Source organism: Emys orbicularis, chromosome 13 (genome assembly GCF_028017835.1).
Source record: "Emys orbicularis isolate rEmyOrb1 chromosome 13, rEmyOrb1.hap1, whole genome shotgun sequence".
Classification (NCBI taxonomy): domain Eukaryota; kingdom Metazoa; phylum Chordata; order Testudines; family Emydidae; genus Emys; species Emys orbicularis.
The window spans coordinates 11,419,909-11,490,804 of record NC_088695.1 but is presented as its reverse complement, the minus strand read 5'-3'; the positions used below and the strand labels follow the sequence as shown (position 1 = coordinate 11,490,804).

At 49.8% G+C, this 70,896-nt stretch overlaps 2 protein-coding genes and 1 non-coding gene across 3 annotated transcripts in view; 1 reads left to right on the top strand and 2 right to left on the bottom strand.

The window, feature by feature from the left end:
• The window catches only part of LOC135887982 (zinc finger protein RFP-like), an 8,911-nt gene extending 5,874 nt beyond the window's left edge, over positions 1-3,037 (bottom strand). Inside the window, exons 1-2 of the mRNA XM_065415789.1 lie at positions 2,606-3,037; positions 166-261 (exon numbers count right to left, since the gene is read on the bottom strand). Of these exons, the coding sequence (XP_065271861.1) occupies positions 166-261; positions 2,606-3,022 (513 nt within the window). The 5' untranslated portion in view covers positions 3,023-3,037. The remainder of the gene's footprint in view (positions 1-165; positions 262-2,605) is intronic.
• A 31,799-nt stretch (positions 3,038-34,836) lies between these two features.
• Positions 34,837-34,908, bottom strand: TRNAD-GUC (transfer RNA aspartic acid (anticodon GUC)). The gene has a single exon. It is a non-coding gene; the product is annotated as a tRNA-Asp (tRNA).
• Positions 34,909-43,398: 8,490 nt separating this feature from the next.
• LOC135887412 (zinc finger protein OZF-like) lies at positions 43,399-46,226 on the top strand. Its single transcript, XM_065415180.1, has 3 exons — positions 43,399-43,473; positions 44,072-44,185; positions 44,497-46,226. Exons 1-3 carry the CDS (start codon positions 43,440-43,442, stop codon positions 45,843-45,845), a joined length of 1,497 nt encoding a protein of 498 aa, XP_065271252.1. The 5' UTR covers positions 43,399-43,439; the 3' UTR covers positions 45,846-46,226.
• Positions 46,227-70,896: the final 24,670 nt, after the last annotated feature.

Below are 70,896 nucleotides of genomic sequence, written 5' to 3'. Positions count from 1 at the left end.
ACTGCAATGGAAGCTTAGGGCTTGTCTACACAAGAATCTAATCCAGCAATCCATGATCATGGAGAAACACACACAAGCCCATGTTCACCAAGGCCACACAGGGGTCTGCCTCCAAACAGACCTCCCACTGCCAGTCCCTGCTGGTTAGTAACAACAGGCACCTACCAGATACTCCCGGCTATTCCTCTCTCCAGTCGCTTTCAATCCCAGCAGCTTTTCTCTCTCTTCCTTCAGAGTCTTCAAATGGGCCTGGATTCTTTCCTGAAGAATCAGAAATGATTTGGGAGGTTTCATCTGGATAGTTGAGAAGTGCTTGGAAGTGGGTGTTTCTCCACCCGAAACCTAAGATGACTGTGGTTCTAATCGCTTTGTGACATCAGGGCCACCAAGGAGATGAAACCTCATTAATGGAGACTGGGAGTGTGTCACATTCCGACTTATTACCTATTGAGATTCAGTCTTTTTAGTAATTAGAGAGAGATCTCAATTATAACCAAGCTTTACTGGTATTTGTGAATTGATTAGTGGTACAGCGCATAACAGGCACTGGAGTCACATGGGGGTGAATCAATAAACCTGTTTTGTAGAAGGTTTAATGAACCAAGTGATACAAATCCCAGAAGCCACCAGGGTTTAAATATGGGCTGGGAGTTCAGCCTGAAGCCCTGGGGACTGCACTGGATGGGAAGAGCTGGTTTAAGCACCAGAGCAAACCCCATGAGACGTCAGGAGGCCATTCTTCTGGTTGGAAGCTCCCAGTGTTGTGGAGCACTATCCCCGTCCAGTAGGGACTCGGCACTGGACGTGGCTTTGTCTGGTGCAAAAGGGAGAGGAGGAGACTGAGGATGCAGGAGGACACCTGTGAGGATGGGGGCGGGTCTGGGGTGGCACCTTCATGCAGAGTGATGCAGGTGGGAACACGGTAAAAAAAGCAGTGGGGACCCATGCAGGGTGACTGATACTGGCGAGGACGGGCCCATGCAGGCAGGCGTGGGCATGTCCTATGTTCTGGGCATGCCTCAGTGACCACCCTAATTAGACATGATGCAGATTTGTATAAAGAACGGTTGGGGTTTCCCCAGTGCTGTCCTAAACCTTTTCTGTGGCAATGCCCCCTGGGCAGGTACCCAATGGTCCCGTTCCCTGGAAAAGATCACAGAAGCAGTGCATTCTGGGAGATTTCAAAAAGCTGCCTGGTGGGACTAATGGAACCACTCTGGCTGGTCCTTGCCCACGTACACAACAGAACAGGTCAGACAGGTCAGCTCCAGCCTGGAGTTAGTTTTGCTACAATCCAGTGTAATCCCAGTGGCACTTGGCATGGACCTGAGCTGTGTGGAGCCCTTTTGTGTGCAGACTCTAGGTGTTCGGGGTCCCACACAGTGTTTAGCCCAGTGATCTCCTCTAGTGCTGGCGGCAGCATCTGAGCTTAACCCCTCATGGAGCAACACAGGATTTCAGAATCCCAGTGAGAAACCTCCTCTCCCTGCTGGGCCTGGGACCTTTATCAAGGCATCTCTACCTCCTAACGGACACACTTCATCACTGGGTGGGGCTGATGCTAAGATGGCAGCATGTCAAAGTCGTTCAGGTCTTGGACTGGGTCTGGGGAGATCTGGGTTTTATGCTAAGCTCTGTCACTGACATGCTGGGTGAATGTGGGCAACTTGCTGCCCCGCTCTGTGCCTCAGTTTTCCTTCCCACCTTCTGTCTACCTAGACCAGCGGTCACCTAGTCGATCCTGTAGACTCTCCCAGTTGATCGTGATCTCTGGTGGGGCAGTGGAGTTGCCCGTTGCCTGCCCCAACTGTACAGCACTCCCAGAAGCAGCCACCATGCCCCCGCAGGCTGTGGTGAGGGCCGGGTTCTCTGCACCTGTCTCCTCCCTGCAAGCACCACCCCTGCAGCTCCCATTGGCTGGAAATGGAACTGTGGCCAATGGGAGATATGGGAGTGGTGCCTGCAGAGAGGGGCAGCACAGAGAGCCACATGCACCCTGCCAGGGGCCACAGGGGCACATTGGCCCCTTCCAGGAGTGGTGTAGGGCTGTGGTAGGTTGGGAACCCGTGTTAGCCCTGCTGCACTGTCCACCATGAGCTGCCTGAGGTAAGTCAGTGCCGCCTGGCAGAAGCCAGCACCCCATACCCCCTCCTGCCGCAGCCCTGACCCTGCTCCCTGAGCCAGCACCCCATACCCACTCCTGCACCCCAACACTCTGTCCCAGCCCAGAGCCCCCTCCCACACTGTGAACCCCTCAGCCTCTGTCTGGAGCCTGCACCTGCACCCCCATCCAAACCCGAACCCCCTGCCCCAGACCAGTGAAAGACAGTGAGGGTGGCGGAGAGCGAGCAATGGAGAGAGGGGGGTATGGAGTGAGTGGGGCTTTAGGGAGGGGTGGGGGGGTCTTGGGGAAGGGCTGGGGTAGATCCTGCTTTCAAGACTTGATATTTTGTCTCTGTTGCCACACTGCCAGATCATTAATTTTGTGAAAGAAGACTTTACAGAGCTGGATGAAGAGTCACACCTGTGACAGGTAACTCTAGGTGAAATTAGCCTGTAACTAAACCCAAAAGTTAACCCATTAAAGATGACAGCAATTCCCTACCTTGTACTCCTGGGCAGCCTCCTGTATGGGAACCACCATGTGAGCGTGATGAGCCCGGGATCTGTCGCACACCACACAGATGGGGGTTTGATCCTCTTCACAGAACAGTTTCAGAGTCTCCTGGTGTTCCCCACACACCCTGTCCCCTCCTGCTCCCTTTGCTGTCTGAAAATTCAGCCGCTTGGCGATTTCTACCATGTTTGCCAGCTGCCTGTTGGGCCTGAGGTTTCTTTGTTGCACAGTTTCTCTGCACTGAGGGCACGAGGCAGCTTTATCGGATCCCTCCCAGCACTGGCTGATGCAGGCTCGGCAGAAATTGTGCCCACACTCCAGAGTGACAGGTTCTGTGAAGTACTCCAGACAGATGGGACATTTCGCTTCCTCCTGGAGACTTTCCACGGGGTTCTCTGCAGCCATGGCTCCCTCTGGGCAGTTTGTAACAGTCTTTGTTTCAAATTCCTGAATTCACACTATGCCCCGCCTGCAGCAGCAAGGGGGTGTTTCCTTTCCTTAATATGACTCCTGCTGTTTGCTGAGCAGGAAGGACCCAGCCAATTTCACCCCTGGAGGCTTTAGTGAAAAAATAAACAGTCACACCCATGGCAGGTAACTTTCAGTGAAATTAGCCTGTAATTTAAACCCCAAAGGGCTCGCGGCCTGCAATCAGCCCCTGTGCTGGTGTGGAGGGTCACTGGGGCATCCTCCTGTGAGGATGAGCCTGCAGGAGCTGGAGCTGTGTGTCAGGAGTGATAGTCAGGCTTGGCAGAATTATTTTTTATAATATATAGTTTTGACAGATAATGTTTATTTTAAACAATTTTTATATTTATTGATTTAAACTTTCACAGTTGCACAACAATCTGGGTTTTAAGCATTTCATTCCAATTAAAATTGTCATGGTTGTGGGAAATTATGGGGGGGGGGTAGTCATCCCACAGTTCCTGCTGCCCACTTGAATTCTGGGTTAGGCTCCCAGTGCCTGATGGGATAAAAACATTGTTGCAGGTGGTTTTGGGTACATGTCGTCAGCCTCTCCTCCTCCCTTCCTCCCTCCTTGAAAACAAGGGCAAACAATCATTTCATGCTTTTTTTCCTGGGTTATCCATGCAGATGGCTTACCACTGCAAGCATGGAGCCTGTTCAGCTGTACAATGCTGTTGTGAGCATTGCAAACACCTCACACATTATCCTGCAGTATATGCAGAGCCTAGCCAGGAGCCACGGGCGTGAGGAAGAACTTGAGGAGGTCACGCACACAGATGTGCTGGAAGCCATGGAATGCAGCAATTGGCATATGCTAGTGGCATTCGGGCATGTTGACACAGTGGAATGCCCATTCTGGTCCCGGGAAACAAGCACACACTGGTGGGACCGCATAGTGTTGCAGGTATGGGATGATTCCCAGTGGCTGCGAAACTTTCCCATGCATAAGGACACTTTCATGGAACTTTGCAAATTGCTTTCCCCCACCCTGAAGCGCAGCAATACCAAAATGAGACCTGCTCTGACAGTAGAGAAGCGAGTGGCAATAGCCCTTGTGATAGACCCAGGCCAGTTGGGAACAGCAGAATAGTGGAAGGGAGATATACTTGCCACTGGATAAGCAGTTTTCTGTTCCCTGAGTGACCAGAGCAGGGGCTGCTCCAGGCTAATGAGAACACCTGACTCCAATTAACCTGCTAAGAGTCAGGTGAGGCTGTTAAGCACCTGACTCTAATTAAGGCCCCTCTGATGCTATAAAAGGGCTCACTCCAGTCAGGCCAAGGGAAGCCAGGGAGCCAGAGGAGAGGAAGTGTGTGCATGCATGGAACTGGGAGCAAGAGGTGTGCAAGAAGCTGAGAGTGAGTAGGCATACTGCTGGAGGACTGAGAAGTACAAGCGTTATCAGACATCAGGAGGAAGGTCCGGTGGTGAGGACAAAGAAGGTGTTGGGAGGAGGCCATGGGGAAGTAGCCCAGGGAGTTGTAGCTGTTGTGCAACTGTACCAGGAGGCACTATAGACAGCTGCAGTCCACAGGGCCCTGGGCTGGAACCCGGAGTAGAGGGCGTGCCCGGGTTCCCCCCAAAGCTCCCAACTCCTGATCAAACACTCCTGGACTGTGGCTTCTACCAGAGGGGAAGGTCTCTGGGCTGTTTCCTGACCCACAGGGTGAATCTGTGAGGCGAGTAAATCCGCCAATAAGCGCAGGACCCACCAAGGTAGAGGAGGAACTTCGTCACACCCTTTGGAAGCTTGCAACACCAGACTGCTACCGGTCAGTCGGGAATCAATTCGGAGTGGGTAAATCTACTGTGGGAGCTGCTGTGATCCAAGTAGCCAGGGCAATCAATACCCTTCTGCTAAGAAGGGCAGTGACTCTGGGAAACGTGCAGGACATAGTGGATGGCTTTGCCGCAATGGGGTTCCCTAACTGTGGTGGGGCGATAGATGGAACGCATCTCCCTCTCTTGGCACCAGACCACCTTGCCAAAGAGTACATAAGCCACAAGAGGTACTTCTCAATGGTGTTGCAGGCTCTGGTGGATCACAAGGGCTGTTTCACTGACATCAACATGGGATGGTCGGGAAAAGTCCATGACACGCACATCTTTAGGAACTCCAGTCTCTTCGGAAAGCTGCAAGAAGGAACTTTCTTCCCAGACCGGAAAATTACCTTTGGTGATGTTCAAATGCCAATAGTTATCCTTGGAGACCCAGCCTACCCCTTGCTGCCATGGCTTATGAAGCCGTACACAGGCAGCCTGGACAGCAGTAAGGAGCAGTTCAACTATAGGCTGAGCAAGTGCAGAATGGTGGTAGAAGGTGCCTTTGGGCATTTAAAAGAGTGCTGGTGCTGTTTTCTGAGTAGGTTAGACCTCAGCATAACCAACGTTCCCGTTGTTGCTGCTTGCTGTGTGCTCAACAATATCTGTGAGAGTAAAGGGGGAAAGTTTCTGGTGGGGTGGGGGGTTGAGGCAGATTGCCTGGCGGCCAATTATGAGCAGCCAGACATCAGAGCAATAAGAAGAGCACATCAAGGCGCACGGCACATCAGAGAGGCTTTGAAAAACAGTTTCATGAATGATCAGACACTGATGTGACAGTTATGTGTGTTTTTAATTACCAAGCTGCCCCCTTTTGTGCATGTACTACCCTGGAAACCAACCCTCCCGCCCCCAACTACAGCTGGTACAGTGAATAAAGATCCTATTGTTCTGAATCCATACATTTTTATTTAGGCCACCAAACAGTGAACACAGGCACCACTGAATAGTAAAGGAACCCTGGGTGTAATAAGGGTCTGATAACACAGCGGGAGAGAGGACATGGCCACATAACTTATTACAATCACTCTGTATAGCAATCAAAGCTGTGGGTATAACAGCCTTCTGCTTCATGAACCATCCCCAGGAGTTGAGTAAAGGGTTCCTGGAGCTTTCCCCCCTCCCCCACATTATAGGACATCTGGGAGAGGAGGATATGGAGTTTGGCAAGGAGGGCAGGTGGTTCATTAATGGGTGCAGTGGGGCTCTGTAGTCCAACTGCCTTTTCTGACCCTCTACCAGATGCCTCATCATGTCTGTTTGCTTCCCCATAAGTCTCAACATCTGGTCCTGTGTGTCCCGCTCATGCTCCCTTCATGCTTTCCTGTCCTCTTGTTTGCTGCATATGTCCTCTAACAGCGTACACCTCCATGCATTCAGCTGTGCCCTATGAGTGCGGGAGGATTGCATGAATTCAGTGAACATGTAGTTGTGTGTCCTTTTCTTTTTGCCTTCTAATCTGTGAGAACCTCACTGCTGGAGTCGGGGCAGGCACCACAGATAAGCTTGCAGCTGCATGGGGAAAAAAGAGCAAGGGTAGACTTTATAGAAGATTTAGGTGCCAACTCCGTGGGTGCTCCGGGGCTGGAGTACCCATAGGGAAAAATTGGTGGGTGCTCTGCACATCCCATCCACCCCTCCCCCTCTTCATCTTACATTACACCCAGGCTTGGCCAGCCTCAGGTAGTGCGTGTGTGAGTATGAAAGTGGGTTTTGGGCTGCAGTACTAATGCTTTCTTGCTTCCTTTGAGTGATGTGGGAGCAGTCCCAACACTCACCACTATTATTTTATTAATAAAGCTTTAAAACTTAGACACTCCTCCCCTAAAAATTCTGTGGCCTCAGCCTGATCACCTGATGCCCTGGGCAGATTGGTAACATAAATCTGATACATTCTGGGGCTCGTTTAGGACCCTGGGCATGGTCAGCTGTGCTGCTGAGCTCACCACGCTGACCAAATAGGAAATGAAATTCAAAAGTTCCCAGGGCTTTTCCTGTGTACCTGGCTGAGTGCAGCAGAGTTGAAAGTCCGGTCCAGCGTGGTCACATTGGAGCACTCTGGGACACCTCCTGAAGGCCAAGAACATCGAATTGCACAGCGCTATCTACACTACCCCAAATTCAAACCTGAAAGGTTGAATTCAGTGCTATGCCTCTTGTCACAGAGGAGTACAGCAATCGATTTTAAGAGCCCTTTAGGTTGCTGGAGTGGGCTTGGTTGTGTATTATAAAATCGACCGAATGCAGCTCTCTTCGACCTAACCTCGTAGTGTAGACCAGGCCTTAGTTTATAGTGGACAGATTTCTTCAACACAAATATGGGAACCTCCTGTCCCTCGGAGCATGGAGGCCAAGGAGTGCATTGGCCATGGAGACTCAATTCCACTTTTATCCCCAGAGCTGGTCTCTCCAGGCCAGAGTTGAACAATATCAATGGGATCTTCAGAGTGAAGGTTTGACTGGCAGAGCCTACACTACACCTGCTCTGAGGCTGGGAGAAGCAGAGGAATTCTAACTCCAGCCCCATTAGAGAAGCAACTTTCCCTGACAACAAATTATAATTCGTCACTAAATGAAACTATGTAAAATTATTTCTGTCCAGGTGTGAGAAGGGGAAGTTCCAGCAGCCGGAGGAGATTTCTCCTGAACTGGAAAAAGGATTCAGCGATTTCTCCCAGAAAACTGGTACTCTAATGGAGACTGTGAGGAAGTTCAAAGGTACTGAGAAGGGATCTAGAAGGGGAAATGGGGGAAAGCTTCCTAGACTGTGGAAGGAGGGTGACTCTGGCCAATTTGTTCACAATTAGATGATGCTTCTATTTAATTGTTGGGTGAGAATACCACGCACTTGGGGTCCAAATCACTCAGGCTGATTAATCCAAACCTTTGTTTCTACCAAAAGCATGCCTCGCCATTACAGTTATTGTTAAAGTAATAAATGACAGACATACAGAAAGAAGAACTAGCCAATTATCTTCTCCTGGGGCATAGGCAGGTCACAGTGAATTTCTCCTATGAAGCTCCAAGAACCCCTTACAATGTCTGACATATTACACACGAATTTGGACATGTATATTAGTTCTGTTCCAATCAACTTTGAGTGTTATGAATATTAAGTACTCCAGAACTCTGTAGCCTCCACAGCCTCAGGTGGAGTCAATGGGAGCTGCAAGTGCCCAACTCCTTTGAGAACGAGGCCCTGGGGCCTAAATGTCACCATCCAAAATCTAGACTCTAAATTAAAGGCCATTTGTTAAAGCTGGACCCAGCCCATCACTGTGCTCTGCTCCTGTATGCAGCTAGTCTGGGCCAAATGGGCTGCGGGGAAGGAGAAAGCCCCTCCCCCATGGTGAGGGATCCCTCCAGCACAGGAGCCTCTTGTGCCTCCTCCACAGCAGCTGCAGGCACAAGGCGTGTTCCTGAGAGGGCTGGGAATGGGGTGGGGGGGGTGAGGGCGGGTGGAAGAGGGAGGGGGGTGGACGACGGACAGAGGGACGTGGGCAGTGTAAAGCTGGGCCTCTGACACACTGCACACTGGACAAGACACATGGGACCCATTGTCATAGGGCTGTAACTCTGGCTGGCTTCAGAACTTCCTCAGCCTGTGCCAAGGTCTGCACCGGCCCCTGCAGCCATTGAACAGCAGAGTCACAAATGGCCCCTCCCCTCTCTCCTTTCGCCGGAACAGGGGTGAATCTGGCCATTGAGCCAACCTTCCCCTGCCTCAATTCCCACATGGATAAAATGAATTTATTATTATTCCTATTTCTGCCTATGGAGGACGAGGCCCCGTCGTGCTGCTCTCTGTAGAGACGCTGAGTAAACAGACCCAACAGCTCACAATTAGAGCCAGGATTTCACAAACTCTCAACATCCCGTTAGTGTCAAAGGGACCAAAGTGGGTAAAGTTACTTTTATGCCAAAGTTTTTGTATGATCTGGGTCTAGGTTATGACAAAAGGCAGTAAGTGAATGAGAGAAACCAACTGGAGTCTGAAGGGTGGAAGGGGAAAAGTAAATCTCACTGACAGATTGTCTGTCCTGGGATGGTTGTGAGCCTTTATGGATGTTGGTTCCACTCCTGAGAGATGCCTGAATGAGAGAGGAAAGAGAGGGTTTCAGACCTTTTTATATTAAATACCTCTGTGTGTCTGTCTGTTTCTCTGTGATAATTAAAATACAGCTCTATGAGTTCAGAATGGTGATGCTGTTATAAATATGAAAGTCTGAAATCTCACCTCTCTAACCTTTCCCCCTGCCAGACAAGCTGCCATCTGAACTGGAGAGAAAAAGAGGGGAGCCCGTTGGAGCACACAGAAAGGGTGAGTGTGCAGGTGGAGATTGTCTTTACATTATGAGAAAACTCCAGTGAAAACATCTTCATGAGATTGTAGTTAAAGTTACCAACCAAACTGACAGCAACCATGACACACACAGCCCTAAAAATACACACATTAAACAGTGGGGGGGGGGCCACTGGAACAGGTGGATCGGGGGGGCTATGCCTCCCCACTTTTAAAAGTTGGAAGGTCAGGCCCACCTGCTTTTTAATATGGGCATATTTTGGGGGCAGGGGTCCACAGTGCACGCCTTGGGCAGGCATGGAGCATTGCAGGAAGTGGCTGTGCTTTGTGGCAGGGCAACTGATCAGCTCCCCACCATAAAGCTCAGCCCCTGCCCACAGCGTCAGCCTCTTCCCAGTGCTGGCCTCTCAGTAGCCCCACCACTGCTCCCTTTCCCCCAAGGCCCTGCCCCCTGGCCAGGCCAGAAGCCAGAGCTGGGCTGTCACCCAGGGAGCCCAGGCTCCCCTGGGAGACCTGGACCCTCCACATGCCCTGGGTCGTGCACTTTGTATCATTGACATGGGCTGGGGTCTGCTTTCGGGCCCTCTGGACACCTGCCCAGGACAGGTGAAGGGTCGGTATCTCTCCACAGCAACCAAGGCTCCCAGCCTGGCCAGGGGATGGGGCCTCGGCAGGAAGAGGAGGAGGAGGCGGGGCCACAGGTGGTGGGACCTCATGCCGCCTCCCCCCAACTTCTATCAAGGTTCCAGAAAACCTGGGGAGATCCCAAGCTGACATCACACAAACACTCCTGACACCAACCTTAGTGCTGAGTTCATGCCCATTCTGATTAACAGAAACACTCTCCCTGAGCAGCACCCGAACAGAGCTCTCTGCCCTGAGGGCTGACACATCCCTCTGCTGTACCCCGGTGCAGGGGGTCTCCCCATCGCTCTTCTCCAACATCCTGCCTTTCCTCTGGGCAGGGCTGGGATCTCCCATTGGAGTTGCTTCTTGCTTCCTGGATTGGGGAGATGCTCTCCCTGTGATGCTGGCAGATCCTTCTTTCTCCCTAGGCTGAGGATGGGGCTACCCCACCCAATGCCACTTCCTACTCTCTGGTCTTGAGTAGCTCTTCCCCAATGCTGCATCTTCCTCTCTGTTCCCCAGCCTGGGAGTGGAGGCTGCATTAGGGGAGGGAGATTCCCTCTTGGTTTTTAGCTGGTATCAGCCTCCTCTGCTGCCTCCTCAAGAAAAGCTTCTGATACCTTTCTGGCTGTGTCTCTGCCGCTAGTGTTAGGGGGCTTATTCCTTCACCCTCTCACTTCCCTGGTCCTTCTCGCATGAACAGAGAGCAACAGTACCCAAAGTCCGAAGGTGCAAACAATTCAATGTTTATTGGGGTGAACTTCCAGCAAGCATGATTCCAGTTTCCTTCCTCAGTGTCCCCCTTCCCAGCTCTGACACCACAGAGCCTTGCCTGTGTCCCTGTTCCCAGTCCCTGTTCCCATTACCCGCCCTTAGCGAAACATGATTCCAATTCCCCCACCCCCATTCCCTGTTCCCTTCCCTCCCTTACTTCCTGATTGACTGCAGACTATATAGTAAAACTTGAGTTCTGCTTAGCTATACCATAACCAATCATTTTACTGAAATTTAACTAACCAATCCTAACGTATTGTAACGTGATTATTTAACCAATTATATCCCACCACCTTAATTGGTTTACACCCAACAAAATTAATTATACAGCAAACAGAAACAATCACAGAACCAGACAGGGATTATACAGACAAACAATAAGGAAGTGGAGACTACAGTGATAGAACAATGCAGAAATGAGGATTTCACATCCCAGCTATTGATGAGTGAGTTCTTGCCAGACAGGATCCTATCAAACTAAGTTTCCTTTTACATCTTCTAGGCTCTTCCCTTTCTCTGGAGGTGATAGGAATATCAGGACAGAATTGTTTTCCTAACAGCCCAATAGCACCTTATTTCAATGTGACTAGTTTGGAATGTGAGGATGTGACCATACGCTTCCCAGCTTATGGCTGCCTCTGCTACTTAGCCGAAGGCCTTAGCCTAAGAACAGGGCCTCAGACTGTAGAGAAGGCCCTTACACAGACAGACAGTGATTTTGAGTCTTTCTTTTATTCCTCTATAACTAGCTTAGTGATAATAAGACACCTACATTCTTAAAGTATAGGCCTTTGCAGACAGGCCTGAATAGCTATATCCTAACAGCTAGGAATGTAGCAGCCCCAGCAGAGGGAATAGGGAGCTGAAGCTTCTGTAAGCAAATGAGAAACAGAGTCTGGAACTGCAATGACATCTCTGTTCCATCTCAGATGCCCAGACCAGGGCTGTTGGGGAGTGTGATAAATGGTCCCAGCCTCCCCCCGGGGCTGAGCTCTGCCCCTAATGCTCTGATTCTCTCTCCCCAGTGAATGTGACTCTGGATCCAGACACGGCTCATCCCCAGCTCGTCCTGTCTGAGGATGGGAAATGTGTGAGACGGGCAGACACACAGCAGGATCTGCCCAACAACCCTGAGAGATTTGACACTGATCGCTGTGTAGTGGGCTGTGAAGGATTCACCTCAGGGAGACACTGCTGGGAGGTGGAGGTGGGGGTGGCCGATACTGGGCTGTGGGGGTGGCCAGAGAGTCTGTGAGGAGGAAGGGGAGGATCAGCTGTAACCCTGAGGAGGGGATCTGGGCTGTGCAGTGGTGGCTGTATCAGTTATGGCATCTCACCGACCCTGTGACACCCCTGCCCCGGCGCTGGTTCCCCAGCAGGATTCGGGTTTGTCTGTACTGTGACCGGGGTCAGGTGACATTTATCGATGCTGGTGACGAGGCCCCGATCTTAACTTTCCCGCTGGGCTCCATCCCTGGGGGGAAAATCCGCCCCTGGCTCTGGGTGGGGTGGGGATCCCGGCTCAGCCTGTGTCCCTGAGACATGGGTGTGTGTGTGTGTGTGTGTGTGGTGGGGGTGATATCCCTTTGTGGGCCCTGAGATCAGCCGCTGTAGCCTCAGACACCCTTGTCTCTATGATCTTGGAGGACTCCTGTCTACCCAACCCTCTGGCTTCTCATCTCTATGACCTCTGGAAGCCCCTCCCCCTCCCTGCAGAACCCCTGGGGCTGCAAGAGGAACAGAGGGGCCCTGAGGGGCAGAGATGGGGGCTGGGCAGGGGGTAGAACTAACAGCCGGGCTGGGGACAGGCAGAGGTGGAGGTGGCAGGGACACAGAAGGAATCAATCAGGGCTTGGGGGTTGGGGAGAAGCTGGAAGCAGCACAACAACAGGGAGCGATTTGTACCAATCTGTGTCATTAGATCTCATTGGGGTCTCCCAACCAGAGCTCCTGCCACAAGGGCCCAAGTCACCTTCCCCTGTACTACAGGAAAGCTGCCAATGCTCTAATTTGACACACACTGGGAATTGGCAGGGAGTCTTCAAAAAAATCGCAAGATAAACCAGGAAACATTTTTTTTGAAACCCCATTTTTTAGGAGGGTCAGTTTCAGTTCTGACTCATGATTTTTGAGCATTAGCGACACTGCGAGAGAGTCAGGGGCAGGGTGGAAATGGAGGAAACAAAAGGAAAAGATAAAGTAAAATCAAATAAACAGAGTCCTGGAGAAAGAGTGAAAAATAGATACGAAAACAATGAAGAAGAAAACACTGTGAAGAGGAGAAACAGCCTGAGGCAGTGAGAGGGGAAGGGATAAACTCAGTGAAAAGAATGTAAAGCATGAGGGAATGATCTGTGACGGGAATCAGAGGAGAGTGGAAGGGACGCAGAAATAAACACGGATGGGAAATGAGGGCTAGTAAAATGGTGAATAAAAATGAACAGTGTGACAGAGAAGGGAGAAGAAAAGTGAACACAAGAGGGACAGAGATTTATAAAGCATCACTGAAGGTCAGACTGTCACTAATTAATTTCACGTGTTACTTCCTCGACTTTGTTGCCATTTAAGTGTCATTAAAAATAACTGTTCCCAAAACCTGTGGGTTTGTTTTCCATTGTTGTGGGTATTGAAGCCGCTTCTCAGCTCCTTTTCACTCGGAAAGGTGTGCAGGGTAAATAAAGCAGGAAAGACAATTCTGATTTGTTCCTTTTTAATTTTCCAGCAGCAGTTGCTGGGGGAAGAGTCATGGGATTTGTTTCCCTACTTGGTTGTGTCCCCCCAGCATCAACAGTGACTTTGCACAAAGGGCCCCTTTCAGGGACCTGCTGGTGAGGTTGACCTACATGGGGAGGGGGCTCCCTGTGTGTCTGCGAGTCCCAGAGCTGCTGCCTTCAGGGACACACTTCAATGGGGCAGTCTCCAGTTCTCCCAGGCAGGGGGGGAGGGAAGGAGACAGGAGGGGGAGGGGTGATACCGATAGGGGCAGCAGGAGCAAGAAGTGGGGAAGGAGGTTCCCAGCACAAGCCCTGCCCAGATCCATTCCCTGCACCCCCTGGGCAGACTGACTCTCCTGGGAACAATGGGCAGAGCTGAGAGAGGAAAAACCAGTTGGTGACTCTGCTGAGCACCGCACTACTTGCGGGGGGGAAGGGGAGAGTTAGAGACAGTGACACAACAATGTCAAGGGGGATCCCCCAAAGTGGCTCCATTCATTCTGCTCTTTTTCTAACATTTTTCTCACGGATGCTGTTACGTGTGGAGAATTGAAAAGTGCCCCAGTGGGCTTAGTTCAGCTGGCAGGGGCCTGGCCTAGGTGGTAATAAACTAACGGGGTTTCTTCCTAGCATGGCAGAGTCCAGAACGTCTGAACTGTAGGGAAAGATCTAGGGAGAAATTGGGATGTGAAATGGACTCAAGCGCCTTCTGAGAGGCTGTGGAATAACATCTGGATTTGGCTCAAGGTTCCCTGGGGAGGGGGAAGGGAAATGGCTGTAGTGGAGCTAGGAGAGGTAGGAGATTTTCAGGGAGCTGCTGGGAGTGGGGGGAGAAGGAGGGAAGGGAAGAGGGTGTGATGAACCTGCTGATTCTCTGAGCAGGCCCATTGGCAGTTGGGGAAAGTCCCCCCCAATTTGTAAAACAAGACACAACTCCCCTGTTCAGCGCTGGGAACATTTTCTAGACTCCCAGTGCTGGAGCCTGACCCTACTGGCCAGAAGCTGCTGTGAAATAGGAAGAGAAGCTGTCAGGATTCCTGACCAAATTGCTGGCTCACAGCTGTGCTTCCTGTAGCAGCTTGTGGCTGGCAGGAGTGTGGTAAATGAAAAGACCCTGTCCTGCTCCGTCTGCTGGGGAAGAGAGACAAGGAACTCTCATCTTCTCCCCCTGAAGCCTCCTGGCTGCTTTGAGCAGGGGGTGGGGAGCGGATTCTGTTTTTCTGGGCCTCCTCCCCTGTGAATAGCAAGATTGTGGCTTTGGCAGCAGGTGCTGAGTGGGGGACTCTTGTTGTTTCAGATGCCAGAGACCTTCAAGGAGGTGGCTGTGTATTTCACCCACAGGCAGGGGGCTCTCTACAGGGATGTCAGGCAGGAGAACTATGAGACGGTGACCTTGCTGGATAAGCAATTCCCATCCCCTCGGTTATTAGAAGCCATGGGGTCTGCGTGTCTTAATCTGGTCAGGTTGTTCCCTGGTCAGTTAGATTAGAGGAGAATGGGTTCCATAATGCACAGCTGCCGTGTGAAAGAGACCTGCATCCCTGTACCCTCTCCAGTGGGACATGGGTGTCAAAACCTAATGAACATACTAGTTCATTCCCATCCCTCCAGCTTTTCAAGGGGGAGAAGATGTATTGTTTCCCATTCACACAAAAAATCCCTCTTCACTTACCTTCATGGGAATAGCTCCAGCAATGGGGAGGGCTCTGCAGATTTAGAAATAGGCAGGGGGTTTAACTCCAGAGCTGTGTGTGCATCAGCAAGGCCCCCAGAGTGCACAAAACCTGGGAGCTCCTAGTGAGGGTGTAAATATTCTCCCCACTTCCCCAAATATCTGCCTGTCCCAAGGGGGCTCAATGACCATGTTCCCATCCTCTTGGATTCTACGATCCCCCAGAAAAACCAAGAGGACAGGTTCAACTCACAGAATGTCTTTTGTGACAGACACTCTCCCACTACTTCAAGCACCCTGATGTGGTCTGATTTCACCACCTGTGCAGGATTTCCCATTCCCAAACCTGACCTGATGGCCCAGCTGAAGCGAGGGGAAGAACCAAGGGTGAACGATCTCCAGGCCTGTGAGGAAAGCATGATCCCAAGAAGTACCCGCACAGGTGACGACTGACATCTGGTGAATGAAGGAAAAAGTTGAGAATCCCAAAAATGTGGTGTTAGTAAGCACCCTCAGTTCTTCCTCATCTCACCCAGGGCAGGGCTGTATTCAGCAGATATCACTCACGCCTTTTCACCCAGCCTGTTAGCTGCAGGAGTTTCCTTCCCATCTTTCCTTCTCTGTGAGTCTTTGAGTGGGATGTGGAGGCAGAATCCAATTGCTCAGTCTGTGCAAATGTAGTGTGTTGGGTTTTCCCTTGGTGCTATTCCTCTTTCTCCCCAGACCAATGATTCCTGTCTGGATTGTCGCTCTCTCCCAGCAGATGATGAGACACTGAGTTAGAACAAGGAGGAGAATTATCATGAGGAAGTTTCTAGTGAAGTAGAATCACTGGGGACCTTTGTGAGAAGAGATGCAGGGAAATTTTCCCAGTGCTTGGAACAGGGAGAAGCCTGGGGAAATTGGCACAAGTCAGAGAGGCTGCTGGGGAACCACCCAAGGAAGAAAGTGTATGGATCTATTCTATATGGGGGAGGAGACAAGGGTCCCAATGAAACCACAATCCAGCAGATAAATCCCACCAAAGAGAAACCCTATCAATGCCTCGAATGTGAGAAAGGCTTCATTCTGAGATCATACCTTGTTACACATCAGACAATTCATAGTGGAGAGAAACCCCTTCAATGCTTGGAGCATGGGGAAAGCTTCAATAACTGCTCAGACCTTAATAACCATGGGAGAAACCACACAGGAGAGAAACCCTATCAATGCCTCGAGTGCAGGAAATGTTTCAATGGAAGTCAACCCTTATTGCACATCAGAGACTCTGCACTGGAGAGAGACCCCATAAGTTCTTGGACTGTGGGAAAACTTACACAGCAAGATCAGGCCTTGTTACACATCAGGCAAGCCACACAGGAGAGAGACTTTATAAATGCTTGTCATGTGGGAAAAGCTTCAGTAATAGCAGAAACCTTAATAACCATCAAAGAATCCACACAGAAGAGAGACCCTATAAATTCCTGCACTGCGGGAATGGTTTCCATTGGAAGTTAGCCCTTAATAACAAAAGGAGGAGTCTGGCGGCACCTTAAAGACTAACAGATTTATTTGGGCATAAGCTTTCATGGGTAAAAAAATCACTTCTTCAGATACATGGAGTGAAAATTACAGATACAGGCATAAATATACTGGCACATGAAGAGAAGGGAGTGAGTTACCTTACAAGTGGAGAACCAGTGTTGACAAGGCCAATTCAATCAGGGTGGATGTGGTCCACTCCCAATAATTGATGAGGAGGGGTCAATACCAAGAGAGGGAAAATTGCTTTTGTAGTGAGCCAGCCACTTCCCGTCCCTATTCAGGTCCAAATTGACAGTGTTAAGTTTGCAAATGAATTGTAGCTCTGCAGTTTCTCTCTGAAGTCTGTTTCTGAAGTTTTTGTTGTTGAAGGATGGCTACTTTTAAATCTGTTATTGAATGTCCAGGGAGATTGAAGTGTTCTCCTACTGGCTTTTGTATGTTACCATTACTGATATCTGATTTGTGTCCATTTATTCTTTTATGTAAAGACTGTCCGGTTTGGCCAATGTACATGGCAGAGGGGCATTGCTGGCATATGATGGCATATATCACATTAGTAGATGTGCACATGAATGTGCCCCTGATGGTGTAGCTGATGTGGTTGAGTCTTATGATGGTGTCGCCAGAGTAGATATGGGGACAGAGCTGGCAACGGGGTTTGTTTCAGGGATTGGTTCCTGGGTTAGTGTTTCTGTGGTGTGGTGTGTAGTTGCTGGTGAGTATTTGCTTCAGGTTGGGGGGCTGTCTGTAAGCGAGGACTGCCCTGCCTCTCAAGGTCTGTGAGAATGAGGGATAATTTTCCAGGATAGGTTGTAGATCATTGATGATGTGCTGGAGAGTTTTTAGCTGGGGGCTGTATGTGATGGTGAGTGGTGTTCTGTTATATTACTTGTTGGGCCTGTCCGTTAGTAGGTGACTTCTGGGTACCCGTCTTGCTCTGTCAATCTGTTTCCTCACTTCCCCAAGTGGGTACTGTAGTTTTAAGAATGCTTGATAAAGATCTTGTACCATGCTGGACATCAGAGACTCCTCCACACAGCAGGGAAATTCTCTCAGGGCCCTGACTAGGCCATAGTAACAACCCCATTTCCTTGTTCCCACACACATCAGGGGCTTTTGCCTCCCAAGGATCCAGCTGCCCATTGCTGGGGTGAGGATTCAGCAGCAGCCGAGCATCAGCTGGTCAGTGACTCTGTGGCTCTGCCTGGTCTAAGCAAACCTCAGGCAGAGGAGGAGAAGCCCCCATCAGCCCCTGCTCCCTGCTGCAGCCCTGGCTGCAGAGCTGATGGGCCACAGGGGGGAAAGGAGGGAGAGAAACTCCTCCAGACACTTCCTCTCCCTGGCTGAAGTTCCGCCCTCTCCTTCCCCTCCCAGCTGGGATCCCCCTGTCATGGAGATGAGGAGAAGGACACTTGGGCCAGGCCCCACCTTTACTCTAGACCCCTGTCCCCACCCCCCACCTTCCACCAGCCCCTGGGGTGAGTTCCCCCACTTACCTGGAGCTGTTCTCTGTAGGGGGAGTGTCCCTGGGGGCTGGTAACTCCTCCCCTCCCCAAATCCCCCAGAGTGCTGGGCTCTGGGGGAATCAAATGTCAAGGGACCAGGGCTTTGGGTTCTGTGGAGGACTTTGGGGATTGAATGATTGGGGCTGGTGGACCTGGGAAGCAGGGGGAGCTGGGTGCTGGGGTATCAAGTGGGGATACATGGGATAAGTGCAGAGGGAGAGCACAGGGGTAGAGAGGTGCTGTCTCTCCTCACTCACCCCTCTGCCCCTTCCCCATGCCCCCTCTGCATTCAGACAGCACCACTGAGAGGGATTGATTCCCACAGGGCCTATTGTGGGAGGCCTGGAGATCCCACCTCTGCCTCTGCAGCATCAGCCTCTTAAATTCTATCTATGCTACAAGGTGTGGTCAGGATTAGCCAGCAGATCTCTGTGACCCTCCTCCAGATTTCCTAATGTAAACTCACCCCGAGCATCTTATGTGTAAGGCTAAGAGTTTGTCATGGATATTTTAGTAAAACTCATGGTGACAGGTCACGGGCAATAAAGCTAAATTCACAGAATCCCATGACCTGTCCATCAGTTTTACTAAAAATATCCGTGACAAAATGGGGAGGGAGAAAGCTCCAGCACCCATTGCTGCTTGGGTCTGGTGTCCCTTGACTGCTGGACAGCTGCAGGGGGCCCATGCTGGCTAGGATTTGGAGCTCCAGGAGCCCCCTTCCACCCGTGACTACTCAGATCTCTGGGCACCACCCACAGCATCTGGAGCTGCGGGGTACCCAGACGGCCTGCAGCAGGTCAAAGCTCCACTGAACAGCTCTTGGTTGTCACAGGCAGCAGGGGGATCCTGCAGCTCTGAGCTGCCATGGGCTGAAGTCACTGAGTAGGTCTCTGGAAGTCACAGATTCAGTGTCTTCCGTGACCTCTGTAACAAAATCGTAGCCTTACTAATGTGTTCTAACTCTCTCCCATTAGCAGAGTGATCATTAGTCCCTGAGTTTCCCGTTTGGGGCCAGATTGTCTCATTCCCAAATAGTCTCACATTACTCCAGGCCATGCTGAAAAGCATTTAGTTTTTGTTCATTTTCTCCCTTATGGAGCAGAATTAACTAGATGCTAAAAGAATGTGCAGCAGGGACAGTAAAATGTGGTGTTTTACCTTCTGTGGTATTTCAGGGCGATGAGGTGAGTCCGAGGGATTCCCTCCTTCCCCCATCACCATCACGCTCCACTCTCCACACAGCAGCCTCTGTCTCAGCAATGCAGAGTTTTATCCTGACCCAATTCTACCCCTCCGCGTCCCAATGTCACTTACCACCATGTCCCTGGCTCTCCATGCTTAGGAATCACAATTTTGATGTCTATGATCATAAGTCAGACCCCTGAGGGCTTGGGAAGAAAGTGCCCCAGACCTGGGAGTGGGCAAGGAAATCCAAAAAAAACCTCAAAGCAGTTTTACCTTTCCGATCTTATAGGCTTGCTTCCATCCATTGGTAAAATTGCTTCCCAGCTTTTCTAGGCTTAGTCCAGATCATTTATAGATGGGAAGATTTTTCTTTCTTTCTCTTTCTTTTATTATAATGATGCAACTAATACAACCGAATAATGAAGCTAGAAGTGAAGCTGGTTTAGCCACTTCAGAAGAAAATGGGTACGCTTATTTTCCTGTTTTGAGTCTTAAAGGATTCTTTGAGATTTCACTCTATGAATGTGAAAGTGTTTTATAGCCCACCCTGGACTGTGGGTTTTTCTCTCTCCGTGAAGGCCATTAGGTCACGTACTTTGATATTAGTTTAGTTTGACAGGATATAGCTCAGATTTATAGAGGACTTCAGGAAACACATGATCGTTTGTTGGAATCGTCCTTTTTTAGATTTTATTTTAATTTTTAACTAACACTTTGTCTTGAGATATTTTTGTGTGGTTTGAACAATGACAGTGTCAGTATCTCTTAGCACAAACACGGATGGTGTGAGCTAGATTCAGAGTGGAAGAGGCAGAGACTGAGGCCTGGTCTACACTAGGCGTTTATGTCAAATTTAGCACCATTAAATCGAATTAACCCTGCACCCGTCCACACCACGAGGCTATTTAGTTCGACATAGAGGGCTCTTAAATTCGACTTCTGTACTCCCCCCCAACGAGGGGAGTAGCGCTAAATTTGACATGGCCATATCGAATTAGGCTTGGTGTGGATGGAAATTGACGGTAATAGCTCCGGGAGCTATCCCACAGTGCACCACTCTGTTGATGCTCTGGACAGCAGTCCGAGCTCGGATGCTCTGACCAGCCACACAGGAAAAGGCCCGGGAAAATTTGAATTCCTTTTCCTGTCTGGGCAGTTGGAATCTCATTTCCTGTTTGGACAGCGTGGCGAGCTCAGCAGCACTGGCAACGATGCAGAGCTCTCCAGCAGAGATGGCCGTGCAATCCCAAAATAGAAAGAGGGCCCCAGCATGGACTGATCGGGAAGTCTTGGATCTCATCGCTGTGTGGGGCGATGAGTCCGTGCTTTCTGAGCTGCGCTCCAAAAGACGGAACACAAAGATCTATGAGAAGATCTCTAAAGCCATGGCAGAGAGAGGATACAGCCGGGATGCAACGCAGTGCCGCGTGAAAATCAAGGAGCGGAGACAAGGCTATCAGAAGACCAAACAGGCAAACGGACGCTCCGGATCCCAGCCCCACACATCCCGTTTCTACGAGGCACTGCATTCCATCCTAGGTGCGGCCGCCACCACTACCCCACCACTGACCGTGGACTCTGAGGATGGGATATTGTCCAGGGCCGGTTCCTCGGACATGTTAGCGGACGGGGAAGATGAGGAAGGAGATGAGGAGGACGAGGCAGTCGGCAGCGCTTACCAAGCTGATTTCCCCGACAGCCAGGAGCTCTTCATCACCCTTACAGAGATCCCCTACCAACCCTCCCCAGCATGTAACCCGGACACAGATTCAGGGGAAGGATCAAGCGGTAAGTGCTTTAAACATATAAACCTTTATTTTGTACAAAACTAGAATATTAATACTAATAACAATCTTTGATTCATGATTTCTTCCCCCTGGGCGCTTAAATAATCAGTCACAAGTATTTGTAAAAAAATCAAACAGTGTCCGGTGCTGCATGATTGTGCTGCCCAGGCTGCTCCACTCTTTTGTCGCTGCTACTGCAGCTAGATGAAAAGCCGGTCTATATGTCCGGGGATAGAGCAGTAGTCCTCCACAGACATTTCAACAAAGCTCTCCTGGAGGTAAAGGGATAGCCTGTTCATCAGGTTCCTTGGGAGAGCGGCTTTACTTGGTCCTCCAAAGTAAGAGACGTTCCCGCGCCAGAAGACAAGCAGGTACTCAGGAATCAGCGCCTTGCAGATCATGGCGGCATAGGGCCCCGGTCTCTGCATGCTTTCTCGAAGCATCCTCCGGATCTCGTTGTCAGGGATCCTCATGAGGGTGATGTCGGTCATGACAACCTGCTTTGAATTAGGTAGGGGACTGTTAGTATTGGGACTGCTTGCAACAAGTTCCTTTACAGAACTGTGACCTCTGGTTTACAGCCACGCGGTGGGGGCAGGAGAGGGTCAGCATCCAGGGATCTTTCCCTGGCACATCCGCGAGGGGGTGGGACAGGGCCACAGTTCTTGCTTGGCCGACTGATGGCAGCACAGACTGGCATTGCTTTCAATGTGAAAGGTGGCCAGTGGTACTCCTAAAGTTTTAATCTGCAACAAGTCTACGGCTTACCATCTTTGCCAGCTACAGAGAGTACCGTGTCCTGCCCCGGTTCCCAGATCGGCAGTGCAAAAGCCCAGGCACTGAAGGCGAGGTTCGAAAATTCGACCTTGTCCTCAGTGCGCATGTGATAGGTGTGGTTCATGGTCTTGTTCACGGAGAAAGACTATGTTCTTGTGAATCAAGGTTCTTGATTCACAACTACATTTATCTTTCGGAGGAATTCACTGCCTTTTCCTCATTCCCACAGCCACATCTGCAACTGTCTCCCAAGCCAGCCTGGAATCACACTCCCAGAGGCTAGCGCACATTAGGCGGAGGAAGAAGAAGACGCGAGAGGACATGTTCTCTGAACTTATGGGCTGCTCCCGAGCCCAGGCAGCACAGCATAACCAGTGGAGGGAGAATTTGTCCCAAATGCACCGGATACACATGGACCGTGAGGAGAGGTGGCGGCAGGAAGACCAGCAGGCGACTCAAACGCTGCTTGGACTTCTGAGGGAGCAAACGGACACGCTCCGGCGCCTTGTTGATGTTCTGCAGGAACGGAGGCAGGAGGACAGAGCCCCGCTGCAGTCTATCAGGAGCCGCACTCCCCCGCCACCAAGTCCCATACCCCCCTCGCCCAAAGTCCAAAGAAGGAGGGGCGGGAGACTCCGTGAAAACTCTCACTCCACCCCTGCAGACTGCTCAAGCACCAGAAGGCTGTCATTCCCCAAAATTTGAAAAGTCCTTTCCTGGCCGCCTCAAGCAAGCCCCCGTCCAAGTTTCACCCCCCAGTTTCATGTGTGGTTGTTAATAAAAAATACGTTTTTGTTCATTTCTGTTTCAGTCATGCTGTTTTGAGGGAGAGTCTGTCTGCAGGGGGGGAAGGGGCTTGGTAATTGGACAGGACATTCACCTTTAGCAGGCTACAGAGGCGGGGGCAGGTCCAGCAGTAGGGCACATACACAGTGCACTGACTAGTTACCCTGGTCAGTCTGGGAGGTGGTTTTCATGTTCTGTGCGTGGAGTGGGGGGGGGGTGTTGCTCTGTGACTTTGTGGCAGGGGAGGGCAGTTACAGATGTTATGCAGCGGTCCTTGTCCTGGATCACAGAGCCACGCAGCAGGGGATCTGTAACCCTCCTCCCCCTGCCATAAAGTCACACAGCCCCCACATACACGCAGTCCCGCTCAGGAGGGCTGGCAGGCTCCGTGGAAACAACCAATCCGCCACTGCGATTCCTGTCATTCCTGGAGTTTAGAAGGATCATTTGCATCAGTACACTACACCCGCTCCCCACCACAGTCTGCGTCCCAGGTTTAAAACATTCCCGCGAAAACAGTAATAAAGACAACGGTGTTCATTAACAAAATAAAACTAAATTTATTTTTTTGGAAGGGGGTGGTGGGGGTCTGTAACTGGAGAGGATAGTCATCCTTAACTGGGTAAAGAAACGGGGGCAGGTTCAGCTTCTCTGAACAGAAACTTTAAAGTCACTGGTCACCCTGCTCAGTGTGGAACCTGGCTTTCAAAGCCTCCCGGATGCACAGCGCGTCCCGCTGTGCTCTTCTAATCGCCCGGCTGTCTGGCTGGGCGTAATCAGATGCCAGGCTATTTGCCTCAACCTCCCACCCCGCCATAAAGGTCTCCCCCTTGCTCTCACACAGATTGTGGAGCACACAGCAAGCAGCTATAACAATGGGGATATTGGTTTCGCTGAGATCACAGCGAGTGAGTAAGCTTCTCCATCTCCCCTTGAGACGTCCAAAAGCACACTCCACCACCATTCTGCACTTGCTCAGCCGGTAGTTGAAGAGTTCTTTTTCAGAGTCCAGGGCGCCAGTGTAGGGCTTCATGAGCCAGGGCATTAGCGGGTAGGCTGGGTCCCCAAGGATGACTGTAGGCATCTCCACATCCCCAAGAGTTATTTTGTGGTCCAGGAAGTAAATACCTTCCTGCAGCTGTCTAAACAGACCAGAGTTCCTAAACACGCGAGCGTCATGAACCTTGCCCGGCCATCCGACGTTGATGTTTGTAAAACGTCCCCGATGGTCCACCAGTGCTTGCAGCACCATTGAAAAGTAGCCCTTTCTGTTAATGTACTGGCTGGCCTGGTGGTCCGGTCCCAGAATAGGGATGTGAGTTCCATCTATAGTCCCACCGCAGTTTGGGAATCCCATTGCGGCGAAGCCATCTATGATGACCTCCAGGTTTCCCAGGGTCACTACCTTTGAGAGCAGTACCTTGACGATTGCCTTGGCTACTTGCATCACAACAACCCCCACGGTAGATTTGCCCACGCCAAACTGGTTCGCGACAGACCGGTAACTGTCTGGCGTTGCAAGCTTCCAGAGGGCTATGGCCACTCGCTTCTGGACAGTCAGGGCTGCTCGCATCTGGGTGTCATTGCGCTTCAGGGCAGGTGACAGCAACGCACAAAGTTCCAGGAAAGTCCCCTTCCGCATGCGAAAGTTTCGCAGCCACTGGGATTCGTCCCAGACCTGCAGCACTATGCGGTCCCACCAGTCAGTGCTTGTTTCCCGTGCCCAGAATCGCCGTTCCACAACATCCAGATGACCCATTGTCACCGTGATGTCCTCGGAGCTGGGTCCCGTGCTTTGTGAGAGGTCTGTGCCCCTCTCAGAGTTCAGGCCCTCACCGCGGTGCCGTAGCCTCCTCGCCTGGTTCATCTGCATCTGCCTCTGGGAAAGGTGGATGATAACCTGCGAGGCGTTCACAAGTGCCACAACTGCAGCGATGGTCGCAGCGGGCTCCATGCTCGCAGTGCTGTGGCGTCCGCGCTGTCACTGACCCGAAAAGCAAGCGAACTGATTTCCCGCCGGCGCTTTCAGGGAGGGAGGGAGGGCGGTATTGACAGGCGGATGACGACAATTACCCAAAAGCACCCTCGACCCTTTTTTTTTACCCAGAAGGCATTGGCGGCTCGACCCAGAATTCCAATGGGCTGCGGGGACTGCGGGAACTGTGGGATAGCTGCCCACAGTGCACCGCTTCCAATGTCGACACTTTCCCCATTAGTGTGGACTCACAAAGTCGAATTACTGTCCTTCGTGTGGACACACAAGTTCGACTTAGCAATATCGATTCCACATATTCGATTTAAGTGAAATCGAAATACCCTCGTAGTGTAGACATACCCTGAAATGGAGAATAAAGTTCTCTGATCCCTGCAGTGATGTGAGATACTGCTGGGAGGGGAAGAAGGCAGGAACAGCGGAGCTGGGAAACTGTTTGGTTTGCTCCTGAGAGCCAAATGGCTGAGGCTGTGAACTGTGAACTCGATCCATCACAGCCACAAAGCGACTACACTTGGCTTGTCAGTTTCATGTGAAGCTGCCCGGACACTTGCTGTAATGGGAAAACCCCGCTCGTCAGGCTCAAAAAAGAGGCTCTGTCTGGGAAAACCCAGACATATGATAACCCTATTTCTTACTGAAATATGTCGTAGTTCTGGGGAACGCCCACAGAGTAACTTCTCAGAGATGACCAAGGATTGACCATTGGTGTTAGAAACCTATTATCTGACCATCCATCAATAGGAAGAAGGGGGGGTAAACAAATAAATTTACAATTCATCTGTAGGATGCTTTGGAGCTCACGTACGCCATGGAATTGCCTGACTCCAGCAAAAACTTTTCAAGTAAAAAGGATCGGAGTATGAGAAGAAGGAAAAAAGGCCTCTGGCCATCTCCCAACCCCTATTTCAAGATACCTTAAAAATGCATCATTGAACTTGGGGGAAGTGGTCCTGGCTGGAGGGCTTTCCAGTAAGTTCAGGCTGCTGAAAGCTTTTGGGTGAGAGAAATCCTTTTGCTTATGACGGAACGTCTATGCGGTAAACCTAAATCGACGTATATTAGCTTGATTTACAGCCACCATAGTAACGACAATGTCCACACTACTCTCCTTGGGTCGGTGGCGTACATCCTCATGAGGAGCACTTCCACCGACCTAAGAGGGGCCATGTGAGGAGCTGAGAGCCTGGTCTCTTAAAGCCAGCGGCAGGTCCCTCCCAGGAGCCTGGCTGCCCCACAGGCTCTGGGTGAGCTGCCCCGCTCTACACTCCATTCCCTGGAAAGAGCGGGGGAAGCCACTTGGAGTGTCTCCCCTCCCCATTCCCTGCTGGTAATGCCACCTGGGGCTTCTTCCCTACACATACACAGTTCCCCTCCCACACTTTGTTAAACATCAGGCAGTCCACACAGGAGAGAGACCCCGCAAGTGCTTGGACTGAGGGAAAAGTTTCATACAGAGGTCAGACCTTGTTTAAACATCAGGCAATCCACACCAGAGAGAGACCCGACAGGTGCTTGGACTGTGGGAAAGATTCAGACAGAAAACAGCCCTTGTTTCACATCAGAGAACCCACACAGGAGAAAGACCCCAGAAGTGCTTGGGGCACTTGTGGCAAAAGTTTCAGACAGAGATCACACCTCATTAAACATGGGATCTAAACTTCTGTCACACATGTCAAGAAAGGGTTAAGCAGCTTGCTTGTAATTGACTCAGATTCAACCTTTAGAGAGATATTTTAAAAGTGTGTCCACCTTAGTTAAGCTAGAGTTTGAAATGTAAACGTGTATTGTTAAAGACTTGGAAGAAGAGGGGTAACTGTAGTGGTCTATGTTTAGCTGTATCTTGTTAGAGGTTTACAATTTATCCAAAGGGTTCCTGTCATAACTATAAAGGGAAGGGTAACAGCTCTCCTGTGTACAGTACTAAAATCCCTCCTGGTCAGAGACTCCAAAATCCTTTTACCTGTAAAGGGTTAAGAAGCTCGGGTAACCTGGCTGACACCTGACCCAGAGGACCAATAAGGGGACAAGATACTTTCAAATCTTGGGGGGGGGGGGGAAAGGCTTTTGTGTGTGCTCTTTGTTTTAAGGGGTTGTTCGCTCTTGGGACTGAGAGGGACCAGACATCAATCCAGGTTCTCCCCATCTTTCTAAACAAGTCTCTCTTATTTCAAAATTGTAAGTAAAAGCCAGGCAAGGCGTCTTAGATTTACTTTGTTTTCTCAACTTGTAAATGTACCTTTTACTAGAGTGTTTATCTTTGTTTGCTACACTTTGAACCTAAAACAGAGGGGAGTCCTCTGAGCTCTTTAAGTTTGATTACCCTGTAAAGTTATTTTCCATACTGATTTTACAGAGATGATTTTTACCTTTTTCTTTAATTAAAAGCCTTCTTTTTAAGAACCTGATTGATTTCTCCTTGTTTTAAGATCCAAAGGGGGTTTGGATCTGTATTCACCAGGAGTTGGTGAAAGGAAGGAGGGGGGAAGGGTCAATTTCTCCTTGTTTAAGATCCAAGGAGTTTGGATCTGTATTCACCAGGGAATTGGTGAAAGGTTTCTCAAGGCTTCCCAGGGAGGGAATTCTTGAGATGGTGGCAGCGGACCAGAACTAAGCTGGTAGTTAAGCTTAGAAGTTTTCATGCAGGCCCCTACATTTGTACCCTAAAGTTCAAAGTGGGGATACAGCCTTGACAGTTCCTATATTCTGTTAATTCAGAGATCAATCATTCAGAGATTATACCTGTCGCCCATGCCACCTGCCTAATTCTAGATCAGTCTCAGTGAATTTGCCGGGGGTAGGGGCTGAGGGATGGAGGGAATGTTAATAGCTGAAATTACCGAAATGTGTTTTGGAAGGTTAATGTTAATGGGATCTGTTTCGCTCTCCTGCTCAGACATTTTCTCTGGGGATCCCGGACACAGAAAGGAGCAGGTGTTACCATCTTGGCTACCAATCCTAATGGTGACTATCTACGTGAGCAATTCTCAAACTATGGGGCAGCACCCAGGGGAAAGTGGGGAAGTTGGCGCCTATGCTCCCTGTTCCCTGTAAAGAGCGAGGGAAGCCACATGGGGCTTCTCCCCTCCCCCACCATTCCCTTCCCAGTTTGACACCAGACCATTGATAACTACTCTGTCTCTGAGTATAGTCTTTCAACCAGTTGTGCACCCACCTTATAGTAATTTCATCTAGACCAATGAATTTGTCCCTGCTGGTCATAGCTGAGTCTAACCCGGTTGCCCCCTGCTTACTTCCCCCACCTTTGGAAAACCAAAGTTGTCCCTGATGCATTCCCAGCACTTATTGCACATTGGGTGCTATTAGGGTGGCCAGGTGCCCAGTTTTTGACCAGAAAGTCCAGTCGAAAAGGGGACCTGACAGTGTCTGATCAGATCTATTGACCGGACACCCGAAGTCTAGTTACTGTGGGTGGGGAGGCACTGGGTCATCACTCACACCAGACCCTACTCATCTGGGGCTGCCTGCTACCTGCAGCTCCCAGCCCTGACTCCACAGGCAAGTCCCTCCTGACCTGGGAAGGGAGGGGGAAGAGGAATGGATGTGGAGAGAACCTTGGGGGAAGAGGCAGGGCAGGTGTGGGGCCTTGGGGGGAAGAGTTGGGGCAGGGGAGGTTCCGATACTCCTGCTGTAGTGTCTGGTTTTAAATATTACCTGGTTGGCACCCCAAGTTGCTCGCTGAGAGGCTGTGAAAAATATTAACCAATATACAAATATCACTTTTCACAGCAGCAAACTTACTGGCTAGCAATAAATAAATTACAATGATTTTGATGTGTATCTGGGTAAGGGGACTGTTGGCCCCTCACTGAAACTTAGTGTGTGTGTGTGAGGGGGGTTGATTGGCCCTCTCCCAGTACCAGCCCGGGGGAAGGGCCAATGAGAAATGAAGAACCTGAGACTAGTCCCCAGGGCCAATGGGCAAAGGCCAATGCTCTAGGTCAGCCTTGTTGACAGGCAGGCCAATGAGCCTTGGTCTACACTACGAGTTTAGGTCAAATTTAGTAGCATTAGGTCAATTTAGCCCTGCACCAGTCCACACGATGAAGCCATTTTTTTTGACTTAAAGGGCTCTTAAAATTGATTTCTGTACTCCTCCCCGATGTCGCCGGGATGAATTTGGGGTAGTGTGGATGCAATTTGACAGAATTGGCCTCCGGGAGCTATCCCAGAATGCTCCATTGTAACCACTCTGGACAGCACTTTCAACTCAGATGCACTAGCCAGGTACACAGGAAAAGTCCCAGGAACTTTTCCATTTCGTTCCTGTTTGGCCAGTGTGGCGAGCTCATCAGCACAGGTGACCATGGAGTCCCAGAATCTCAAAAGCGCTCCAGCATGGATCGAACGGGAGATACTGGATCTGATCGCTGTATGGGGAGACGAATCCATGCTGGCAGAACTCCATTCCAAAACATGAAATGCCAATACATATGCCAAAGTCTCCAAAGGCATGATGGACAGAGGCTACAACAGGGACACACAGCAGTGTCACGTGAAATTTAAGGAACTCAGGCAAGCATACCAGAAAACCAAAGAGGCAAACGGACACTCCAGGTCAGAGCCCCAGACATGCCACTTCTATGATGAGCTGCATGCAATTCTAGGGGGGGCCCCTACCACTACCCCACCCCTGTCCGTGGACATCTGCAACGGGGGAGTCTCACGCAACAGGGATGAGGATTTGGGGACAAGGAAGATGAGGAGGAGGAGGACGAGGTTGAGGATAGCGCAGAGCAGGCAAGCAGAGAGACCATTCTCCCCGACAGCCAGGAACTTTTTATCACCCTGGACCCAATCCCCTCCCAACCCTCCGAAGGTGGGCTTCTGGACCATGAAGCCAGAGAAGGCACCTCTGGTGAGTGTACCTTTGTAAATATAATACATGGTTCAAAAGCAAGAGTGTTTAATGATTAATTTGCCCTGAAGACTTGGGATGCATTCACGGCCACTACAGCTACTGGAAAAGTCTGTTAACGTGTCTGGGGATGGAGCGGAAATCCTCCAGGGACATCACCATAAAACTCTCCTGGAGGTACTCCAAAAGCCTTTGCAGAAGGTTTCTGGGGAGAGCAGCCTTATTCCGTCCTCCATGGTAGGACATTTTACCACGCCAGGCCAGTAGCAAGTAGTCTGGTATCATTGAATAACGAAGCCTGGCAGCATATAGTCCCGGTCTTTGCTGGCATTCAAGCAACATCTGTTCTTTATCTCTCTGTGTTATCCTCAGGAGAGTGATATCATTCATGGTCACCTGATTGAAATAGGGGAATTTTATTAAGGGGACATTCAGCGGTGGCTGTTCCTAGTAGGCTGTTTGCCTGTGGCTGAAAAGAAATCCTCCCCTCAGATAGCCATACAGTGGGGGAGGGGGCCGTTCACGCTGAGCTGTTCGCGTTTGGCTAGCAGGGATCTTCCCTGATACCAGCCACACAGTGGGGGGAGGGGTGAAGCGATCATCCCAGAGAATTGGATGGGGGGAGGTTAGCTGGGTTTCTGCTGCACGTTAACCCCAAAACCGCAGCACCTCCTTCTAAATAGCTAACTCAATGGGCTTTGCTTGGTATGGGAAAGGAGGGTGCTGCTGTTTGAAACCATTCCCACATGTTATGAAGGTTGAAGAAGCCGAAAGACTATGGATTATCATGGCTGCCTGCAAGCTGAATTCTGTTGCCCGGTCCTGCATGTGTGATCTCGCACACCAAACCAGCAGGCACTCAATATAAGAGGCAAAATGCGACCTTGTACCGAAAGCACATGTGCTATGTAATGTGAATAGTTTGGTTCACCATGAAAGAGTCTACCCATTGTTCTCTAAGATGTGTCTTTTTAAATACTATTCTCCCTTTTTTCCCTCCCACAGCTGCAAATGCTTCAACGCTCCCCGTATCATCTCCATCCCAGAGGCTAGCGCAGATAAGAAGGTGAAAAAAATGCACGTGCGATGAAATGTTCTCTGAGCCCATGCAGTCCTCCTGCACTGAAAGACCTCAGCAGAATGATGGAGGCTAAAACAAGGTTAGAGTCCAGGAAGGTGGTAAATGAACATGAGGACAGGAGGGATGATCAAGAAGAGAGGTGGGGCAGCGCGATGAGAGGAGGCAGGATGCAATGCTGCGCCTACTGGGGGATCGAAGTGACATGCTCTGGTGTCTGGTGGAGCTGCAGGAAAGGCAGCAGGAGCACAGACTGCCACTGCATAACCGCCCGCCCTCCTCTCCAAGTTCCATAGCCTCCTCACCCAGACGCCCAAGAATGCGGGGGAGGCTCCGGGCACCTAAACACTCCACCCCAGAAGACTGCCCAAGCAACAGAAAGCTAGCATTCAATAAGTTTTGAAGTGCAGTGTGGCCTTGTCCTTCCCTCCTTTCCTCATCCACCACCCCACCTGATGCTTCCCTCCTCCCCCACCCCTCCTGGGCTACCTTGGCAGTTATCCCCCTATTTGTGTGATGAATTAATAAAGAATGCATGAATTTTGAACAACAATGACTTTATTGCCTCTGCAAACGGTGATCAAAGGGAGGGGGGTGGTTGGCTTACAAGGAAGTAAAGTGAACCAAGGGGGTGGGTTTTCATCATGAAGAAACAAACAGAACTGTCACACCGTAGCTTGGCCAGTCATTAAATTGTTTTTCAAGGCTTCTCTGATGCCTTGAGCACGTGTCCTGCTGTGCTCTTCTAAACACCCTGGTGTCTGGCTGTGCGTAATCAGTGGCCAGCCGATTTCCCTCAACCTCCCACCCCACCATTAACGTCTCCCCCTTCCTCCCACAGAGATTGTGGAGCACACAGCAAGCAGCAATCAAAATGGGAATATTGGTTTTGTTGAGGTCTAGCCAAGTCAGTAAACTGCACCAGCGCACTTTTAAACATCCAAATGCACATTTTACCACCATTCTGCACTTGCTCAGCCTATAGTTGAACTGCTCCTTACTACTGTCCAGGCTGCCTGTGTATGGCTTCATGAGCCATGGCATTAAGGGGTAGGCTGGGTCCCCAAGGATAACTGTAGGCATTTCAACATCCCCAACAGTTATTTTCTGGTCTGGGAAGTAAGTCCCTTCCTGCAGCTGTTCAAACAGACCAGAGTTCCTGAAGATGCGAGCGTCATGCACCTTTCCCGGCCATCCCACGTTGATGTCGGTGAAACGTCCCTTGTGATCCACCAGTGCTTGCAGCAGCATTGAAAAGTACCCTTGCGGTTTATGTACTGGCTGCCAAGGTGGTCCGGTCCCAAGATAGGGATATGCATTCCGTCTATCACCCCACCAAAGTCAGGGAATCCCATTGCAGCAAAGCCATCCACTACGACCTGCACATTTCCCAGAGTCACTACCCTTGGTAGCAGCAGCTCAGTGATTGCATTGGCTACTTGGATCACAGCAGCCCCCACAGTAGATTTGCCCACTCCAAATTGATTCCCGACTGACCGGTAGCTGCCTGGCGTTGCAATCTTCCACAGGGCTATTGCCACTCGCTTCTGAACTGTGAGGGCTGCTCTCATCTTGGTATTCTTGCGCTTCAGGGCAGGGGAAAGCAAGTCAAAAGTTCTATGAAAGTGCCCTTACGCATGCGAAAGTTTTGCAGCCACTGGGAATCATTCCAGACCTGTAATACTATGCAGTCCCACCAGTCTGTGCTTGTTTCCTGGGCGCAGAATTGGTGTTCCATGGCATGAGCCAGCCCCATTGCCACCAGCATGTCCAATTGCCCGGGCCCGTGCTTTGAGAGAAGTTTGTGTCCATGTCCTCATCACTCTCGTCACCACGCTGCCGTCACCTCCTCGCCTGCTTTTGCAGGTTTTGGTTCTGCACATACTGCACGATAATGTGCGAAGTGTTTACAATGCTCATAACTGCCGTGGTGATCTGAGTGGGCTCCATGCTTGTGGTTCTATGGCATCTGCGTGGGCAATCCAGGGAAAAGGGCACAAAATGATTCTTTGGCATTGCTTTCACGGAGGGAGGGGCGGCTGACGACATGTACACAAAACCACCCGTGACAAATTTTTTGCCCCATCAGGCATTGGGAGCTCAACCCAGAATTCCAATGGGCAGCAGAGACTGCAGGAACTGTGGGATAGCTACCCACAGTGCTCCGCTCCAAAAGTTGATGCTTGCCACGGTACTGTGGCCGCCAATTTACTGTGCTTAGTGGGGACGCACGCATTCGACTTTATACAATCTGTTCCGAAAAACTGACTTCTAAAATATCGACCTAATTTCGTAGTGTAGAGATACCCTGAGGGAGTCAGGAGTCCGTCCTCTGTGTGAGCTGGAGCTGCCTGCCAGAAAATGGGAGAGGCAGGGTGGGGGCTTGGGGGAATGGATGGGGGCAGAGGGAGGTTGAGCACCCACCAGCCAGAGAGGAAGTTGGTGCCTATGGCAGCAGTGCTGAGCCAGAGGGAGGCTGGAGCAGTCTGGAGCTGGGTACAGTGAGCAGCTGGTGAGAGCGAGGGGGACCCTGGGCAGAGGGCCCAGTGCAGGGAGACACCCCCAGCCAAGAGGGCCCCAGAAAATCTAATAACCCCGGCCCACAGGAGGGTTAATCTGGCCCTGCTCATAGAGTGGGGTGACGTGTTTTCCTTTCACCTTTCCCATTTTTTCCGTAATTTTTTTATTACTTGCTGTTTAATAAATTGTATTTGTTCTGAACCTTATGCAATGGTCAGGGAAGCGTCCAAAGCGAAGAGAGCACTCCGGAGTGGAGACGCCCTAGTCTCCATCCTCAGTGATCGCAACAAGATTGAGGGTTAAGTCCCCTCAGGAATCCTGGATCCAACAACGTCGGAGTTACAGGGACTAGACTGGAAGGGGAGTCCTCGAGGTCAGGCAGGCCTCCGGGTAAAGGGGGTTGGAGCGAAGACTCAGATCCTTCTGCTATTCAAATCCACCGGGGTGGTGTATAAGCCAGGAAAGTTCCCCACAATAGCGGGACCCTTCCCCTCGCTTACTTCTGTGCATATTTATTGGTTTTTCCTAGAGTTAATTAAGTATTTTAGGAAAAAGTGTCAGGGCGGCCACCAGCGAGAGCTGCTGGCCTAACTCTGAGGTCACCAAAAATTTGGTCATAGAATCATAGAAGATTAGGGTTGGAAGAGAGCTCAGGAGATCATCTAGTCCAATCCCCTGCTCAAAGCAGGACAAACACCAACTTAAATCATCCCAGCCAGGGCTTTGTCAAGCCTGACCTTAAAAACCTCTAAGAAAGAAGATTCTACCACCTCCCTAGGTAACCCATTCCAGTGCTTCACCACCCTCCTAGTGAAATAGTGTTTCCTAATATTCAACCTAAATCTCCCGCACTGAAACTTGAGACCATTTCTCCTTGTTCTGTCATCTGCCACCACTGAGAACAGCCGAGCTCCATCCTCTTTGGAACCCCCCGTCAGGTAGTTGAAGGCTGCTATCAAATCCCCCCCTCACTTTTCTCTTCTGCAACTAAATAAGCTCAGTTTCCTCAGCCTCTCCACGTAAGTCATGTGCCCCAGCTCCCTAATCATTTTTGTTGCCCTCCGCTGGACTGTCTCCAATTTGTCCACATCCTTTCTGTATTGGGGGTCCAAAACTGGATGCTATACTCCAGATGTGGCCTCGCCAGTGCCGAATAGAAGGGAATAATCACTTCCCTGGATCTGCTGGCAACAATCCTACTGATGCAGCCCAATCTTCTCCCACAGTCTCTGGACTCATCCCAATTTCTGCTCCTCGATCCCATCTTGGTACCTTTGAACTTCTTCTGAGTCTCCGTTAGAGCACTATTATTCTGAGACAACTCTCTGAGTCTCTTTTCCAGCTCCGAAGACATCTCCACTGGCTGCTGGAACTTCCCCTTCTCACACCTGGAGAGAAAAATTCACATTCTTGTATTTCGTTTAGTGACACATCATCATTTGTTGTTAGTGAAAGTTGCTGCTCTAATGGGCCTGGAATTAGAATTCCTCGGCTTCTCCCAGCCTCAGAGCAGGTGCAGCACAGGCTGTGGCCGTACAACCTTCCCCCTGAAGATCCCATTAATATTCTTCAGCTCTGGCCTGGAGAGACCGGCTCTGGAGCAAAACAGGAATTGAGTCTCCACGGCCAATTCATTCCTTGGCCTCCCTGCTGGTCTTAGTGTTGTAGCCATGTGTGCACTCGGAACTGGACTGATTCATTACATTAGAAATAGTGTTTCCTAATATTCAACCTAAACCTCCCGCACTGCAACTTGAGACCATTGCTCCTTGTTCTGTCAAAAATGGATTGTACTCCATACTCCCCGTCGGGGAATTGAACCCCGGTCTCCCGCGTGACAGGCGGGGATACTCACCACTATACTAACGAGGAAGTGGTTGATGGGTGCTCTGGGTTACATACTCATGATGGGCCCTTCTGACCTTAAAGCCTATGAGTGAAACAGGAGCCGGACACAGAGATGCTGAATCGCAATGGGTTACTCCCTAGGACCCAGGAGCAGCTGGGAGGCGGCTCTGCGGGGAGCGATCGCTGGGGTCAGTCCCGGCAGCAGGAAGTGACTCGCAGCCGCTGCGGTGACTCTGGCTCCTGGCGAGCTCCCCGAGCCCCGGCGGCTGGTGCTGGGAGCCCGGAGCCCTGGCTGCAGCCGGGAGAGGGGAATCTCCAGCAGGGCCCTTCCCGCTGCTCCCCAGGAGCCTCTCCCAGGGCAGAGACCCCAGCCTGGCCAGGCCCCTTCCGGCCCGGCCCCTGCCCCAGGGGGGACCCGCTCGGAGGGAAGGTAAGAGAGACCCGCTTCCCCCCCGTCACTCCCGGGCTGCAGGGGGAGGTTTGGCCCCAGGCTGCTCCCAGCGGAGCTGGCTGCGATTCCCTGCCCTGGGCCCGGAAAAGCTGCCGCCAGCTCCCGGTGTGTGAGGGTCGGGGGAGCCGAGGTACAGGCCCGGCAGGCAGGCCGGAGGGGGAAACCCAGGAATAGGGAGGGACAGAGGGAATAAAAATTGCCCCCAGGTGGGTTGATCCAGCTGCAGTGTTTGCAAAAATAGGGCATTGGGGCTTTTCCTCCCCCCTTTCCCAGGATCTCAGCTCCTATTTCCCAGGGCCCTGTCCTTAAAGGCCCAGTGCATCACAGAGCCCAGACAGGGCCGCTCTCCCCCTGTATAAGATGTTACTGAGCTGCTAAAGGAGACTTGATCCAGTGAAATATTTACAGACCCCCCACAAAGATCTCACTGTCACACCTGCTTCGAGTGTTTAAAGAATCGGGGTCTCAGTTCCTGTGCCTGCGTAAAGCCGCCCAGCGCTTCATCAGTGTGTCCTAGCCACTGTCCCTGTTCCCCTGAGTTTCACTCCTCTTGGAATCCCGTCTGGGCAGTTTCACTTTTTTTACATTAGTTCCTTATGAAAATATTATTTTTATTACTCTGAGCTCTTCAACTTCATTAGCGCTGTGTGGAGGGATGTCATTCTGCCATGGTATTTATATTTGTAATAGCAAATCACCATGGGAAAGATTAATAATTGCAATTAGCTTCAGCAATCACATCTCACGGTGACACTGTAACAGTTCCTGTTTCTATTGTAATGTTGTAACTTGAGGGCAGTGCTGACTGATTTCATGGGCTGGTCTGAAAACTCCTTCAATTACTGTTCCTTTAGCCAATTATTATTTTCTCTCTCTATCCAGCACCTTGGTGTTTTTTCTCATGTCCCATTTGTGTATAGAACTTGATTCCCAAATATTCACTAACAGACAGAAGTTTCAAGGTTAGAATAATAGAATAATAGAATATCAGAGTTGGAAGGGACCTCAGGAGGTCATCTAGTTCACCCCCCTGCTCAGTGCAGGACCAATTCCCAACTAAATCATCCCAGACAGGGCTTTGTCAAGCCTGACCTTAAAAACCTCTAAGGAAGGAGATTCCACCACCTCCCTAGGTAACCCATTCCAGTGCTTCACCACCCTCCTAGTGAAAAAGTTTTTCCTAATATCCAACCTAAATCTCCCCCACTGCAACTTGAGACCATTACTCCTTGTTCTGTCATCTGCTACCACTGAGAACAGTCTAGATCCATCCTCTTTGGAACCCCCTTTCAGGTAGTTGAAATCAGCTATCAAATCCCCCCTCATTGTTCTCTTCTGCAGACTAAACAATCCCAGTTCCCTCAGCCTCTCCTCATAAGTCATGTGCTCCAGCCCACTAATGATTTTTGTTTCCCTCCACTGGACTCCTTCAAATTTTTCCACATCCTTCTTGTAGTGTGTGGCCCAAAACTGGACACAGTACTCCAAATGAGGCCTCACCAATGTCGAATAGAGAGGGAATGATCACGTCCCTCGATCTGCTGGCAATGCCCCTACTTATACAGCACAAAATGCCGTTAGCCTTCTTGGCAACAAGGGCACACTGTCGACTCATATCCAGCTTCTCATGCACTGTAATCCCCAGGTCCTTTTCTGCAGAACTGCCGCTTAGCCAGTCGGTCCCCAGCCTGTCGTGGTGCGTGGAATTCTTCTGTCCTAAATGCAGGATTCGGCACTTGTCCTTGTTGAACCTCATCAGATTTCTTTTGGCCCAATCCTCTTATTTTTCTAGGTCCCTTTGTATCCTATCCCTACCCTCCAGCATATCTACCACTCCTCCCAGTTTAGAGTCATCTGCGAACTTGCTGAGAGTGCAGTCCATACCATCCTCCAGATCATTAATGAAGATGTTGAACAAAACCGGGCCCAGGACTGACCCCTGGGGCACTCTGCTTGATATTGGCTGCCAACTAGACATGGAGCCATTGATCACTACCTGTTGAGCCCGACGATCTAGCCAGCTTTCTATCCACCTTATAGTCCATTCATCCAGCCCATACTTCTTTAACTTGCTGGCAAGAATACTGTGGGAGACCATATGAAAAGCTTTGCTAAAGTCAAGGAGTAACACATCCACTGCTTTCCCCTCATTCACAAACCCAGTTATCTCATCATAGAAGGCAATTAGGTTAGTCAGGCATGACTTGCCTTTGATGAATCCATGCTGACTGTTCCTGATCACTTTCCTCTCCTCTAAGTACTACAGAACTGATTCCTTGAGGACCTGCTCCATGATTTGTCCAGGGACTGAGGTGAGGCTGACTGGCCTGTAGTTCCCTGGATCCTCCTTCTTCCCTTTTTTAAAGATGGGCACTACATTTGCCTTTTTCCAGTCATCCGGGACCTCCCCCGATCGCCATGAGTTTTCAAAGATAATGGCCAATAGCTCTGCAATCACATCCGCCAACTCCTTTAGCACCCTCGGATGCAGCGCATCCAGCCCCATGGATTTGTGCTCATCCAGTTTTTCTAAGTAGTCCCGAACCACTTCTTTCTCCACAGAGGGCTGGTTACCTCCTCCCCATGCTGTGCTGCCCAGCGCATCAGTCTGGGAGCTGATCTTGTTCGTGAAGACAGAGGCAAAAAAAGCATTGAGTACATTAACTTTTTCCGCATCCTCTGTCACTAGGTTGCCTCCCTCATTCAATAAGGGCCCACACTTTCCTTATAGACGCATAGACTCATAGACTTTAAGGTCAGAAGGGACCATTATGGTCATCTAGTCTGACCTCCCACATGATGCAGGCCACAAAAGCTGACCCCCCCACTTTCCCTTAACTCAGCTGTTGAAGTCTCCAGATCGTGATTTAAAGACTTCAAGTCGCAGAGAATCCTCCAGCTTGCGACCCCTGCCCTATGCTGCGGAGGAAGGCGAAAAACCTCCAGGGCCTCTGCCAATCTACCCTGGAGGAAAATTCCTTCCCGACCCCAAATATGGCGATCAGTAGAACCCTGAGCATACAGGCAAGATTCTCCAGCCAGACCCTCATTTTACCAGCGATGGCACGTTATTGCCTAATTGACTAAAATCACTTATCCCATCAAACCATTCCCTCCATAAACTTATCTAGCCTAATCTTGAAGCCAGAGAGGTCTTTTGCCCCCACCGTTTCCCTCCTTGACTTTCTTCTTGTTGCTAACATACCTGAAGAAACCCTTCTTGTTACTCTTAACATCTCTTGCTCATTGCAACTCCAAGTGTGATTTGGCCTTCCTGATTTCACTCCTGCATGCCTGAGCAATATTTTTATAATCTTCCCTGGTCATTTTTCCAATCTTCCACTTCTTGTAAACTTCTTTTCTGTGTTTAAGATCAGCAAGGATTTCACTGTTAAGCTAAGCTGGTCACCTGCCATATTTACTGTTTTTTCTACACATCGGGATGGTTTGTTCCTGCAACCTCAATAAGGATTCTTTAAAATACAGCCAGCTCTCCTGGACTCCTTTGCCCCTCATTTTATTCTCTCAGGGGATCCTGCCTGTCAGTTCCCTGAGGGAGTCAAAGTCTGCTTTTCTGAAGTCCAGGGTCCATATTCTGCTCCTCTCCTTTCTTCCTTGTGTCAGGATCCTGAACTCGACCATCTCATGGTCACTGCCTCCCAGGTTCCCATCCACTTTTCCTTCCCCTACTAATTCTTCCCTGTTTGTGAGCAGCAGGTCAAGAAGAGCTCTGCCCCTAGTTGGTTCCTCCAGCACTTGCACCAGGAAATTGTCCCCTACACTTTCCAAAAACTTCCTGGATTGTCTGTGCACCGCTGTATTGCTCTCCCAGCAGATATCAGGGTGATTAAAGTCTCCCATGAGAACCAGGGCCTGGGATCTAGTAACTTCTGTTAGTTGCCAGAAGAAAGCCTCGTCCACCTCATCCCCCTGGTCTGGTGGTCTATAGCAGACTCCGACCACGACCTCACCCTTGTTTCTCACACTTCTAAACTTAATTCAGAGACTCTCAGGTTTTTCTGCAGTTTCTTACGGGAGCTCTGAGCAGTCATACTGCTCTCTTACATAGAATTCAACTCCACCTTTTCTGCCCTGCCTGTCCTTCCTGAACAGTTTATATCCATCCATGATAGTACTCCAGTCATGTGAGTTATCCCACCAAGTCTCTGTTATTCCAATCACATCATAGTTCCTTGACTGTGCCAGGACTTCCAGTTCTCCATCTTTGTTTCCCAGGCTTCTTGCATTTGTGTATAGGCACTTAAGATAACTCACTGATCGTCCCACTTTCCCAGTATGAGACAGGAGTCCTCCCCTCTTGCGCTCTCCTTTTCATGCTTCCTCCCAGTATCCCATTTCCCCACTTACCTCAGGGCTTTGGTCTTCTTCCCCCGGTGAACCTAGTTTAAAGCCCTCCTCACTAGGTTAGCCAGCCTGCTTGCGAAGATGCTCTTCCCTCTCTTTGTTAGGTGGAGCCTGTCTCTGTCTAGCACTCCTCCTTCTTGGAACACCATCCCATGGTCAAAGAATCCAAAGCCTTCTCTCCGACACCACCTGCGTAGCCATTCATTGACTTCCACGATTCAACGGTCTCTACCTAGGCCTTTTCCTTGCACAGGGAGGATGGACGAGAACACCACTTGCGCCTCAAACTCCTTTATCCTTCTTCCCAGAGCCATATAGTCTGCAGTGATCCACTCAAGGTCATTCTTGGCAGTATCATTGGTGACCACGTGGAGAAGCAGAAAGGGGTAGCGATCCGAGGGCTTGATGAGTCTCGGCAGTCTCTCGATCACATCGTGAATCCTAGCTCCAGGAAAGCATCAGACCTCTTGTTTTTCCCGGTCGGGGTGGCAGATAGATGACTCAGTCCCCCTGAGGAGGGAGTCTCCAACCACCACCACCTGCCTCATTCTCTTGGGAGGAGGGATAGGTCAGTGGTTTGAGCATTGGCCTGCTAAACCCAGGGTTGTGAGTTCATTCTTTGAGGGGGCTACCTAGGGATCTGGGGCAAAAATCAGTACTTGGTTCTGCTAGTGAAGGCAGGGGGCTGGACTCAATGACTTTTCGGGGTCCCTTCCAGTTCTATGAGATAGGTATATCTCCATATATTTATTTATTTTAACTCCCATCCCTAGCACAGTGCATCTCATGCCTTCCAATCGGTGGAGTCTCCTTCTGCTCCCTTCCCTCAGATGTATAATCTAGTCCACTCTCTGCATTAGTACCTGTGGAGAGGACATGAAAACGGTTGCTCACCTGTATCTCCATTGCCGGTATATGGACGCTCCTCTTTCTTCTTCTGGAGGTGACATGCTGCCAAAGTTCTTCACCGTCCCTCTGTTCCCGCTGCCCAGACTGTTCTGATTCTTCAGAATGTTGTGCCCATAGAAGCAAATCCTGACATCTGCCCAGGAAATCTTCATTTTCTCTTATGCAACGCAGGGTCGATACTTGTTTCTCCAGACCTCGAACCTTCTCTTCCAATATGGAGACCAGCCTACACTTTGTACAGACAAAGTTGCTTCTGTCCTGTGGAAGAAAGACAAACATGGCACAACCTGTGCAGGTTACAACAGCTGAGCACTCACCTTCCATATATCCTTCCTTCTAAGAGCTTCCTCAGCTGTTCCAGTAACTACACAGAGAAGCCCGCAACGTGAAAGCCTCAGTGGGCTCTCTCCAGGCAAACTCCCTCTGTTAGCCTCCCCTGTTCGCCTCTCCTCAAGGCACCTAGATATTTTTAAATATGCGACTAGTGGCCTCCCCCAGACCCCCTCACCAATTTCTCTTATTCCCTTCCCTTTACTTCTTCAGGGCTTGTCTGCGTGGTCTGATGTTAAAGGTGTGAAGTTAATCCACATGAATTCCAGAGCTTTAAACCCCTGTGTGGACACTCTCATTCAGAAGTAAGGTGGCCTTAATTTTGACTTTGGCACTCAGGACAGCCAGACAAGTGCAGGAGACCTTCCCCCCGACACTAAATCGTCAGGTCTTTGATCAGTTCTTGAACATTTTTAAGTTTTGTATAGTCCAGGTGTAACGCACATTCAATGTTTCAAGTACAAAGAGAAGGAGCGAAACAGTAGGGCGCTCATCTCATCTTCCCTGAGTGTTGCCTTGTGTAGAAATGCCATTACGATATTTCACAGCTTTGGCCTGACAAAATTTCAGTAGATGGGTTGAGGTGGAAATGTAAGGTGATCTTGCTCCTCTTCTCTCTCCTGCAAAGGACAGGACATCCCTCATGAGCAGGAGAGCGATGGCCGGATAGTGTCATGGTAGATCCTGTTGTGCGCACGGAGAGCATTGGCCTGGCTGCTCTTTGACCCCCTTTATAAGGAACACAGACCCAAGTGGCGGCACTCTTGTCCCATGGGAGTGAACTATAAAGACTCCTTTGATCTCTTGCCCTGGTGAGTGTGTGCCCTGAGGAGGAGACACTGCACCAGAGTCCTGCCGGGCTTCATTCAGAGCCGTTCCAGAGGATGGAGACTGTGACTCCTAAACACCTATCTCCCCTCCAAGCTCTGATTGCCTCAGCTCTCAGGTGAGTAAAGAGGGAGTGGCGGACCCGGTGGTATGTGCCCAATGAAAACCTCTGATACAGCTTTGTAAACAAATACAGAGCATGTCTGGTAACTGTCCCTCTCTACTTCTGGATGCTTTGGAGCAAGATCAACCCCGCACTCTGCACGTGTGCTGAGACACGACGTGACAGTGCACCTGCCAGACTGTGCCTCACACCTTTCTGAGCATCGCAGTCACAGAGTCACCGATATGACCATCCCCATTTATGACAAGGGTAACAGACAATGCTGTCTGTCCAAGTCACATTTCCCTGACAGTGCCTAGTTACAAGGCAGATATCCACATGCAACCACCTCCCTTCCCGCGCACGCACACACACACACACACACACACACACACACACACACACACACACTGCTCCCAGCTTACATTGGATTTTTTTTAAAAGAGACAAATTCATGATTTTGGGGGCTCTGATTCTTGAGTGTACAGGGCTGCCCTAGGTCTTGGTCTGATTTCCAGGCAGGTTTTAGATCTCAGCCACACCAGAGTCACTGCTGGCTCTGGCAGGGGGTGATGCAGATGGGCCAATGGGATCAGCCTCTGCCTGCCTGTCCCTGGGGGCTGCCGGGGGAGTCCAGGGCAGCTCATTCTTCAGGTGTTGCCACTAGAGGGCTCCAGCTATTGCTAAGGGAGAGGGGCTTACACTGCAAATTGGGGCAATCCCCCAAAGTGGCCCCTTTGATTCTGCTCTTTTCCTAGTGTTTTGCTCAGAGATGCTGTTACTGGGAGGGTCTAAAGAGCCTGGGAGGACTCAGGATGTGACATGGACTCCAGCCCCGTCTGTAACATCCCCCATAGTCCTTCTCGCCCCGACAGGCTGAAGAATCACGTCCACATTTCTCTCCAGATCGTCCCGTCTTCCAGTAGACACGTAAGGGAAATGGCTGTGATGGAGCCAGCTCAGGTAGGGGATTTTCAGGGAGCTGCTGGGCAGGGGGAGGGAGAAGCAGGGAGGAGACGGTGTGATAAACCTGCTGATTTTCTGAGTAGGACCATTGGCAGCAGTGGGGGAGAGGGACATGCGCCCATTTTGAAAACAGGACACAACCCCCTGCACAGGACTGGAGCCTGAACCCACTGGCCAGTGGCTGCTGGGAAATATGAAGGGAAGCTGTTGAGATTCCTGTCCCTGTCCCCGACTCAGAGCTCTGCTTCCTGGATCAGCCTGTGGCTGGCAGGCGTGTGGGAAATGAGAAGACTGTGCCCTGCTCTGTGTGCTGGCGGTGGGGGGGGGGGACGGACAAGGAGCTCTCACCTTCTCCCCACCCCCTGAAGCCTCCTGGCTGCTCTGAACAGTAGGGGTCTGATTTTCTTACTCTAGCCCTTCCAGAGCTTTGAGGTTTTTTTCCTTTCCCTGTGACTAGTGGGATTGGAGCTGGGGCAGCAGGTGCTGAGTGGGGGACTCTTGTTGTTTCAGATGCCGGTGACCTTTGAGGAGGTGGCTGTGTATTTCACCCAGGGGCAGGGGGCTCTGCTGGACCCCGCTCAGAGAGCCCTCTACAGGGATGTCATGCAGGAGAACTACGAGACAGTGACCTCGCTGGGTAAGGGATTCACATCCCCTCAGTTATTAGAAGCCATGGAGTCTTCATGTCTGACTCTGGTCAGGTTCTTCCCTCATCAGTTAGATCAGAGGAAAATGTTTTGCGTAATGCACAGCTGCCGTGTGAGAGAGACTTGCATCTCCGTGCCCTCTCCAGTGAGACATGGTGTCAAAACTTAATGGACATGTTAGCTCATCCCCACCCCTCCTGCTTTGAAAGGGGCAGAATTCATTCATTGTCGTTTTTGTATTGATTCCCATTCACACACACAATCCTTATTTACCTCCCTTCTTGGGAATAGCTCTAGCCATTGGGAAGGCTTAGAAATAGGCAGGGGTTTAACGCCAGAGCTGTGTGTGTGTCAGCAAGACTCCTAGGCTGTGCAGATCCTGGGAACTCCTAGTGAGGGTGTAAAAATTCCTCTCACCTCCCCAGACGTCTGCCTCTCCCAAGAGGGCTCAGCGACCATGTTCCCGTTCTCTTGGGTTCCACGTTCCCCAGCAGAGCACAGGGACACGTTCCACTCACAGAATGTTCTTTATGACAGATGCTCTCTCAATCCTCCATGCACCCTGATCTGTCTGATTTTCCCCCCCAGGATTCCCCATTCCCAAACCTGAGCTGATCTCCCGCCTGGAACGAGGGGAAGAGCCGTGGATGCTGGATTTCCGGGCCTGCGAGGAAAGAGAGAGCCTGAGATGTGCCCGCACAGGTGAGGACTGACACAGAAATGGGGAATGAAGGAAAAAGTTGAGAATCCCAAAAATATGGTGTCAGTAAATGCCCTTAGTTCTTCCTCATCTCACCCAGGGTAGCACAGTAGTCAGCAGATATCACTCACGGCTTTCCACCCATTCTATTGGCTGCAAGAGTTTCCTTCCCATCTCTCCTTCCCTTTGAGTGTTTGGGTGGGATGTGGAGGCACAATCCAATTGCTCAGTCTTTGTGTTGGGTTTTCCCTCGGTGCTATTCCTCTTTCTCTCCGGCACAATGACTCCTGTCTGGATCGTCTCTCTCTCCCAGCAGGTGCTGAGCGAGGGAGTGAGAACGAGAAGGGGAATCATTATCAGGAAGTTGCTGGGAAAGTGCAACCACAGGGGACCTTTGTGGGAAGAGCTGAAGGGAATTTTTCCCAATACTGGGAACAGGGAGAAACCTGTGGAAATTGGCACAGGTCAGAAAAGCTGCAGGGAAACCACATAAGGAAGAAATTGGATGAATCTCTTAAATATGGGGGAGGAGAAAAGGATCCCACAACCCAGCAGACAAATTCCAAGGAAGACAAATGCTGTAAATGTCTTGGTTTTGAGAAAGGATTCATTCTGAGATCACATCAGACAATCCATACTGGAGAGAAACCCCTTCAATGCTTGGACCTTGGACAAAGTTTCAATAATTGCTCAGACCTGAATAACCATGGGAGAAGCCACACAGGAGAGAAACCCTATCAATGCCTGCAGTGTGGGAAGTGTTTCCTTTGGAAGTCAGAACTAATTAGACATCAGCTAAGCCACACAGGAGAGAGACCACATAAGTGCTTCAACTGTGGGAAAAGTTTCATACAGAGGTCTGACCTTCTTAAACATCAGGCAATCCACACAGGAGATAGACCCCATAAGTGTTTCAACTGTGGGAAAAGTTTCATACAGAGATCAGACCTTTTTAATCATCAGGCAATCCACACAGGAGAGAGACCCCATAAGTGCTTGGACTGTGGGAAAAGTTTCATACGGCGGTCAGACCTTATTCAACATCAAAGAATCCACACAGGAGAGAGACCTCACAAGTGCTTGGACTGTGGTAAAAGTTTCATACAGAAGTCAGATCTTATTCAACATCAGAGAATCCACACAGGAGAGAGACCTCACAAGTGCTTGGACTGTGGGAAAAGTTTCAAACGGAGGTCAGTTCTTTTTAAACATCAGGCATTACACAGAGGAGAGGGACCCCATAAGTGCATGGAATGTGGAAAAAGGTTCGTATGGAGGTCAGACCTTGTTAAACATCAGGTATTCCACACAGGAGAGAGACCCCATAAATGTTTAGATTGTGGGAAAAGATTCATACGGAGGTCAGACCTTGTTAAACATCAGGCAATCCACACAGGAGAGAGACCCCAGAAGTGCATGGAATGTGGAAAAAGTTTCATACGGAGGTCAGACCTTCTTATACATCAGAGAATCCACACAGGAGAGAGACCCCACAAGTGTTTATTCTGTGGAAAAGGTTTCATATGGAGGTCACGCCTTCTTAAACATCAGAGAATCCACACAGGAGAGAGACCTCACAAGTGTTTAGACCGTGTGGAAATTTCACTTCTAAACTTCTCTGATGCAGGGACAGAAAGTGTTCAGGAAATTGCATGTAATTGACGTAGATTCAACCTTCAGAGACACGTTAGAAAGTGTGTCCTCGTTAGATAAACTAGAGCTTTGAAAGGTAAATGTGCATTGTTAAAGACATGGAAGAAGATGGTAACTGTAGTAGTCTTTGCTTGGCTGTATCTTGTTAGAGGTTAACAATGGAAATAAATGGTTTATTAGAAGGGCTCTATTCTGTGAATTCAGAGATCAAAAGGGAATATTAACATTTAGATAAAACTTGGTTGTAATGATGTCATTGTTTGTCTCCTGAAAGTTTATGGTAAACTGTCTATGAACTGCTTTATGGAGAATCACCTCATGTTAATCCATGTAATTAATTACCAGTGATGTTTAGGAACTAGAAGGTTACTTCAAAAGCGTATTGTTCAGCCAAGGACTGTGTGCTGTCGAGACGCTGCAAAAATGATCCTTTCTTCTCTTATCTGCTTAAGTGTTTTTTTTGGGGGGGAGAGGGAGTGTGAGTTGGAAGACGGAGATCTCCAGTCCCATCTGGACCACCCTGACATTGAAATTTGGACATTGGACTAGAACGTGATGAAATGTTTCTGTAAAGGACTCTTTGCAATTCTAAAGCATCATCTCTACAGTGAAACAGACCTAAGGACTCTATGCCTCTCTGTATGTATAATGATCTTTTAACCAACACACTCTCTCTTTTCTTCTTTTAATACATCTTAGTTGAGTTAATAAGAATTGGCTGTAAAGCGTGTATTTGGGTCAGAACTGAAGTATTCCTTAACTTGGTGGATAATGTATTGGATCCTTTGGAATTGGTGGAACTTTTTAATGTGATGAATAAGATTTTCAGCAATCCCCATCATGTTTAACTGGGCTGTCTGGGAGGGAGCCCAAGGCTGGGTTGCTCTAAGGGAGCTGTGCTTTGGCCTCTGTGTAGCCAATAAGGTATTGTAGAAGCTGTTTTGTTGCTGGCTTGGAGAATCTAAGTATTGGAATAGCCACTAGTTTGGGGGATTGTTGTCCCATTCTTTGCAGTTTGCCCTATTTGGGCAATCTCTGTGTGCCCCCCTGGGACCCACGTCACAACTTCATAAATGCCTGGCCTGTGGGGAAAGTTTAATTCGACCATCGCAAACCACCACCAATGGAGGTCACTGCCAGTGTGGAGGAGCCCCAGAGCTCTCCATTCCCCCCGGATGTGGAGGATCCCTGGTGCTTCCTAGCCCTTGCAGGCAGCAGTGTAACCCCCACAGCTCCCCAGCCTAGGGGAAGAAATCCCCCAGAGCTCCCCAGTCCTCTGGAGGTGGGGGATCTCCCACAGCTCACCCTGTTGTAAACATCTGTTCTCACTTTCAGGTGACATGGTAAATAAGAAGTGGGCAGCATTATCTCCCGTAAACGTAAATAAACTTGTTTCTCTAAGTGATTGCCTGAACAAGAAGTAGGACTGAGTGGACTTGTCAGCTCTAAAGTTGTACATTGTTTTGTTTTTCAGTGCAGTTATGTAATAACAAAAAATCTACATTTGTAAGTTGCACTTTCGTGATAAAGAGATCGCAGTACGGTCCTTGTATGAGGTGAACTGGAAAATACTATTTCTTTTATCATTTTTACAGTGGAAATATTTGTAATAAAAATAATAATATAAAGTGAACACTTTGTATTTTGCTTTGTAACTGAAATTGACATATTTGGAAATGTAGAAAAATATCCAAAAATATTTAATAAATGTCAATAGATATTCTATTTTTAACAGTGCGATTAAAACGATAGTTAATCACAATTTTTTATCACGATTAATTTGTTTGAGTTAATCGTGTGAGTTAATGGCAGTTAATCAACAGCCCTACTTTTTAATCTTTCTTCTTTTATTACAGTGATGCTATAACTTTTGCCAGTAACACAGCCAGGTAATGCAGCGGTGCTGAGTAAAGAAGGTTTGGCCTCTTCAGAAGGAAATGGGTAAATTTGTTCTCTAGATTTTGAGTCTTAAGATTCTCTGGCATTTCACTTCATGAACGGGAAAGTGGTTTGTAGTCCACCCTTCATTGCAGGTTTCTCTCTCTTTCCTGATGGCGGTTCTGTCACATATTTTGATATTAAATGAGTTTGAGAGAAGCTAGCTCAGATTTCCTGAGGACTTCAAAAGACAAATGATCTTTTGCTGAAGTAGTCCTTTCTGATTTTCTTTTCACGTTTCCCTCGCCTCTCTCATGAGATTTTATTCTTCATTGAACAATGACAATGATCAGTATCTATCAGCAAAAGCACTGAGCGCGAGTGCTGGATATGCACTCCAAGGGTTTGTCTCCACTACTCCACGCTCTCCCATTGACCCAGCCTGGGTGTAGACACCACAATAAGTTGACCCCCAAGCTTTTCCTGTGCTAGTCCAGATAATTTGTACCTGGGAAGGGATTTATATATATATATTTTTTGATGATGCTAAAACTTTTGTAACTAACACAACTGAATAATGAGAAGTGAAGCTGGTTTAGCCACTTCAGATGAAAATGGATAAATATATTTTCCTGATTTTTGAGTCTACAGATTCTCTGGGATTTTCCCTCTAGCAGCTAGCTGGAGGATCAGTCTGGGTGCCCCCTGGAGTTGCGCCTTCATGGTGCCCAATATAGGGCCCTGCCGACCCGCCACCCCCTCAGTTCCTTCTTGCCGGCTACTCCGACCGAGGGGTAGGAGGGTGGGTATTGGAATAGACAGGAGCAACACATCTCCAAGAACATCAGTTACGAGGCGAGTAACTGTTTTCTCTTCTTCGAGTGCTGCTTCACGTCCATTCCAATCAGGTGACTCCCAAGCCCAAGTTCAGGTGGTGAGGTCAGAGTTTTCCACTGATTGAAGCATTGCCCTGCTGAAGGCCATGTCGTCTCTGGCCTGCCGGGTGATCGCATAGTGTGCAGCAAAGGTGTGGATGGAGGACCACGTCTCCACTCTGCAGATTTCCCTGCTCCGAAGCACTAGAATGAAGACTCCATCATCTTCATCTGCATGCCCCACTCCTGAGAAAGGGCGACCTGCCAGAGAATTGCAAGAACTGAGGCATTAGTAGGGCCACAAAAGGTATGGGGCATGCCCTGATTTTTAAAGTTTTGTGCAGCTCCGTGCATCATGGTCCTCATCAGTAAGCGAGTCTTTAATGTTCCTCATGTGATTGTCCCTCCCACAACCGGTGGCCAGGCACCATGTAGGGGAGACTCATGATTTTCCCACTGGTGCAAAATGTCCCACATGGAGCTGCGCAAACATTAGCAGCTACGGGAACAGGTGACTGCCAGGGCCTGGGAGGGCAAGAGCTGGGACGTGGCACCCACAGGACCCTGCTCCATAATTGACTAAAGGTCAGAGCCTTATTGTGAGAGCTCCTGCAACAGGAGGCAAAATCCACTCCCCTTCCATAATTATGCAAGGGTGGGCCGGGCCGTGCTACACTGGGAGGAGGCAGGGGGAGCTCAAAACAGAAGGTAGACTAAAAAAAATCATTTCATCTTTTATAAGAATCTCACGATTTTTAGGCCAATCTCATGATTTTGGGGGTCATACTCGTGAGAGGCACTGGGACCCCGTCATAGGCACCAACTTTCCCCGGTGGTGGTAGGTGCTTGCGCCCCTCCCGCTCCAACTCGATCCCTTCCCCACCCTGGCCTCACCCCCATTCCAACCCCTTCCCCAAATCCCCGCCCCGGCCCCGCCTCCTCCCCTGAGCGCGCCATGTTCCCCCTCCTCCCAGTCGCGCGAAACAGCAGTTTTGCAGCGCAAGTGCTGGGAGCTAGGGGGGGAAGTGGGCACGTGGCACACTCAGTGGAGGAGGCAGAGGTGGAGTGGAGGTGAGCTGGGCTGGAGGGTGGGGAGCTACCGGTGGGTGCAGAGCACCCACCAATTTTTCCCTGTGGGTGCTCCAGCCCCTGAGCACCCACGGAGTCACCGCCTATGGACCCCGTCACAAAAGGAAACACCCCGAGAGCAGGGAATCCAAAGAGCTCAGGTTTGAGGGCTGCAGTGTGGGGTGAGTGGGGCAGAGACAGTCTCTCTTGTCCCCACACAGGACACTGCAGTAGATGGGGAGGGGGTGACCAGCAGGAGTCTAGGGTTCTTCATCTCTCTCTGGCCTCAGTGATGGGGGTCGGCTTGGTTCCAAGGCTGCCCTGGTCTGTTGAGATCCCAGGCTCCCTTCTTGCCTGCACCCAACCTCGGCATCTCAGCAATTAAGGAGCCGCTGCCCCCTCCCCCTATCATTTTTGGGGTGTCATTCATGGCCCTTTCGATTTCAGGTCCAGCTTCACACGACGCAGGCCAAGTCTCGTCGCTCTCTGGCTCTGATGCAGCGAGTTCCCAGTTCTCAGCCTCAGGCGTCTGGCTCTGAAGAGCAAACCCTGCCATTTCTCAGCTCTATTCTCCTCGCCTCCCATTCTCTCCTCCTCCTGACGCTGAGGCTTGGTCTGCGCTTGCAACCTATGTCAGTTGTGAAACTTCCCCCCGCTACCCCTTGTTAGGGGGCTTATTCCTTCACCCTCTCACTTCCCTGGTCCTTCTCGCAAGAACAGAGAGCAACAATACCCGAAGTCCAAAGGCGCAAACAATTCAATGTTTATTGGGGTGAACTTCCAGCAAGCATGAATCCAGTTTCCTTCCTCAGTGTCCCCCTTCCCAGCTCTGACACCACAGAGACGTCCCTGTTCCCATTGCCTGTTCCCATTCCCCCCTTAGCAAAACATGATTCCAATTTCCCCACCCCAGTTCCCATCTCCCCTTACTTCCTGATTGACTGCAGACTATATAGTAAAACTTGAGTTCTGCTTAGCTATACCTTAACCAATCATTTTACTGAAATTTAACTAACCAATCCTAACATACTGTAACATGGTTATTTAACCAATTATATTCCACCACCTTAATTGGCTTACACCCAACAAAATTAATTATACAGCAGACAGAAACAATTACAGAACCAGACAGAGACCATGCAAATAAAAATACAAAACAATCCAGAAGCAAGGATTTCACATCCCAGCTATTGATAAGTGAGTTCTTGCCAGACAGGATCCTATCAAACTAAATTTCCTTTTACATCTTCTAGGCTCTTTCCTTTCTCTGGAGGTGATAGGAATATCAGGACAGAATTGTATTCCTAACAGCCCAATAGTTTGGAATGTGAGGATGTGACCGTTCACTCCTCAGCTTATGGCTGCCTCTGCTGCTTAGCCAAAGGCCTTACTTAGCCTAAGAACAGAGCCTCAGACTGTCCCTTACACATACAGAGAGTGATTTTGATTGTCTCTTTTATACCTCTATAACTAGCTAAGTGATAAGAATACACCTAAATTCTTAAAGTAATAGGCCTTTGCAGACAGGCCTGAATATCTATATCCTAACACCCCTCCCAAGCGACGCAGCTGTACCAACCTAACTTCTGGTGCAGACAGCACTATGGCAACAGGAGGGCTTCTCCTGTCGATGTAGCTCCCGCCTCTTGGGGAGGTGGATTACCTACACCGGTGGGAGAAGAGAACCTCCCCCATTGGTTTGTGTAGATCCTCTTTGAAGCACTACAGCGGCATCAGTTCAGCTGGGCCGCAGCAGCCTTTGAAGGGAAGATGGGCCCTAAGTCACATCACTGCAGGGATCAGGCAGTGATTTCATTCCCCGTTTCCATCTCTGCCTCTCGGAGTGTGACTCGAGCTGGCACCCTCAGTGTCTGTGCTGAGACATACTGACCTTGGTCATTGTTCAAATAAAACTAAACTCACATCCCAAAGGGCAGAAAACAGGTAAAATAAAATAAAAAACGATGATTCCGACACATGAACATTTCTCTCGTTAACTCCTCAATACATCTGAGCTAAACTCCACTAATATCAAAGTATGTGACAAAACAGCTTTCTGGAATAGAGGCAAACCCACAATGCAGGGTGGGCTATATAACGCTTTCATGTTTATAAAGTGAAATCCCAGAGAATATGAAGACTCAAAATCAGGAAAATAAATGTACCTGTTTTCTTCAAAGGTGGCTAAACCTGCTTTACTTCCTGCGTAATAATTTGGTTGTATTAATTACAAAAGATTTAGCAGCAGCATCATAAAAGAAAGGAAAGAAACAAAAAAACCCAACTCCGCCCCTTCCCTGGCCTGGCCCCGCCCCCATTCCAACCCCTTCCCCAAAGTCCTTGCCCCAACTCCGCCCCCTCCCTGCCCCTGATGCTGAGGCTTGGTCTGCGCTCGCAACCTATGTCAGTTGTGAAACTCCCCCCTGCCAAGCGACGCAGCTGTACCAACCTAACTTCTGGTGCAGACAGCACTATGGCAACAGAAGGGCTTCTCCCATCCATGTAGCTCCCTTCCCATCTACAAATGATCTGGACAACCACAGAAAAAGTCTGGAAGCCATTTTACCAACAGATGGAAACAGATCAGAAAGCTCAAACTGTGCTTTGAGGTTCATTTGCATTCCTCCCTTCCCCTCCCTCACAGGTCTGTGACAATTTCTTTTTACAGCCCTCAGAAGTCTGATTTAGGATCATAGAAATCAAAACTGATTGCTAAGCATGGAGAGCCAGGGGCAGTGTGGTAAGTGACATCTTGGGAGACAGAGGGGTAGAATGGGGACCAGATAAAACTTTCCATTGCGTGGACAGAGGCTGCTGTGTTGAGAGTGGAGGGAAGGAGGGAAACCATCGGACTCACCCCATCACCCTGAAATAGCACAGAAGCTAAAACACCACATTTTACTGTCTCTGCTCCAACTTTTTTACCATCTGTTTAGTTCTGCTTCATAAGCAAAAATATGCACAAACACGCAATGCTTTTCAGCACAGCCTGAAGTAATTTGAGACCATCTGGGAATGAGACAATCCGGCCCCAAAGGGAGAACTCAGTGATTAGCAATCACTCTACTAATGGGGGGATCAGAACAGATAATATACTCGGAGTCAGTGTGACTAGTAAGAGTGACTAGTAAGAGTGTTGGAGAGTCAGGGGAGATGTGCTGGCTAATCCTGACCATTCTCCCACCATAGACAGACGCTCGGTGGCTGATGCTGCAGAGGCAGAGAGGGGATCTCCAGGACACCCACAAAAGGCCCTGTGGGAATCAGCCCCTCTCAGTGGTGCTGTCTGAATGCAGGTGGGGGGAGGGCAGAGAGAAGGGGCAGAGGGGGTGAGTGAGGAGAGGCAGTACCTCTCTACCCCTGTGCTCTCCCTCGCCTCTTATCCCATGATCCCCCAAACACTCGATACCTCAGCACCCAGCTCCCCCTGCTTCCCCAGCTCCACCAGCCTCAACCATTCAATCCCCAGTTTCCTCCCCATCACCCTGGTCCCTCAATATTTGATCCCCCAGAGCCCATCACCCTGGGGGATTTGGGGAGTGGAGGAGTTACCAGCCCCCAGAGACACTCCCCCTGCAGAGAACAGCTCCAGGTAAGTGGGGGAGCCCAGCCCAGGGGCTAGTGGAAGATGGAGGGTGGGGACAGGTGTCTAGAGTGAAGGTGGGGCCTGGCCCAAGTGTCCTTCTCCTCATCTCCATGGCAACTTCAGCCAGGCAGAGGGAGTGGCTGGAAGAGTTTCTCTCTCTCCCTTTGCCCACCTGTGGCCCATCACCTCAGCAGCCAGGGCTGCAGCAGGGAGGAGGGGCTTATCGGGGCTTCTCATCCTCTGCCTGGGGTTTGCTTAGATCAGGCGGAGCCAGAGGGTCACTGACCAGCTGATTCTCGGCTGCTGCTGGATCCTCACCCCAGCAATGGGCAGCTGGATCCTTGGGAGCCAAAAGCTCCTGATGTGTGTGGGAACGAGGAAATGGGTTTGTCACCATGCCTAGCCCTCGTCAGGGCCTTGAGAGAATTCCCCTGCTGTGTGGAGGAGTCTCTGATGGACAGTATGGAGTTAGCTCCACTTGGAGCATTTTCCACACTTGGAACCTCACAGAGGTTTCTTCCCTGTGCGGATTTGCAGGTGCCTGATACTCCAGGAGCACCAAATGAAGCTTCCCTGATGTTCAGTGTCTCTCTGTTGTGTTGGGCCACTGATGAGTGAGCTCGGATTAAATCTTTTTCTGCAGTGAAGCTATTCCTAGCTTCTCTCACATCTTTGTGGATTCTCTGATGTTTAATGAGGTGTGATCGCTGAATGAAGCTTTTCACGCAGTGCAAGCACTTATGGGATCTCTCTCCAGTGTGGGTTACCTGATGTGTAATCAGGCATGATCTTTATGTGAAACTTTTCCCACACTCCAAGCACTTGTGGGGTCTCTCTCCTGTGGGATTCTCTGATGGAAAACAAGGGCTGATCTGTTTCTGAAACTTTTACCACAGTCTAAGCACTTGTGGGGTCTTTCTCTTGTGTGGATCCTCTGATGTGTTATGAGGGCAGACTTCTACCTGAAACATTTCCCATAGTTGAGGCAATTCTGAGGTTTGTCTCTGGTATGAATTCTGTGATGTCCAATAAGGTGAGAGCTTCCAGTGAAACTTTTCCCACACTCAAGGCATTTATAGGGTCTTTCTCCTGTGTGGATTCTCTGATGTATTGTAAGGGCTGATTTCCAACAGAAACCATTCCCAAAGTCAAGGCATTTATCTGGTCTCTCTCCTGTGTGGATTCTCCGATGGTTAGTAAAGTTTGTACTGTTACTGAAGCTTTTCCCACATGCCAAGCATTTATAAGGTCTCTCTCCTGTGTGGATTGCCTGATGTGTAAGAAGCCCTGATCTCCGCATGAAACTTTTCCCACAGTCCAAACACTTATGGGGTCTGCTTTCTGTGTGCATTGTATGATGTCTAATAAGGTGTAATCTCTGTTTGAAGCTTTTCCCACAGTCCAAGCACTTATGGGGTCTCTCTCCTGTGTGGCTTATCTGATGTGTAATTAGTGCTGACTTCCAAATGAAACATTTCCTGCAATCAGGCATTGATCATGTTTCTCTCCCATGTGGCTTCTCCCATGGTTATTAAGGTCTGAGGGGTTATTGAAGATTTTCCCAGGGTCCAAGCATTGAAGGGGTTTCTCTCCAGTATGGATTGTCCGAAGTGTCACAAGCTGTGATCTTACAATGAATCCTTTTCCACAGTTGAGGCACTGATAGGATTTCTCCTCCTTGGGGTTTATCTGCTGGGCTGTGCGATCCTTGTCTCCTCCCCCACAGTTAATAGATTTGTCCACTTTCTTCCTGGGGTGCTTCCCAGCAGCCTCTCTGACCTGTGCCAATTTCCCCAGGCTTCTTCGTGTTCAAAGCACTGGGAAAAATTCCCTTCAGCTCTTCCCACAAATGTCCCCTGTGGTTCCACTTTCCCAGGGACTTCCTCGTTATGATTCCCTTCCTCCTTCTCACTCATCGCCTCATCACCTGCTGGGAGAGAGACAATCCAGACAGGAGTCATTGTGCTGTGGAGAAAGAGGAATAGCACCACGGGAAAACCCAACACAAAGACTGAGCAATTGGATTGTGCCTCCACATCCCACCCAAACACTCAAAGGGAAGGAGAGATGGGAAGGAAACTCCTGCAGCTAACACAGGGGTTCTCAAACTGGGGGTCGGGACCCCTCAGGGGGTCATGAGGTTATTACATGGGGGTCATGAGCTATCAGCCTCCAAACCAAACCCCACTTTGCCTCCAGTTTTATAATGGTGTTAAAAATATAAAAAAGTGATTTTAATTTATAAGGGGGGGCGCACTCAGAGGCTTGCTATGTGAACGGGGTCCCCAGTACAAAAGTTTGAGAACCACTGAGCTAACAGGATAGGTGGAAAGCTTTGAGCAATATCTAATGACTGCAACCCTGCCTTGGGTGAGATGAAGAAGAACCGAGGGCACTTATTCACACCACATTTTGGGGATTCTCAACTTTTCCCTTCATTCCCCAGATGGTTTCTGTGTCAGTCCTCACCTGTGTGGGCACCTCCCGGGATCTCTGTTTCCTTGCAGGCCTGGAGATCGGGCACCCATGGCTCTTCCCCTCGTTCCAGCTGGGCGATCAGTTCAGGTTTGGGAATGAGAAATCCTGCACAGGGGGTGAAATCAGGCAAGGTCAGGCCACATGGAGGATTGGGAGAGTCTCTCTCAAAAAGGGCATTCTATGATTTGAACCTGTTCCCCTGCTGTGCTGGGGGAACATGGAATCCAGGGGGAGGGGAACATAGTCACTGAGCCCCCTTGGGAGAGGCAGATGTCTGAGGAGGTGAGGGGAATTGTGCCCTCGCTGAGAGTTCCCAGGATCTGTGCGCTCTGGAGGCCTTGCTGACGCACACACAGCTGTGGAGTTAAAGCCTGCCTATTTCTAAACCTGCAGATCCCTCCCCATGGCTGGAGCTAGTCCCAAGGAGGGAGGTGAACAGGGATTCTGTGTGCGAATGAGAAACAATACAGACAGGACAATACACGGCTTCTCCCCCTTGAAAAGTGTAGAGGGGGGAATGATTTAGCATGTCCATTAGGTTTTGAGAGCCTTATACCATTGGAGAGTGTATAGAGATGCAAGTCTCTCTCACAGGGCAGCTGTGGGTTATGAAACCCATTCCTCTCCAATCTAATTTACCAGGAAAGAAATGACCACATTCAGAAATGCGGACTCCATAGCTTGTAATAACCGAGGGCAAAGAAATCCCTTACCCAGGGAGGTCACCATCTCGTAGTTCTCCTGCATGATGTCCCTGTAAAGGGCTTTCTGAGCAGGGTCCAGCAGAGCTCCCTGCCCCTGGGTGAAATAAATAACCACCTCCTCGAAGGTCACCAGCATCTGAAACAACAAGAGTCCCCCACTCAGAACCTGCTGCTCCAGCCGCAATCCCGCTAGTCACAGGGAAAGAAAAAAACTCAAAGCTCTGGGTGGGATGGTGGGACCTTTCCCCCACTTATCACTGTGCATATTTATTGGTTTCTCCTAAAGATAATTAAGTATTTTAGGAAAAAGTGTCAGAGCGGCCACCAGCGAGAGTTGCTGGCCGCACTCTGAGGCCACCAATAATTTGATTGTGAGAACCCCTGGGCTAGATGCTCATAATGGGCCCTTCTGACCTTAGAGCCTGTGAGTCTAGCAGAAGCCAGACACAGAGATGCTGCAGCAGGATTGGCTGTAAGTGTGTATTTGGGTATTCCTCAACTTGGTGGATAATGTATTGCATCCTTTGGGATTGATGGAACTTTTTAATATGATGAATAAGATTTTTAGTAAGCCCCATCATGTTTAACTGGGCTGCGTTGCTTTAAGAGAGCTGTGCTTTGGCTTCTGTGTAGCCAGTAAGGTATTGTAGAAGCTGTTTTGTTGCTGGCTTGGTGAATCTAAGGGTATGTCTACACTACAAAATTAGGTCAATTTTATAGAAGTCGATTTTTTGGAAGCCATTTTATACAGTTGATTGTGTGTATCCCCACTAAGTGCATTAAGTCAGCGGAGTGCGGCCACAGTACCATGGCTAGCATCGACTCTCAGAGCGGTGCACTGTGGGTAGCTATCCCACAGTCCCCCCAGTCTCCACTGCCCATTGGAATTCTGGGTTAAGATCCCAATGTCTGATGGGGCAAAAACATTGTCGTGGATGGTTTTGGGTACATGTTGTCAGTCTCCCCTCCCTCCCTCCCTCCGTGTAAGTGTAAGCAATGGCAAACAATCATTTTGCACCCTTTTTTCATGGATAACCCACGCAGACGCCATAGCACTGCAAGCATGGAGCCCATTGAGATCACCGCAGAAGTTGTGAGCATTGTAAACACCTCGCACATTATCCTGCAGTATGTGCAGAACCTGGCGAGGAGGTAACACCAGCGCGATGATGATAGTGATGAGGACATGGACACAGACTTCACTCAAAGCATGGGATGTGGCGATTGGGACATCATGGCGGCATTGGGGCAGGTTCATACCATGGAACACTGATTCTGGGCCAGGCAAAGAAGCACAGACTGGTGGGACCGCATAGTGTTGCAGGTATGGGATGATTCCCAGTGGCTGCGAAACTTTCGCATGCATAGGGCCACTTTCATGGAACTTTGTGATTTGCTTCCCCCGCCCTGAAGCACAAGAATACCAAGATGAGAGCAGCCCTCACAGTGCAGAAGCGACTGGCGATAGCCCTGTGGAACCTTGCAACGCCTGACAGCTACTGGGCGGGAGGGATAGCTCAGTGGTTTGAGTATTGGCCTGCTAAACCCAGGGTTGTGAGTTCAATCCTTGAGGGGGCCATATAGGGATCTGGGGCAAAAATCTATCTGGGGATTGGTCCTGCTTTGAGCAGGGGTTTGGACTAGATGACCTCCTGAGGTCCCTTCCAACCCTGATATTCTATAATACCGGCCAGCCGGGAATCAATTTGGAGTGGGCAAATCTACTGTGGGGGCTGCTGTGGTCCAAGTAGCCAACACAATCACTAACCTTCTGCTATCAAGGTTAGTGACTCTGGGAAATGTGCAGGTCATAGTGGATGGCTTTGCTGCAATGGGATTCCCTAACTGTGGTGGGGCGATAGACGGAACGCATATCCCTATCTTGGGACTGGACCAACTTGGCAACCAGTATGTAAACCGCAAGTGGTACTTTTCAATGGTGCTGAAAGCACTGGTGGATCACAAGGGACGATTCACCGACATCAACGTGGGGTGGCCGGGAAAGGTGCATGACGCTCGCATCTTCAGGAATTCTGGTCTGTTTGAACAGCTGCAGGAAGGGACTTACTTCTCAGACCAGAAAATAACTGTTGGGGATGTTGAAATGCCTACAGTTATCCTTGGGGACCCAGCCTACCCCTTAATGCCATGGCTCATGAAGCCATACACAGGCACCCTGGACAGTAGTAAGGAGCAGTTCAACTATAGGCTGAGCAAGTGCAGAATGGTGGTAGAATGTGCATTTGGATGTTTAAAAGCTCACTGGTGCTGTTTGCTGACTAGGTTAGACCTCAGCGAAACCAATATTCCCATTGTTATTGCTGTTTGCTGTGTGCTCCATAATATATGTGAGAATAAGGGGGAGACATTTATGGCAGGGTGGGAGGTTGAGGCAAATCGCCTGGAGGCCCATTTCTCACAGCCAGACACCAGGGCAATTAGAAGAGCACAGCTGGGCACGCTGCACATCAGAGAAGCTTTGAAAACCAGTTTCATGACTGGCCAGTCACAATAAAGTCACTATCATTTCAAAACCATGTATTCTTTATTAATTGATTAAAAAAATAGGGAGATAACTCACAAAGTAGCCCGGGTGGGGTGGGGTGGGGGAGGAGGGAAGCACCGCGTGGGGTGGGGGAAGAGGGGAGGAGGGACGGACAAGGCCACACTACAAATCAAAACTGATTGAATGCCAACCTTCTGTTTCTTGGGCAATCCTCTAAGGTGGAGTGGCTGGATACCCGGAGCCTCCCCTGCCCCCATTCTTGGGCATCTGGGTGAGGAGGATATGGAACTTGGGGAGGAGGGCAGGTGGTTATACAGGGGCTGCAGCGTCAGTCTGTGCTCTTGCTGCCTTTCCCGCATCAGCTCCACCAGACACCTGAGAATGTCCATTTGCTCCCCCATTAGCTTGAGCATCGCATCCTGCCTCCTCTCATTGCGCTCACTTAACTCCAGCTTCATGGTCCAGGAGCACGCCTTCGGAGGGTATGGCTCCAGGGTGATGAAAAGTTCCTGGCTGCCAGGGAGAACAGATTCTCCGCTTGCCTGCTGTGTACTCTCCTGCTCCTCCTCATCCACAAAATCCTCCTCCCTTTTGTGTGAGGCTCCCCCTTGCAGGTGTCCACGGACAGTGGTGGGGTAGTGTTAGGGTCGTCCCCCCCCCTAGAATTTCATGTAGGTGATCAAAGTAGCGGCATGTATGGGGCTCTGACCCGGAGCGACCATGTACCTCCTTTGTTCTTTGGTAGGCTTGTCTGAGCTCCTTAACTGTCATGCGGCACTGCTGTATGTCCCTGGTGTAGCCTGTCCACCATGCCCTGTGTGATTTTGGCATATATATCAGCATTTCATCTTTTTGAACGGAGTTCTGCCTGCACAGATTCTTCTCCCCATACAGCGATCAGATCCAGTGTCTCCCATTCAGTCCATGCTGGAGCTCGTTTGCGATTCTGGGACTGAATGGTCACCTTTGCTGCTGAGCTCGCCACGCTGGCAAAACAGGAAATGAAATTCAGAAGTTCACGGGGCTTTTCCTTTTTACCTGGTTAGTGCATCTGAGTTGAAAGTGCTGTCCAGAGCGGTCACAATGGAGCACTCTGGGATAGCTCCCAGAGGCCAATACCGTCAAATTGCGTCTACATTACCCCAAATTCGACCCAGCAAGGTCGATTTTAGCGCTAATCCCCATGCTGGGGAGGAGTACAGAAGTCGATTTTAAGAGCCCTTTAAGTTGACAAAACAAGGTTGGTCATGAGGACGGATGGAGCATTAAATCGACCTACCACTGCTAAATTCGACCTAACCCCATAGTGTAGACCAGGGCTAAGTATTGGAATATCCACCAGTTTTGAGGATGGTCGGCTCCATTCTTTGCAGTTTGCCCTAGTTGAGCAATCTCAGTGTGGCCCCCCAGGACCCTGGTCACAACTTCATAAATGCCTGGCCTGTGGGGAAAGTTTCATTCCGCGGTCGTGGCTCCCAATCCCCTGTGGACGGGGGGGATGTCCTGCATTTCCCCAGCCCACGGTGTCGGCGTGGGGGGGGGGGGGAATCCCATGCTGCTCCGCAGACACTTTGGGTGGTGGAGAAACACCCCTGCAGCTCGCAAGCTGCCACCAATGGAGGAGGGGAGTCCTCCAATGGTCCCCAGTCCTCGCAGGCCCACAGCTCCCCACTCTTCCCGGGCGCTGGGGAATGCCCTGCGGTTCCCCACTGCCCACGGGCATTGGGAGATCCATCTCAGTTCCCCAGTCGCCATGCGTGCTTGGGACCACTGGAGTTCCCAATGGCTTGCGGGATCCAGGGGGAATCCTGAGTAGCTCCCTAGGAGCCGGGGGCATGGGGGAATTTCTCTGGGGCAGGGAGGAAATGGCTCCCCAGTCCCCACGAGTGCAGGGGGGAAATCCCGTTCCTCACCAGTCCCCCCTGGGCTTTGGGGAGTTCCCTTCAGCTCCCCAGGCCCTGCGGATGGGGATGCCCAGTGGCTCCCCATTTCCTTCTGAACAGACCAAACCTGCTTTACTCAGGGGATCTGCGGGAATTCCCCCCAGGCTGGGGAGCTGTGGGGGTTACCCTGCCACCTGGGGAGGGTAAGCATGGGCCCTGGGGAGCTCCGGGAGATCCCGTGCAGACTGGGGAACTGCAGGAGAATGCCCCTGCCGGCAATGGCTGGGGAGTCATGGGGCATTCGCCCATGCCCAGAGCTCCAGGGGTCCCCCACCCTTACAGGCGCTGGGCAGTGGGGGGGATTCCCCACCACCCGGGGATTGGGGAACTCTGGGGGATTCCTCCCCAGGCTGGGAGCTGCAGGGATTGCCCAGGTGCCTGCAGTGGCCAGGGAGCTCCCAGGGTCCCCCTGAATCATGGGGACTGCAGAGCTGCAGGGTATTTCCTCCACTTGCAACCAGTGGGGGTGCAGAGCCACAGAGTGATCCCCTCTTCCCGCTGCAGCTGGGGACCATTTCCCACCCCGGACTTGGTGGCTGGGGAGGTGTGGGGGATTTCTTCCCCACCGGTGGGGACTGGGGAGCCACAGGGTATTCCGCCATGTTATCTGTGACTGCAGAGCCACAGGGGATAATGCAAGGCCCGCAGACACTGGGCAGCAGCGAGGGACACCCCGCTCTTGTCTGTGGGGCTAGGAGAACCACGGGGGGATCCCCAATGCCCACAGAGACTGGATTCCCCCACACCCATGGGGAATAGGGAGCATCAAAAGATTTCCTCCCTGCACCTTGCACTGTGAAGCTGGGGACAGATTCCCAAGGGGGATTCCCAACCCCATGACCTCTGGAGAGGTTTAAGGGGGATTTCCCCCCATCTGCAGGGCCTGGGGAGTTGCAGGGAACTCCCCAAAGCCCAGGGGGGACTGGGGAGGAACAGGGGATTTCCCCCCTACACTCATGGGAACTGGGGAGCCATTTCCTCCCTGCCCCCGGGGAAATTTCCCAATGCCCCCGGCCCCTAAGGAGCTACACAGGATTCCCCCCACATCCCTGGGTCCTTGGGAACTCCAGTGATCCCAGGCACGCATGGCGACTGGAGAACTGAGATGGATCCCACAATGCCCGCGGGTAGTGGGCAGGGCCGGCTCTAGGATTTTTGCCGCCCCAAACAAAAAAAAATTTCACTGCCCCCCCGTCCCAGCCCTGGGCTCCTCGCTGCACCCCCCTGCTGCCCCAGCCCTGGGCTCTCCCCCCCCCCCCCACACCTCCTGCCGCCCCAGCTCTGGGCTCCCTCATTCCCCGCCACCATTGCCCCCCCACACACATCTCCTGCCGCCCCAGCCCTGGGCTCTCTCCCACCCCCACCTGCACCCTCCTTCTGCCACAGCCCTGGGTCACTGGTAACTCACTCCCACGGCAGGTCATTCAGCAGGAATTTTAGATGTGCACAGAACACAGACAGGATTGGTTCCCATATGGTTACAGAACTGCAGTAAAGTGGAACAATTTTCAGCTTGTGTGATTGGACGATATCTAGATGCATATTATAAGACTGTCCTACATAAATGAGGAAAAGTTGAGGTGCCTTTATTATTCTTTTGTTCCACTCTTTCTTTCTATGGGGAATTTGCCAATGCGATATCACTGTCTTCCTTTTAAACAAACAAAGAAACAAACAAACAAACAAACAAACAAACAAAAAAGGCAATGGCTGTTGAAAATAGCAATTCCAGTCCTAATAACCACTGGGAAGCATTTCTTGCTCAATTTTATCCTACTTTTTCTACAGCAAGTTACAGTGGATCAGTATAGGTGATTTGGGAGAAATGAAGTAACAGCTGCCCAAACTGAGCTTGAGCATTCCTGAATTTTGAGGTGTTCAAATCTGGAAGGCAGGTGCTGGGGAGGAGGGGTCTGAGTAGCACGGTAAAGGGGCTGGGGGTTTGGATGGGGCGGAGGTTCGGGGGGGCTGTCAGGGGCAGGGAGAATGGGGGGATAGATGGGTCAGGGGTTTGGGGGGCAGTCAGGGGACAGGCAGCGGTTGTATAGGCATGGGACTCCCGGGGGTTTGTCAGGGGACAGGTAGGGGGTGGAGTCCTAAGGGGGAAGTTGGGGGGGGTCTCAGGAGGGGTCAGTTGGGGACAAGGAGAAGGGAGGCTTAGATAGGGGGTGGGATCCCAAGGGGCAGTTAGGGGCAGGGGTCTCAGGAGGGGGCAATCAGGGGACAAGGAGCAGCGGCGCTTAGATAGGGGGTGGGGTCCTGGGGGGCAGTTAGGGGCAGGGGTCCCGGGAGGGGGTGATCAGGGGACAGGAAGCAGGGGGGGTTGGATGGGTTGGGGTTTCTGTGGGGGGCAGTCGGAGGGAGTTGATGGTGGCAAGGTGGGGCTACCCTCCCTCCCTGTGGAGTGTCCTATTTTTTAATGTTAAAATATGGTATCCCTACCCTTCACAGTGCAGCTCTCCAGTCACAGTAGGCTGCAGCATGAGGTCTCAGCTACCTCCCTCCCTCCCCCTCTTTCCTGTTGGTAGTGGCCAAGGGAATGCTGGGAAATGTAGTTCTTTCCCTGCTCTAGGGCTGGGTCTATAGGCAGGGAGCTAACCAAGGAACTACAGCTCCCAGGGCCCCCTGTTGGTTCTCAGCTCCCATGCTGGATTCCTGCCGCCCCTGCAAATGGGCTGCCCCAAGCACGTGCTTGCTTTGCTGGTGCCTAGAGCCGCCCCTGGTAGTGGGGAACCGAAGGGCATTCCCCAGCGCCCGGGAAGAGTGGGGAGCCATGGGCCCGCAAGAACTGGGGACCATTGGCGGACTCCCCCACCTCCGTTGGTGGTGGCTTGCGATCTGCAGGGGGTGTTTCATGATGGCTGAATGAAACTTTTCCCACAGGCAAGGCATTTATGAAGTTGTGACCAGGGTCACACTGAGATTGTGCAATTAGGGCAAACTGCGAAGAATGGAGCCGACAATCCTCAAAACTGGTGGCTATTCCAATAGTTAGATTCTTCAAGCCAGCAACAAAACAGCTTCTACAATACCTTACTGTTATACAGAAGCCAAAGCACAGCTCCCTTACAGCAACCCAGCCTTGGGCTCCCTCCCAGGCAGCCCACTTCAACATGATGGGAATTGCTGAAAATCTTATTCACCATATTAAAAAGTTCCACCAATCCCAAAGGATCCTATACATTATCCACCAAGTTAAGGAATACTTCAGTTCTTACCCAAATACACACTTACAGCCAATTCTTATTAACTCAACTAAGATTTATTAAAAGAAGAAAAGAGAGTGTGTGTGTTGGTTAAACGATCATTATACATACAGACATGCATAGAGTCGTTCGGCCAGTTTCACTGTAGAGATGGTGCTTTAGAATTGCAAAGAGTCCTTTACAGAATCATTTCCTCAAGTTCTAGTCCAATGTCCAATTTCAATGTCAGGGCGGTCCAGATAGGACTGCAGATCCCCGTCTTCCGACTCACACTCCCCCCGTATAAAGGTTAGGCAGATCAGAAAAGAAAGGATCATTTTTGCAGTGTCTCGACAGCACACAGTCCTTGGCTGAACAATAGGATTTTGAAGTAACTTTCTATTTCCTAAACATCACTGGTAATTAATTACATGGATTAGCATGAGGTGATGCTCCATAAAGCAGTTCATAGACAGTTTACCATAAACTTTCAGGAGACAAACAATGACATTATTACAACCAAGTTTTGTCTAAATGTTAATATTCCCTTTTGATCTCTGAATTCACAGAATACAGCCCTAGACAAGAACTGTTTATTTCCATTGTTAACCTCTAACAAGATACAGCCAAACAAAGACAACTTCAGTTACCATCTTCTTCCATGTCTTTAACAATACAGGTTTACCTCTCGAAGCTCTAGTTTATCTAAGGAGGACACACTTTTCTAACGTGTCTCTAAAGGTTGAATCTAGGTCAATTACATGCAATTTCCTTAACACCTTCTGTCTCTGTGTCAGAGAAGTTTAGCTCCTGTGTCGATTCTCTCATGTTTAATGAGGTGTGATCTCTGTGTGAAATTTCCCCAGGGTCCAAGCACTTGTGGGGTCTCTCTCCTGTGTGGATTGACTGATGTCTCACAAGGTGTGACCTACACATTAGACCTTTTCCACAGTCTAAGCACTTGTAAGGTCTCTCTCCTGTGTGGATTCTCTGATGTATAACAAGGACTGACCTCCATGTGAAACTTTTCCCACAGTCTAAACACTTATGGGGTCTCTCTCCTGTGTGGATTGACTGATGTCTAACAAAGTGACCTACATGTGAAACTTTTCCCACAGTCCACGCACTTGTAAGGTCTCTCTCCTGTGTGGATTCTCTGATGTATAACAAGGACTGACCTCTGTGTGAAACTTTTCCCACAGTCTAAACACTTATGGGGTCTCTCTCCTGTGTGGATTGCCTGATGTCTAACAAGGTCTGACCTCCATGTGAAACTTATCCCACAGTACACGCACTTGTGGGGTCTCTCCCCTGTGTGGCTTAGTTGATGTCTAATTAGTTCTGACTTCCAAATGAAACATTTCCCGCACTCGAGGCATTGAGAGGGTTTCTCTCTTCTGTGGCTTCTCCCATGATTACTCAGGGCTGAGCGATTATTGAAGCTTTCCCCACAGTCCAAGCATTGAAGGGGTTTCTCTCCAGTATGGATTGTCTGATGTGTAACAAGCTGTGATCTCAGAATGAATCCTTCCCCATACAAGAGGCATTCATAGCGTTTTTCTTCCTTGAAATTTGTCTGCTGGGTTGTGGGATCCTTGTCTCCTCCCCCACATTTAATAGATTCATCCACCTTCTTCCTTGGTTGGTTTCCCCGCTGCCTCTCTGACCTGTGCCAATTTCCACAGGCTTCTTCTTGTTCGAAGCACTGGGAAAAATTCCCTTCTGCTCTTCCCACAAATGTCCTCTGTGGTTCCACTTTCCCAGGGACTTCCTCATGATGATTCCCTTCCTCCTTCTCACTCACTGCCTCATCACCTGCTGGGAGAGAGACAATCCAGACAGGAGTCATTGTGCTGTGGAGAAAGAGGAATAGCATCAAGGGAAAACCCAGCTCACTAAATTTGGGAAGAATCAGTAATTGGATTCTGATTCCACATCCCACACAAACACTCACAGGGAAGGAGAGATAGGAAGGAAACTCCTGCAGCTAACAGGACAGGTGGAAAGCCGTGAGCAATACATGCTGACTACAGTGCTGCCCTGGGTAAGAGGAGGAAGAACTGAGGGCATTCCTCACACCACATTTTTAGGATTCTCAACTTTTTCTTCATTCCCCAGATGATTTCTGTGTGAGTCCTTACCTGTGTGGTCACCTCTCAGGCTCTCTCTTTCCTCGCAGGCCCGGAAATCCGGGACCCACGGCTCTTCCCCTCATTCCAGGCGGGAGATCAGCTCAGGTTTGGGAATGGGGAATCCTGCGCAGGGGGTGGAAATCAGACAGTTCAGGGTGCATGGAGGATTGAGAGCGCATCTGTCACAAAGGACATTCTGTGAGTGGAATGTGTCCCTGTGCTCTGCTGGGGAACATGGAACCCAAGAGGACAGGAACGTGGTCGCTGAGCCCTCTTGGGAGAGGCAGACGTCTGGGGAGGTGAGGGGAATTTTTACACTCTCATTAGGTGTTCCCAGGATCTGCGCAGCCTAGGGGCCTTGCTGACTCACACACAGCTCTCACGGGAAACCTCTGCCTATTTCTAAGCCTTCCCAGTGGCTGGAGCTATTCCCAAGAAGGGAGGTAAATAAGGATTTGATGTGTATGGGAATCAATACATAAAGAAGAACGAATGAATTCTGTCCCTTTGAAAGCTGGAGGGGTGGGGATGAGCTAGCATGTCCATTAAGTTTTGACACCGTGTCTCACTGGAGGGGGCACAGAGATGCAAGTCTCTCTCACATGGCAGCTGTGCATTACGCAAAACATTCCCCTCAGATCTAACTGATCAGGGAAGAATCTGATCAGATTTATACATACAAACTCCACGGCTTCTAATAACCGAGGGGATGGGAATCCCTTACCCAGCGAGGTCACAATCTTGTAGTTCTCCTGCATGACATCCCTGTAGAGAGCTCTCTGAGCGGGGTCCAGCAGAGCCCCCTGCCCCTGGGTGAAATACACAGCCACCTCCTCAAAGGTCACCGGCATCTGAAAGAACAAGAGTCCCCCACTCAGCACCTGCTGCCCCAGTCACAATCCTGCTAGTCACGCGGGAGGAAGAATAAAGAAATGGAAGCTCTGGGAGGGCTAGAATAGCAGAATCCCACCCCCACTCTGCTCAGAGCAGCCAGGAGGCTTCAGGGGGTGGGAGAAGGTGAGAGCTCCTTGTCTCCCCCAGCACACGGACCAGGGCAGGGTCTTCTCATTTCCCACACACCTGCCAGATACGGGAAGCAGAGCTCTGAGCCGGGGACAGGGACAGGGACAGGAATCCCAACAGCTTCCCTTCGTATTTCACAGAAGCCTCTGGCTACTGGGTTCAGGCTCCATCCCTGTGCAGGGGGGTTGTGTCCTGTTTCTGAAATGGGCGAATGTCCCTCCCTCCCCATCACCAATTGTCCTACTCAGAAAATCAGTAGGTTTCTCACACCCTGTCTCCTCCCTCCCTCTCCCTCCCCCTCCCCCTCCCCCTACCCAGCAGCTCCATGAAAATCCTCTACCTGAGCTGGCTCCATCACAGCCATTTCCCTTCCCTGTCTCCTGGAAAATGGGCCAATCTGAAGCGAAATGTGGATGTGATTCCTCAGCCTGTCGGGGCGAGAGGGAGGTTACAGAAGGGACTTTGGTCCATGTCACACCCCGGTTCCCCCCAAGCTGTTTAGACGCTCCCAGTAACAGCATCTCTGAGACAAATGCTAGAAAAAGAGCAGAATCAAAGGGGCCATTATGAGGGATTGCCCCAATTTGCAGTGTAAACCCCTCTCCCTTAGCAACAGCGGAGCCCTCTGGTGGCCACACCTGAAGAATGAGCTGCCCTGGACTCCCCTGGCAACCCCCAGGGACAGACAGGCAGAGACTAATCCTATTGGTCCATCTGCACTCATCCCCTGCCAGAGCCAGCAGTGACTCTGGTCTGACTCCAGTGTGGCTGAGGTCTAAAACCTGCCTGTAAATCAGACCAAGACCTTGGACAGTCCTGAACATTCAGGAATCAGAGCCCCAAAAATCATGAGTTTGTCTCTTTTAAAAAATCCAATGTAACCTGGGAGCAGTGTGTGTGCGGGAAGGGAGGGGGGTGCCTGTGGATAGTTCCCTAGTAACTAGGCACTGCCAGGGAAATATAACGTAGACAGACAGCATTTTCTGTTACCTCTGTCGTACATCAGAATCCAGGGGCGGCCCTAGACTAGGTCCCCGAGGGGAACCATGCAATCGGTGCCCCCAACCCCAAACCCCAAGGGCAGATGTAGGCTGAGGATTTCCGTAAACTGGGAAACATTTTGCCCCTTTTTCCCTTTTATCATTTTTTAAGCATTTTCTTTTAAACAGAGGTGTAATTATTCGGTTTATCCGTCCACACTACTTTCCAACTAATGTTTCTAAGATCAGATAAAATAGAGACACAAAATTTTCAGAATAGATTTGTACACGAGAGCTAGATGATATTTCAGTCCAATTTCAAATAAAAATGTATTAAAAATGTTAATTATAATTTTTATTATTACAAATCCAAAATCATCCATTAAGCTAAACGGCTTTAACTGCCTTTACCACCACATCCAATATAGAAAGAAATAAGAAACCTCTTCAATGAACTTTAACCTGTATTTACAAAACACACTGAATAAAAAACACTCTGTGCTCTTAAAACATGACTTTTCTTGCTTTAAGTTTTGAAAATTCAGACACTAGTTCTTTTAGCCTTGGTCTACGGGGGGGGAGGGGGAGGTCTCGACATAAGGTAAAAAACTTCAGCTACGTGAATACCTCGATCGACTTACCGCAGCGTCTTCATGGCATGGGGTCAACTGCTGCCGCTCCCCCATCAACTCCGCTTCCAGCTCTCATGGAGGTGGAGTACCAGAGTCAATGGCAGAGCGATCGGGGATTGATTTATCTTGTCTAGACTAGACGCAATAAATTGACCCCCAATAGATCGATCACTACCCGCCGATCCGGTGGGTAGTGTAGACATACCCTTAGATCCAGTTTTCCATCTATTTCATGCTCTATAGACATTGTTGCAAGTCCAACAAGTCTCTCTTGCACCATTTTTAAAGCTGATAAGTTTTTATCAATTTTAACTTTGAGAAGCTACATTCCCCACTAGCTATGGAAACTGGCAAAATTAAAAGAATGCGTAGAGCTATAAAAATGTTTGGAAAACTGTCTGAGAGTTTATTTTCACAAACAAACTTTAGTACTTCTTCAGGAGTGGAATGTTTCTTAAGTCGGCATGAAAAAGCCTGACGCTCACTACACAAATCTGTAGCATCAATGTCTTTTGAATTTTCATGAGTCAACGCCGACTCCAGTTTTATATAAAATTCTCTTATCTGTTCTGCTGTTTTCTTTTGCAAGCTGTGGATATCATATAGAAAGCCAAATACTGACTCTAGCTGCTGCATCTGTTGAAATCTTTTGTCAACCAAGTGAATAGCAGTATCAAGGACTGCAAAGTAGAAATTCACTTTGAACCTTTGTTTTGGGTTCTGAATGGGTGTCTCTCACCCTTCATATGAAAATTGCTGTTTCTTTTGCCGAATGCAAACTGGCTCTGGTTCAAATTCTGTCGGAAAGTCTATTTCTTCAGGAAGCTCAAGAGAATCTACCAGTGTTCTTTCAAACCCTTCATCACTTCTGAATTCCTCCAGAATATTTTTAGTTTTCTGCAGTTTTTGATAGCAGAATGTATGCTCAGGTTCTTTTCCTGAGGCTGCTTACTAGTGAGGTTAATCTCAAAAAGGATATTATACCACAAAATGAGTGAAGTCACAAATTTGAACTTGGAAAGACCACTTGCAAGAGCTTCTGCATCTGAACGTGCCGTAATACCAGATGATCCAGTAAAGGTAGTATCATCAGAAATTTCAATTAGGGCATCATAAATGTTTCCAAGTTCATAGTGAAGAGGCTTCAAAGCATCAATGCGACTCTCCCATCTTGTCTGACTAAGTGGTTTCGCAGTTAGAGAAGTCACATGGTGAATCAGAGTCTCCCAACAGCGTGTTGAGCCTGAGAAAAACACATAAACACGTTGCACCAGGTCCAAGAAACTGCTTGCCTCCAAACAGCATCTAGCAGCATCACTGACAACCAAATTCAGAGAACGCGCATTGCAAGGAACGAAAAAGGCCCTAGGATTGATTTCCATCATTTTCTTTTTTCAAGCTCTTGTAGAATAGTTTCAGTGATAAATGCTCCAGTCGTCTTCTTCAGTGGTACGAAACCCCAAAAATGTTCCTTTTTGAGCACTTCAACATTATCTTTATCTGCAGACTTTTCCATATCCACAAAACGAATGATCATTGTCATTTGTTCAACATGACTCACATCACGGTTCAGTATTATTGAAAAATGTTTTGCAGAATGGGCAGCTTCTACAATTTTCTTTTTAATGGCATTTGCTAGGATTTGAATCAGTTCATTCTGCATATTTTTTTCTAAGTAATGAACCTGTGTTTCAAGGTCAGTTATTTTACGTAGATGCTCCTTCATGACTGGATCAAACAAAGCTAGGTATTCAACAAATTTTAAAAAAAGTTTCCATTACCTGGAGTTATAATTTTTCATTTCTACCGGGACCGCAGAATGCTAAATTTTGCCCACTGAGAAATCTCACTAAAGCAATGAGACACTCTAATATTTGTTGAGAATATTCTTCTTTTTCCTTGATCACACATCGATAGTTTTTCCTTTTTTCAATAGTAATTCAAGTTCTTTCCAATTTTGAAAACATTGCAAATGTTCTGTACTTCTTTCATGTGAAGAGAGAATTGAAGATATGATTTTCCAGTCCTTCAAACCATTTTCAGTAAGTGGTGTACCAATTGCTTGATTTC

What these genes read in the sequence shown, in the direction of transcription:
- LOC135887412 (XM_065415180.1), top strand. Translation starts at nt 43,440, where the DNA reads ATGCAGGAGAACTACGAGACAGTGACCTCGCTGG. An exon ending in CGAGACAGTGACCTCGCTGG is followed by an intron (nt 43,474 to 44,071) that starts GTAAGGGATTCA and finishes TTTCCCCCCCAG; the next exon opens with GATTCCCCATTCCCAAACCT. An exon ending in CCTGAGATGTGCCCGCACAG is followed by an intron (nt 44,186 to 44,496) that starts GTGAGGACTGAC and finishes TCTCTCTCCCAG; the next exon opens with CAGGTGCTGAGCGAGGGAGT.